We start from the raw sequence: 60,948 nt of genomic DNA, 5'->3' as shown, positions 1-60,948 counted from the left end.
GCCTCCTCTCCCACCTAAGTTGGACTTCCCTGTCTCTGCAACAGCACTCTGGCCAGATGGCTCTTCCTCTGCAGCGTGTGTGTGTGTGTGTGCAGATTCTGGCAACAACTCCTCTTGACCCTCCAGTGCGGGTAGATGATGTTCTCTTCCACGCAGAACAGCTGGAACACACAATTTGTCAAAATACTAACCAACTGTATTGCAGTATAGGCTTTAGAGGGCCACAGAGCTCTTCATCAGCTGCATCTGTCGAAGAGAGCTGTGGCTCTCAAAAGCTCATGCTACCATAAAGTCGGTTCGTCTTAAAGGGGCTGCTGGAATCTTTACTATTTTGCAACAACAGGCTAACACGGCTGGCTCCTCTGGATCTATGTCACAATACTGTAACTTTCCCTGTGTAATCGGCCCAAAATTGTAAACCCCAAAAAGAAAAGGCCAGGTGTACTGTCTAAAAGCTGACACCATGCTAGAGTTCACCATTAGATTTGATTTGAAAAGGGGGTGTTGTGATTCTGACATGTTAGATGTCGACAACCATCACATGTTGCACCGCCCAATTTAGCTGTATAGTTCAGGAGAAAGGGCACAAAAATACCCCCATTTTTTCTCTTTAAATCGCCACCAATAGTTCCAATTCAACTGACATCTGATACCTAAATAAAGTTCAGTGTAATAGTTCTGTGTACCCTTTAAGAAGCCACACCACCCAACTACAACATGATTGCTTCCTTTCCAGCAGTGGGTGCTTTCAGGGGCTGTGCTTCTGAGGGCCATCTGAGACAATGCCTTTCACACTTGAAATGGAAGAACAATGTTATCCTCTCTCCTTTGTACCAGAATCACAGAGCAACTTGATCACTGGTCAGGTATGAACCAGTACCTTACCCAACCCTCTTCGGTCTACAGCAGATCCTGTTTCCAGACTACAACCGCAGCAAGCCTAGAAATAGCTCATTTCACAGCACCTCTTTTATTTAATTGGTGGAATATCCAACATGAGGAGGACTTCCTCAGAACTCCGGAGCTTGAATGTGGTTTTTGGCCTGGAAGGGGGGGGGGGGTACACCAGGAAAGTAAAACCAATCTGCGGTATGGGCCAGAAAGACTGTTTTGGGGGCTTCTCACACAAACCTGGAAAGCATAGCAAAAAATGTTCAAACTATGCACAATTGGGCATGCCAATTCCAGACTGGGAAATTCCTGGAGATTTGGGTGTAGGGGCCTAAGGAGTTGAGGGACCGCAGTGGGGCATTATACCATTGGTTCCACCCTCCAAAAAAGCATCCCCCCCCCACATGGCTAGTCAGGTAGCCAGCTCAAGGCTGACTAAGCCTTCCATCCTTCCGAGGTTGGTAAAATGAGTACCCACATTCTGGGGGTAAAGTGTAGATGACTGGGGAAGGCAATGGCAAACCACCCTGTAAAAAGTCTGCCAAGAAAATGTCATGATGCAATGTCCCCCCATGGGTCAGTAATGACTCGGTGTTTGCACAGGGGACTACCTTTACCTTTACCTTACTCAACTCTTTAGTTTGGCATAATTCTGGTATGGTCACTCTATGCAATCGGTGGCAACGAGGACTCTGTGGCTGTAGCTGAGCAGTTTATGCCAGGGCTCTCTAGGGGACCACAGGGCCTCCTCTTCCCCTCGCTCTCCAGGATGCACATTGTTCCCCCGAGAGTTTGATAGCCTAATTTCCGCCTCTTATAACACACCAACCCAAAATTCCACCAAGAGTGAAAGTGGGGTTGTCAAAGTCCTTCCTTGAACTTTAATGATAAAACACTGAGGCACTGGGATAAAACACTGGGGCGAGGGAGGACCACCATATGCTGTCCCGGCATGCTTGGAGAATGGGAGAGGGGGTTCCTGTGCCAAGTTAGTTATCCAAACCACACCTCAGTACATGACACCCCGAGTTTTGGATGTGATGTTGCTGGTATGCTTGACACTTACAGGCGTGCCGACGGTCTTGCCAGCTGGGTCTTCCTGCCTCCTCCCAGAGATCCATCGTCGAAGAAAAGTAAGGGGGCTTCATGCTATGCCTTGGGATCCCTTGCCAGGCCTCCAAGGCATCATAGAAAGACCCCTTCACCCTTTTGAATTTGGATCTGCATTGATCCGGGCTTTGCTGGAAGCCCCGCACACACATCTGCCTCGCAACCTTGTGAAAAATGAGCCTGGTGGGCAGATGAATGCTTTTCATGAGGCGTTCAGCCTTTCCCAACTGTGTTAAGAGGTCCAAGAGGGTCACAATCCTCTGGTCCTTCCGAAACATGCCTTTCCCTTTAGGCGCCATTACAGCACTTGAGGCGGTATATCTGTCAGGCCTGGCTAGAGGATTCTCTCAGACTCTCCCAGACTCTCCGCTACATCAGACACAGATGTATAAGTTGAAGGTCTTTATTAGGAATCCATACTAGTAAAGCACGGTACAGAGTAATTGCCTGGTATGCCAGAGCCAAGTCTTCCCCGAGAGGTCATACTTCCAGTCCCCTCCGCCCAGTCCAAATAAGAGTCAGTTGAGGATGGTGTGAAAGTCCTGAAAGAGGTGCAGAGCTGAAGTTCCCAAGGTCTGTTCTCACGCCGCTCCAGCTGCACTGATAACACCACTCGGCCCAAGAAAAGCAAGATACAGTGAAGGAGGAAGCTACCCTACTACCCATCCCCCCAGTAGCACTAGCAATACATTTACAGGTATGGCAGGCAGGCTGGCCAAACTGCTCACTTCCCCAAGAGAAAGGGGCTCACACTGTACCCTCCCCATAACCCACCCTCTCCTTGCAACACCCCCCAAATTTCCCAGAATTTGACATCCTGGACCAGGCAACTGTTCACATCGCCACAGTACCATCCCCACTCACCAAGGACAACACAATTTAAGTGTGAGGACAGAGGTATGGTTTGGACCTTGCATTGAGTTTCTGAGCCCAGTAACACTTTTTCGAGTAATGAACTGAATTGTTACGTGTGGTTCTGTGCAACCACCACTTGCGCCATCAAAAGCAAGATAGCTTCCTTAGGTGTCATGGCGGTGAGTCTGAGGAGCAAACAGCCTCCTCTGACAAAGAGAATTTTTAGGGTTTTCCTCTTTTAACATCACTTCAAATTTGCCCACCAGGAAAATGGCCCAATATCTATCAATTAAAAAGGCTGGGTGGAAAATAAACCAATCACAGACATCATAGGGGGTGGGGTGCTGCTATTTCAAACTAGTGCAACATCAATATAGCGCAGATCTGATGCAAAAATTTTTTTTGAAAGGTCATTGTGTTGTCATCGGTGATGGTGGGTCAAGCCCCGCCCCATATCCCGTGTTTCTCCAAGGCATGTGAACAGAGGATAGGGCCACACAGACGCTATTTGGGCGAGAATGTGAACGACTGCTGGGAGATTGCGGGATAGAAACGAACGCAATCATAGCATGAGAAAAATGGCACGCTCCCCGTGCCATTTGCAAACAGTGTGGGGAGTGTTTTACCCTTTAAATCCAAACTCAGTGTGGATTCAGCCCAAGTGAAGTACTTTTAAAAATCTGATTTCTGTTTAACCAGTGGGGCTTTATTAGAATATTCTACAGTATTATTTATTTACTTAATTTATAACCCTCGTTTCTCCCCAGTGGGGCCCACAATTAGGGGTGTGTGCTTTGGGTTTCTGATTTGGGGAAAATGCTTGAATTGGACCCGATCTGAAAAAATTTGGGTTTTCTGAATCGGGGCCAGCGTGCTGGCCCTGATTCGGAACACCCGAATCAAAGCTTCCCGAAGCGATCCAGGTCACTTCTGGAAGCTTCGGAGCCCTTTAAAATTCAGCTGGCCTGTGGGCCAGCTGAAGTTTAAAGGGCCTTCTGTGCCTGCTGGAGGGGGGAGAGTTTAAAGGGGGAAAACGCTCCCCGTGCCATTTGCAAACAGTGTGGGGAGTGTTTTACCCTTTAAATTCTCTTCCCTTCCCTCCAGCCAGCTGGAAAGGGTGAGAGTTTAAAGGGAAGAAGGCTTCCTGCGCCGTTTGCAAGTGGCGCGGGGAGCGTTTTTCCCTTTAAACTGTTTCCCCTCCCTCCAGCCAGCTGGAAAGGGCCCTTCTATGCTTCACCTGGGTCATGGGGGGGGGTTCCCCCGTGACCCAGATGGAGTTTAAAGGGTCTGCCACAAACCCCGCCAAGCAGCTGATCTGCTCCGATGGGGTTTGAATTCCCCCCCTTGCCGCTTATTTCACCCTATGAGAGGGGAAGGAGGGGGTTTCCTCCTCCCCCTTCCATCGGGTGAAATAAGCGGCGGGACATTTACACTTTGAAATTTGGGCTTGCCGCTTCAGGAATCCCTTATTTACGACTGTTTTTTCTGCTTTTCCAGTCCTAAACAGAATTACAACTTTCATATCATTTAATATCCTTTGTTCAAATTACAGTTCATTGAACTCAATGGGCTTTGCAGGGTGCAACACTGTTTAGGACTGCACTATCACTCCATTCATTAAACAGCAGTTTTAAATGAAAAAAAAATCAAAGTGAAACTCTGACATTTAAACTTACACCATCAATATAGGAGTCTCAGCTTTTGTTATAACCATGAGGAAACGAAGCCTCCGCATAATTCATCCTTCCCCGTGAATTATAATCAATTGGATGTTAGAAGCAAATTGTTTCTTTGCCAAATATAATAAAGCAAATAATACAGCAGCGATAGATTCTTTGCGCTATGTTCAATTTACCTTCTGTGACAGCCTCAGCTTCAAATGCTGAGATTGCCGGACAGTAAAGAGGATGATTGACATGTTTCCCCACCACCACCTCTTTGTGGATAGAATGAAATGGCAGTTGGGGATGGAATGTTGCGGGGTTGACAGCTGGAGTAAACTGACCAGTGAAAAGAGTTGGGGTCTGGCTTTTGACCAAACAGGGTCAGCCAGAGCAGCTTATCATCAACCACGCTACTTAAGGCTTCCCAGCCCAGTATTCAGCTTCATGGACTTAGAGAAGTTTTACCTCAGGTAGGGGAAGGTCATCCCAAGCCTGAGACAAGGGTTTGTGACACCTTCATAATAATGATACATTGATATTAAATGCATATTATTAAATGCATATTAAATATTAAATGCATTAAATGCATATGGTGGAGGCTAGGTTGGGCCCCTACTGGCCACACTAAAGATCTGTCCACCACTCTACATATGAGCCAGGGCTTGAAAAGCAGTATTTTATCATCGCCATCTGAAGAGAAGCTGTATTGTATAAAGTTGTTTTAATATTTTTGTATTTAATGTTATTTGTATACTGTTTTATCTGTTTTCAACTGTATTTATGTAAATTGAAATGTTGTACTCTGCCCTGAGCCCGCCTGGTGGGGAAGGCGGACTAAAAATCTAATATAATAAATAAATAAATACACATGGGGACCCACAAAGACTTCTGTGGGGGGCATCTCATCCCTGTATCCCCCTCCCACACGACTGCATCTTTCTCTTTGCTGGCAGCCTCCATAGCTCTCCCCTTTTCTGTTTCCTTCTCTTGTTCCCACTTATCAGCCTACCTGGTAAGTGGGAACAAGAGATTAGACTGGCAACGCCGTTTAGGGTTGCACAGCAAGGCTTGAATCCTCCACTCTGCCATAGAAGTTTGCTGGGTGCTCTTCAGCCAGTTGCTGTCTCCGCCTATAAGGCAACTTGGGTCCCCGTTAGGAAGAAATGCAGGGTATCAAAATCTAAACAACCGCTTTCAATGCAAACTATACACGCATGGTTTTTTTAGCACAGCTATTACACAGTGTGTGCCTATATAAGGAATAAGGATTTTCAGTTTATAAATGGAAACTCAGATTGGGGGCATGCTATATGTCTCAAGGCGCTCTCCACACGCAATTCCCACTCGATTTGGACAGGACTTATTTATAATTGTTTTCCTTGCAGGTGGGAGAAATTCAAGAGCAGCAGCAGGGAAGAGCTCCCCCCCTGGATATATTCCCCACTGTTTAAAAAGCAGAATTAAAGGCTAGCCCCGCCTTTGTTCTGGTCCAAAGGCTTCTGGACAGGTCAAGCTGGCTCTTCTTTTGTCTCACAGCAGTCGAAATCCGCCCGGACAGTCAAGCCCATCACCGCCTCCGATTCCTCCGCGCTCCACGGACTCGGCCGGCAGGAGGGACTTTTTCCAACCACGCAACGCACGCCCAACGGACCAAGACGGAAGTCAGGCGTTCTCAGTGCGACGCTCTATCTTGGACTCTATGGCGATGTATGCCGGGCAGGGAGGAAGTGGGCGCGGCGTTGCCCGTAGCAACCCACGGCCGCGTCGCGCGGGCGGGGCGAAGAGGGGGCTTGCGGCGGGAAGGCTGAGGGAGCCTCGGAGGAGGTCGCCATCAGCTCGGACGGCTCTTTCTGCCTGCAGCGTATCCTTCCTTCGCGGTTGCCGCAGCAATGGAGGGGAAGGAAGGGTCGGGGAAGGAATGGGAGGCCGAAACGGCCCGGGCTAAAGGCCCCGCCATATGAGGGTTTTACGCCCCACCGCCGTCTCTTGGTGGGGGAAAGCCTGGATAAATGGGAACTAAGTATAGTCCCTGTTCTGAATGCTGAATCTGAAGGAACTCTGCACATGCCCAGAGTACTTGATACAAAATAGTTTCCGGGGACACTCACAGTGCAATCCTGAACCGAGTTACTCCAGTCTAAGCCCTTTAAAATCAATGGGCTTAGATTGGAGTAACTCTGTTTAAGATGGCAGTGTGGAAGGCGTACCTGGTATTAGGTGGGAAACTTATAGATTGGAGGGTGTGATTTGCCAACAGGTGTGACTCGGGAGTCTCCCAGTGTATGTGTCCAACAAGATCCTCAGGGTATAAGCTTTTAAGAGTCAAGAAAAGAGCTTTGGCTCTGGAAAGCTCATACACCAAAAGTCTTATTGGGCTCTGAGGTGCCATTGGACTCGAATCCTGCTGTTCTACTTCAGCTCAAGGGGGCTACCTACCTGAAACAGTATATTGAGTGAGCAAGAGTCAGGTCCTGTATTCTTCCCAACACAATTTTGAATGCCACCACACAGTGTACCTTACAACATCTCTTGGGTGTGACACGAAGATGCAAAAATCAAAACAATAAAGGACTCACTCAGGGTTTATAAACAACTAACTCCTCACTGCTACCCTTAGTAGAGCAAATAGTATGCCATATTACAGTTACGTTAGGTTCAGAAACTGCTAAAAAACCCTTTCGTTCTGTACGCCATTCAAGTTTATACTCTGTGACTTCATATAAACGCTAACATTTCTAAGAATTTAAAAACCCAAGAATTTAGTAGTGAAACATGAGAGAAAGTTCCTTAAGAAAGTGTACAGTATTTTAAAAAACTGAGTAAAATAGAGCTGGAAGATATTCTTTAGCCCTATCATCATCGTTCCCCATCCACTTAACAGAAACCTGAACTTTTCACTGAGGACTCCGTTTATGAAGGATTTGACTTTTCTGCTTTAAAGGTGCCATTGGAAACCTCTTTGCATCGTTTTATACATTATTGGCTTTCTTCCCACTATTTAGAGACTTCTCATGATGTTGGATGAAATACTATCACTGCCACAAATGAGGCTGTGTTGCTTTATTTTCCATAGTACAAATATTTAGTTGGATGAGGCTGCAGTTGATGGAGTTGTGAATTGAACAAATATCCAGCAGGGGTCACCCTAGAACAGTGGCTTGCAAAGAACCACATTCACAATTACTCTCAGCCAAAAGAAGCATGAGACCTGCACCTCATAGAGTCTTACAGCTTATAGCCATTGCTCTAGCAGCAGCTATTTCAAGGTGGGAATCAATGACGAGCGCTGCCAAGCCAAGGGCCTTGCCTACTTTCAAAAACATGGGGCAGGTGCCACATTGGGGAATGTGACCCAGAAGAGTCGCATTCCCTGAGCTGCTGAGTATCACTGCCCTATTTATTTAATTAATTTATTTTATTCAATGTATATCCTGCCCTCTCTGCAAACTGGCTCAGGGCAGGTCTCAACAATAATAGATACAAGGTTAAAAACACTTTAAAAGAGCAGGTAAGTCATAAGTCACTTAATGTTGGGCCTTAACAGTTCAGTATTCAAGATGAAAACTTAAAATCCTTTCAGATTAATAAATTAAGTAGCTTCTGAACATACCAAATTTATTTAGGCTTTTCTGCTATTTCCTACAGACTTACACGCACACCTCACTGCCCCAGGGTTGTTTCTGAGGTTTCAAAATCGCCAAGTGGTAAGTTGACCCATACATTGAATGGCTTCTGCTAAGACCATGCTGCTTGTGGTCAGTACTGCATACAGGAGGCAGCAGTCTGGCACGAATGCCTCAACAGCATGTAACAGCACTTACTTAATTTCCTTGTTTTTTATTAGTATGTTTACTAGACCATCTGTTCAAAGTAACATGATTGGAACTACTAACTTTCACAGGTACCTTGTGGCACAATACATAGGGTGGAAGAACTACCATTAGTTCTGTTAATACTTATTATTAAGTGGGTGTGGAGAATGAGACAGGAAGCCTATGTCTTGATTCAGTCCAGGTAGATGCATTGTCTTGAGCTTCATTATCAGTTGCAATTCCGCAGTCTGTCTTTGAAATTCTTCTGGAGGATAATTGCTGCTTTTAGGTCAGTAAACGCCCACTACCTCTCTGCATACCCCACCCTATTCAATCACACCCACCATTGTCATTCACTGGCTGTTACCATTCGGCTTCTGCAGTCACTCCACTCTCCAAGATATAAGGACAGATGGATTCACATTCTAGCTGCATCTGAAGAAGTGAGCTGTGGCTCACGAAAGCTCATACCCTCCCACAAACTTTGTTAATCTTATAGGTGCTACTGTACTCTTACTCTTTTCTGCTGCTACAAACAGACTAATACGGCTACCCATCTTGATCCATCTGAAAAATGTTTGCCATTTTCCTCCATAGTTTCATTACTTTTTTGTTAAGCAAAATATAGCTAAATCAGCAAGAGGGCCTGGGGAGCATTGTCCCCACAAGCCCTGTAGCTGTAAACTTTAGGAATACTGTGATCCTACTAGAAGCAAAATGAAGAGGGTATAAATGCAGGGAAATGGTGCTAATGCCCCCCTCCCCCGGTATTTCTCATTGCTTCATGAGGAATTAATTCTGGGGACAGAGGTGTGGAAATAACACAGTCTTAATCTTAGCAAAGGCTGCTTAGTCTACATATGGAAGCGTTTCTTCACAGCCCCAAGGGCTATGCATGTTTTAAAGCATTCAGTTGGGATTGGGGCTGGATAAGCAGGTGCTTTATGAGTAATCACTGATATGTACTGAAGACATAAAATCACAGGAGCTGGAATGTCAGTGTCACTATGAATTAATTCCAATCCTACATTTGTGGAGAAAATAGCAATATTTGTATTTTAACTGTATTTTTTTTATCAAGACAAAGACTGGATTAAGTAGTGTTGCTTATAAATGTTTTGAGCCTAACAGTGCCATCCTAAGCAGAGTTGCCCCTTCCAAGTCCATTGAAGACAATGGGCTTCGAAGCGTATAACTATGCTTAGGATTTCACTGTTCATCTTGCTGGTGAGACTGTTGTGTTCCTTGGCAGTCAAGCTGATAGCTCTGAATAAAGCTTGCTTCTATAAAGAATTGTAGGGAATTGGTTTCTGAATGAACAGCTTGATGGCATTCGAATGGAAGAGAACTCGGATATAAATTGTTAATAAAATGTGCTATGAAACCATGTTTGAAACAATTTAGTTGTTATTTTCCATCTAACCAAACCTGCAGAGCTCACACTAACAGAATGCTCTGAAGAGGATTATCAGTATGAAGAGGTAATAAACATAGACAATATTTATGGCATCTCTCTCTTGCTTTAATTTGTAGTTGCATCCCAAAATATATATAACTGACAAGGAAGTTGTTTATTTTATTGTTTTTAAATGACTTTTCTGTTTAACTATTTTACAATCAACTCGAGTCACGATCCGTCCTAGCATGGGTGCAGTATCTAGGGGCAAAACAGATATTCATAGAATCTTGTTCTTCATCCCCAGCCCTCCCCTACTGCTGACACTTCTGCTGCCAAGATGTTGAATAGTGAGGAGGGGTACAGGGGAAAGTGAGGCGAAGCTCACAAGTCCTTGCAGGTTCCCCACTGTGCTGCTGGGCCCAGCCTGGCATCTGGCACTGCACAAATGGGCGATAGTTATCCTGGAGAGAGACTGCTGGTGGGAGGAAAGAAGGGAAAGCAGAAGACGGGGGCAAATAAACGTAACTTGGCTGGTAGGTAGGAAGGAGAGAAGGAAAAGAGGAGAGGCTATGGGGACTTTCAGAGAAAGGAAAGAGGAAATTGTGAGGGAGGAGGGAAAAGAGATGTCCCCTGCAAGTCCTTGTGGGTCCCTGGCTTGTTCTGTCCTATAAAGGAAACCACATGTTTTAAATATGTTAATATTTGTTGTTCACCTCCTTGGGGACCCAGTTTTAGGTGGAAAGGTGGCATATATATGTTTAAAATAAATACATTTCCAATATTGTTTGTGTCCCTTGGTGACCGAGGAAGCACAGCAACCCCTTCATGCACAGAATTTGTGTGCGTTGAGGATGCCATTCATTTAAATGGAGGGGCCCAAATAGAGATGCATACAGAATCCATCTTAGATAACGAAACAAAGACAGCAAGAGCTGCCTGATAAAGAATCAAGCTATCAAATCATCTGTCTATACTGTGGCTGGGAATAGATCTCAAGGGTCTCAAACTTGGGACTTTCCTGGTCCTGCCACCCAAGATTCTTCTTTATGTGGGACTGAAACTGGAACCCAACATTTGCACACAACAGACCCGAACTTGCGGTGTTCCTCTCCGTAAGGTCTCTGTTGCTAATCATGGCAGTTTTCATGGATGCAGTTAGCGTGCTTGTTTTACACGTCTTTTCATTTGTGACTTAGATCCCAGCAGATGATGATTTTAGCCTACAAGAAGGCGATGAAGACCTGACGAAGGCTTTACAGACTATGGAAGACCAGGCTATTGATGCCCAGACTATGGTAAACATTTTGTTCTTCAAGCTCACCAACTGATGTGCTGCTTTCTGGTTCATAATGCAACATATGGAGATCAATGGTGTGTACACAGGGTGTAACGGTGCGATGTGAATTGCAAGTGCTCCACAATCGTCTCCCCATGCAGTGCCTGACTGGGACTACAACTGCGGCTCACATGGAGAAACAAACAACCCCCTTCCATAACCAGAAATACTCTAGTAGATCCATGCCAATGGATTGTGAACTCTGCTTTCCTGAAATGATGGCCATACTATTGTGTACACAGGTGGAATGAATGCCTGTGACAGCTCTATTGTATAAAAAAAAAACGCACAACTGTAGTGAAATCGGAAATGAATGCCAAATCTTTACTTATCAAGAAATTAAGCCCACTTGTGGGGAGGGCGGGATATAAATATGAAATAATAAACGAGAACATCCTCATAAAATATCTTCATCCAGTTCTGAATTAGCCCTTTGGTCAAATAGCCAAATTAGATTCTGAAATATGTCTGCATAGTTGATCTTGTAAGAAAGACAGCATTATGGCCTCATAAACTTAAGCATATACAAATGAATGTATTTTGTGTTCTTTCTTTATTTGGAATATTTCTATCCTGCCTGTTCAGAATCGTGCTCGAGGCAGCTTACAATTAAAAAACACAACATTAAAACACAAACAGCATAAAAACTATACATAAAACAGAAGCAGACAATTAAAAAGGTGAAAAGATAAAACCTGTATTTAAAAACCTGGGTTAAAAGATGTGTTTTAGTCTGATGCATAAAACAAAGTAGGCGCCATGTGAACCCCTCAAGAGGGAGCATGTTCCAAAGCAAGGTGCCACCACAGAAAATGCCCTGTCTCTAATCACCACCCATCTCACCTCTGAAGGTGGGGACGCAGACAGCAGGGGCTGAGAGGCAGATCTTAATTTGCAGGCTGAATAGTATGGGAGGAGATGGTCCTTCATGTACACTGATCCCAAGCCATTTAGGGTCTTAAAGATAAGAACCAGCACTACATATTGTGCCTAGAGACAGGATAACTAGTCTAGATTTCTCAGTACAGATGATACAGTCCCTGTGACCAACCTAACAGTAGCCCAGCCACCGGAGTTTGGAGCAAATGAAGCTTCTGAACCATTTTCAAAGGCCCCACATACAGGGCATTACAGTGATCTAATTTGAATGTGATTAAAACATGAATCACTGTGGCCAGATATAGAGCCCTGTGGCACAGAGTGGTAAGCTGCAGTACTCTGCTCACGATCTGAGTTTGATCCTGGTGGAAGCCAGCTTCAGGTAGTCAGCTAAAGGCTGACTCAGCTTTCCATCCTTCCGAGGTTGGAAAAATGAGTACCCAGTTTCCTGGGGGTAAAGTGTAGATGACTGGAGAAGGCAATGGCAAACCATCCCGTAAAAAGTCTGCCAAGAAAATGTCATGATGCGATGTCTCCCCATGGGTCAGTAATGACTCAGTGCTTGCACAGGGGACTACCTTTACCTTTTACACTGTGGCCAGATCATGCTTTTCTACGAATGGCCATAGCTGGCAAATGAGCCAGAGCTGTTAAAAGATTCAAAGTACCATGGAGAAAACCTGAGCATAGGCCAGGATCTGGTAGCACCCTCAAGCTACGAATCTGCTGTATCAGGAGGAGGGACAGGCTGGCTCCGCAGTCCCCGAGCAGCTTCTCCATTGACTAACAGCAGCTCAGTCTTGTCAGGACTGAATTTCAGTTTACTGGTCCTCATCTGTCCCACTTCCAGTTATTTAATACAAGTTATTTAATAACCATTTCATTTTCATGTTGCTAACACACACCAGGCCTGTAGTGGAAAATGTCATGGTGAAGAGGCTTAAAGGTCCGTGGGGCAGGGAAGACTGCCAGGATCCCATAACTCCCAAGTCTGAGTACAGGCTGGTGGTGGCAACTTTGACTGACCCTCCCTTCCTGTCATTCCTCAGGGTCCCCCTTCCTCCAGGACCAGCATTTTGCAGGAATCATAGGCGGCACTGGGAGGGGAGAGGCAAGAAAGCTCTGTTTCACTGGTGAAAAATTTACAGGGCAAACTTTAGTAGAGTGACTTATGAGTTACCTTCTCCTTTGAAGTGTTTTTAACCTTGTATCTACTATTGTTGTGACATGCCCTGAGCCACCTTGCAGAGAGGGCAGGATATAAATTGAATAAAATAAATAAGGTAATCAAATGCTGTGTGTAAACAATATGGCTTAAAGTGGCGTTTGAGTATTGTGTTTGGTTGGTGTTACTGGGATTGTATTATTTTCGCAGGGCTGTAATTCCCCAACAAGAAGACAGAAGCCTGGGCTACAGTTGCTTTGAATGAGTGAAAAAGGATTCAACACTGCGTGGAACGTTGAACTGTTTTACCTTTTCAAAGACATTGTTGATCTACAGTTTTCTGAATGGTTGCACTTAATGAGCTAGTTTTTTTTTTAAGTTGTATTCTATTAGAATGAATTACGCAGAGGCTTCATTTCTGTCTCTGTTTATTGTACTCGGCCTGGATAACCTCCAGCTGCTTCACCTTCGTTTTAGCTTCCTGCAGCTCCTGTAGAGTGAATTCCACTTCCACCAGATGTTGATTTTCAGCCCTTTCCAATTTGGTCTTCAGTGACTTCCCATAACTTTGATTTCAGATCTCTTACTGTCAGTAATTGCTTTCATTAGCTGAAGCTCATCTTCGTGCTCCCGTGATGCTATCTTTTCTTGCAGAGTACTGATTTCTTTGAACAATAAAAGAAACGTGTCCACATTACTCATTGGCTTGTCGTCTCATTGCCTTGTTTTCACTCAATGTCAGATCTCATTCGAGTTCCATGATGCAAAATTTTTCAGATACAGTGGGCTTTTGGTAAGGTTTCAACTCAGAACTGAATTCTCCTTTTACGTTGGGTTTTATTATGCTGCGGCATCTGCGATGTTGATTTTCAGAGATGACCCTGGTGAATTTTTCCAGTCAGCTAAATGACACTGTAAGCTAAGGGGAGGTCTCTCATGACATCATAAACAGTGCTCTGAGGTCCTGGAGATTGAGATGTCATACAGAAAAAAATGCCTGTCAATAAGGGCAGCTGTTGACAGTGTAACATTTGAACAGCCACCTAAAGAGGGGAATAAAATCAGATTTAAAATGGCTTTCTAACACATATTCCAACGTAGTCCTATATTGATTATATTGATTAATTATTATTATATTGTCTGGAGTTATTGTGTAATTATTATGCCTTACAGAACCTAGGGCTGAATCCACGTCTTAATATTTGCATCACTTTCTCACCACCGCAGTGCTATTTTCACGGCTGTTACAGGGAAAAAAAGAAAAGGGGGAAGAAAAAAACACACCAGCCACTCCAAACCCTTTGAGACTCCTGGAGGAGGATCTTGGAGACTTTTCAATTGATCCTCTCCCGCGAAGTGCTCCCAGCTTATTTTGATTCTGTGTTGAAGCCCAGAGATCGGAGCAAAAAAACAGTTTATGCTTTTTAATCCAGAAAGGAACAAACAGCTTGCCATTTGCATGGTGCTTTTTCTCCCTTTGCTAATTACCCTAAGCCATTTGTTAGCAATTAGAATGTACTTAAATATGCTGAGACATTTCAGTGAGAACAGCCTGAAATGATGAGGCAAAGGGGCGTGCTGGCAAGGCTGATCCTTAAATAACGATGGGTTTATGATTGGAGTAACTTTCAGGAATGCCTGTCTTTGATACCCTGTACATCAGGGAAACAGGTAGGAAAAATAAGGGATTAAGTGGAATGACTAAATTTTGGAAGTTTTACTTCAGAACTGCAAGCAAGAATCCCATCCAGTTTAGGGATCTGAGGGCAGCTTGGGGGCCATTGCCTGTGCTGTTAAGTATTCTGGGCAAAGAAGAAACTGAGGCAGGCAGGAGAGAGAAGGTCGGCTGTGCCCCTGGTTTATAGGGCATCGTTCAGTTTGGCAGCACTGAGTAATGGAAGATCATGGCAGCTCCTGTTGGACAGATCTTGCAACTGTGTTACTAAATGACCAGCAGAAGTTTGCCATGACTTGAAAGGTTTTGCTTTGGGTCCAGCTGCCAAAAAACCACGAGAAATGCTGTTGCATGGCTTGCCCCAGTATTCCTGCCCTATCTTTTGTTTGTTTGTCCTTTACAAGTTCCCAGTCAATGTTTCTGGGAATAAAAAATGTTTACTGTGGCATATGTGTGGGTTCTATATGTAGTTTGTTCCATAGTCTGCAGCTGGGCTCACTTGCTTGAGTTATGTACATAGTTCTTGCTTTCTGGTGGCCTGTTATGTGCAGATCTTACTGTGTAATGACCTCACCTGCAGCTTGAAGCATTAACAATTTTTCCACCTTAAGTGCCATTTTAAGAGAACTAAAAGATCTTTGTTGCTGGCTCAGTCCAGATGTACCTCTACATTTTTATGATTATGTGTTTTTATAATTAGATTATCTTATATCTGATGAAGGGAGCTTTTACTCTTAAAAGCATATACCCTGAAAATCTTGTCTGTCTTTAAAGTGCCACTGGACTCGACTCTTGCTGTTCTACTGCAGACCAACACAGCTATGCACCTGATACTACCTTTATGATTAAAAATGCTGTTAATGCAACTTTATGTATTATTCTCCCGCACCTCCACCCCTCCCAGTGTGGGAGTTCCATTTTTTACTTACTGGTTTATATGCACCGTGATTTGGCTAGATATGGCATCAAACAGTGAGTTGAAATGGGTTTGTGAACCTTGGCTTTGTGAGTACTTCCCATAATAAGCCAATTGGTGGATGATTGTCAACAAGCACTAGGTGCAGAGGGAATCCACATATGTGGACAGAATTCAAGAGCCAAGGGACTGTTCCCAGTCCCCAAAGGACGATTTGGCATGAAGTCTCCACATTCTCTCGCGTAGGGAGGCTGTAATATATTCCCTAGTTCAGTTCAGTCTTCTTCGTCTTGGCCGATAACTGTCATTGTCTCTGCTCAGTCAGCTAACCGTTGTACTTTTTACTGAACCCGTCCTGCCTCTGGAAGCTCTTTCCCAAATAATGTTGCTAAGTTGTAATTCCTTAATGGGTTAATTAAACCTCGGTCACTGATTTTCACTATGGGTGGTGGAGGAAAATGAAGTGCCATTTAAAACCCTGTCTGTTAGAAGAGGAATAATTAAACCCATGACTCAGCCGCATTCCAAAAAAAACACACCACCCATTAATGTAGCAAACCTGCTGTCTAAACATCGTTTTGAGAGGGGATGTGAAAGGCTGTGAATTGCATCCAGTTTCTAGGAGGAAGATTTGTATGCAGACTTTTCACTAGTTGAGGGCTGTATGCAGCGGCCACCGGTTTCGCCCTGATGCCTTGAGTGTGCTACCAATTTCTTCTCCACTCGCCGCCTCCTCTGACAGCACTGGAGCCCTTTGAAGGGACCTGACTGGGTGCTGGGTTATTGCAGCCCCCCTCTCCCCCCCCCCAAGACAGACCTGGTCAGGTGCTTGTGGCAAGGAGACACTTTAACCAGGCAGTTCCCAATGGAACCTCAAAAATGTTTGGTCCCCTTTTGCTTCTTTTCTTTTAGAATGTAATATGTTAAAATGTCTTCGGTTAGGAATGACAAACATGAATGTTACTAGCCTCCTGGAAAAGGAGGGGGTAAGGAGGGGGTAGCTTTTAAGTTATCAGATAGCTGACACAGCTTGTTAGTGAAGGAATGAGATACAGTTGGAGACAGAGAGTGGTGCTTGGGGAGAAATTGTCACCCCGTCACCCATTGGTGTGTGGGGTCTCACAGGGGGCAATACTCTCCCCTTTACTGTTTAACATCTATATGCGCCCCCTTGCCCAGCTGGTGCGAAGTTTTGAGCTTGGGTGCCATCAATATGCAGATGACACCCAGCTGTATCTGATGATGCATGGCCAGCCCGGCTCAGCCCCAGATGTCCTGGAACATGCATTTGCAGCCATGACTGATTGGTTGAAACAGAGTCGACTGAAACTGAACCAAACAAAGATGGAGGTCCTACACTTGAGCCACGGGGGACTGGATTCAGGACTCCGGCTCCTGACCCTCAATGGGGCACAGCTTGTGCCTGTTCCAAGGGTTAAGAGCCTGGGGGTGATCCTAGATGCCTCCCTGAAAATGGAGGCACAGGTCACAGCGGTTGTCAGGTCTTTTTCCCACCTGCGGCAGACCAGACAACTTGTCCCTTACCTGTCTACCTGTGACTTAACTACAGTGATCCAGGCAACGGTCATCTCTAGGTTGGATTACTGTAACTCGCTCTACGCGGGCCTACCCTTGTGCCTGACCCGAAGATTACAGCTGGTGCAAAATGCAGTGGCACACATCATTATGAAAGCACCAAATAGGGCGCATATTACACCAGTATTGCGCGAGCTGCATTGGTTGCCAGTGGAGTATCGGATCAGGTTCAAGGTTTTGGTATTGACCTACAAGGCCCTGTGCGGACTGGGCCAGCGTACCTGAGGGACCATCTCTCCCCATATATTCCCCAGAGGACTCTCCGATCAGGAGAAAAGAAATTGCTATCAGTCCCTGGCTCCAAGGAGGCCCGCCTGGCCTCGACTAGAGCAAGAGCTTTCTCAGTCCTGGCTCCTACCTGGTGGAACACTCTGTCTACCGAGACCAGGGCCCGGCAGGATCTACTATCTTTCCGCCGGGCCTGTAAGACAGAGTTGTTCCACCAGGCTTATGGCTGAGGCTGGGCCTCCACTGGCTGGAGGATATAACATCTACTTCCCTCCCTATGAGAGCTGCCCACCACTGTTCTGAAGCTGCTGCCATGTTCAATTGCACTGTTGCACTTTCTGTAATCAACGATATTGCCGCCACCAAGAAAAGAGTGCTGCTATTCTTAATATCTTTATACAATTTTTTTAATGTTTTATGTTTAATGTTTAATGAAATGTTTTAATGTTGTTATCCGCCCTCAGCCTGCTTGCGGGGAGGGCGGAATATAAATACGATAAAATAAATAAAATAAATAATAAATAATAAAGCTTCAGGAGTTGTAACTTCAAATTAAATCTGTTTCAGGATAATTAGATGGCTCCTGTTCAACTACTGATACTTAGTTTGGATTCCTGTAGGAGATGCAGTCTCAAGAACGTTGTTTTGAATTTGCTTTTTAAAACATCAATTGGTCTAGACAGTATTCCTCTGTGGCAGAATATAAGATAGGCTGCTTCTAGGCAGGCATGGGAATTGCCTGTGAAGTTTCCTACTGTTTTTTGGCAAATCGTACAGCATGGTGCTTCCCATCATGCATCGCTCTGATTACGTTTTATTATTGTAATGAAGTATTTTTTATAACCCGAGGAGAAAGCTTCCAGCTAAACAGAGCTGTTGGTGGTGGAGGGGAAAGCACAGTTTCTTAGAACCTAATCAATCCTGGAATTACAGAGATCCCCGGTGTTCTCTTCCTTCCTAAGCCGAATGAATTGAATATGGAAAACGTGAATATGGAAAACATAAGAGAGGCATCATATGATACAAGTAAGAGATCTTTTGCAGCAGAAAGGCAAAATTCATAGTGAACTTAACCAAATGATATATTGGGGTCATCAGCCATTTGATCTGCAATAGAAGAGCAAGATTTGAGTCCAGTGGTACCTCAGAGGCCAAGTGTTCCACAGAGCTTGGCTCTTGAAAGCTTCGGCCCTGGTCTTTAAAGTGCTACCAGACTATAGGGTCTTAACCAGGGCTCAATCCACACGTCTTAATATTCGCGCCACTTTCTCGCTACCGCAATGTTATTTTCACGGCTGTTCACACGCTCTCAATTCAATTCCGCTTTTCTTACGTCCTGTAGAGCAGTTTTAATTCTGGGAGATCTCCGGCCACCACCTGGAGGTTGGCACTTGGCAGCTCATGAGCCAGCACGAACTGGCTTAGAGCACACACACACCCAGAACATAATGTGCAAACCACTCACAGCAGCAACAGCAATTCCCAGCTTTGCTGCCACACATTTCTTTTCCCATAATCAGAGGCATTATTGTTGACTGCATTTCGGTTAATTAATTAATTTTTTTGCATTATGCTTGCTAACTCGAATATCCCGATATTGCACTGCGGAGGAAAGATGGGATTAAAATATGCTACATGAGGAATCCAAATAACGCTGAGAACTCGAGTACTTATGTCGCCGACGCTCTACCCCCACGATCAGTTTCCTCGCTTTCCTCTGGCCAGAGAGGCAGCCGCTCTAGCCTCCGTTCTCGGCTTGCCTCGCTTGATTTCTGGCTGGCCTGCTGTCGTAAAGCACGCCGCGCCGGAAGGCTTTTTACGACGGCGAGTCTGTGGGAGCGCTTTACAGCCGTCCCTTTACTCTTTCGGAGTTGGGGGTCAAAGATTGCAAAAACTGGGACGCTTTGTAGTGGGCTCGGGGTGGCTTCAGGTCTGTTTTATGGGACTGGGCGCAGAGGAGCTGCCCTGGTCCTGAAAGAGGAGGAGGAGGAGGAAGAAGAGGTGAGTGGGAGGCAGGGGGCGTCCAAGGGGGCCTCAGTGGGAGGAGAGCAGAGCCAGGCGGGGTTAATAAGGGGGGAGTGTAAGATTGGCGGCGGAGGGGCTAATGCATGTTCAAAAGGCATCAGTTCCCTAGCAATGGAGATGCGATTGATTGTGGGTGGGGAAATACGTGCCTGGTTGCATTTCTGTCGAGCAGCTGTCCTAATGCCCGCTGGCTCTTGCAAGAGGAAACATGGGAACAATTGGGGTGGGAGAGCAAGATCTGGGCCCAGTCGCACCTTCAAGGCCAGCTGGATTTCCAGAGTACGAGCTTTCGAGAGTCAGAGCTCCCTTTGTCCCAAATGATTTTCAGTCAACTCAGGAAGCCTCATAGCAGCTAGGAAAGAGCTAGTGGAAATCAGATGTTGGCTTCTTTGTTTGTTGATCCAGCTTTTCTCCTCAGAGGGAGCCCAAAAGGGTTTATTGAAAAATAAAATTCAAACTATTGATGCTCAGTGGTTTGGGACCCATATATGGCACTTTGATGCACCCCGTTTGGGGGTTCCGAGCACCATTTCCCAATGTAGCACCTACCCCGTGTTTGTGGAAAGTGGGCATGGCCCTTGCAGGTCGTTTGCACTTCCGTACAGCTGCTGCCACAGGGGCTAGAGGATTCAAAAGGGTTTGTAGGTAGAAAAAACCCTTGCAGGTGCATAGGAAAAGTAAAATTGACTCCTACTTCCCAAAATGATTAAGAATATTACCACTAAATTGACCTTCCTCTCATGCTCTAGTCGAGGCTCACCTAGCCTCGACTAGAGCCAGGGCCTTTTCGGTCCTGGCTCCCACCTGGTGGAATGCTCTGTCTGCTGAAATCAGGGCCCGGAAGGACCTACTATCTTTTTGCCAGGCCTACAAGACAGAGTTGTTCCGCCAGGCATATGGCTGAGGCTGGGCCTCCGCCAGCCTGGAAAAAAGGGGTGTATAAATCTTAACCGTCCCTGTGAAGGCTGTCCACCATCCTGTTTTAAATGTGTTGTTTTTTTAATGAACATGAATTTTTAATTGTATTTTTAACATGTTATCTGCCCAGAGCCCACTCACAGGGAGGGTGGAATACAAATTTGAAACAAACAAACAAACAAATGTTTACTTCCTCTACCCTGAGACAGAACCAGCTCCCTGAGGTTTGGACCGGAAGTCAAGGGCCTCTTGTTCTCCCACCCTTCTCTACAGCCTTCATCAAAAGCACCCAGGTGGCTTTTAGCATAGGGAAGTATTTTTTAAATAAAAAGCTCTGGAGAACTTAAACTCTCACACAGTGTTTTGTGACCTAAGTCTGACTTGCAAGGGCTTTCCCTCACTCTGCATACGCAAGGGTAGGCTAAAGCTCAAGAGCAGTGGAGAGAGAGACAGGCAGACAAACCCTACGTGCTCCGGTAATTTAAAAGGTCATAGTTATAGATTTCATATTAATACTTGTATTTTGTATTGTATGGTTGGGTTTGTCAGGCTGGTGCATGGGATATACAGTGCTCACGTGGCTCCTTTGGTTGATGGTGACTGTGAACGTGGCTCTTTGTGAGCCGTGGAGTATGTGCTAGTGAAGTAAATAAACAGTGTGCCTTGTGCTATCGTGCCAGTATGGAGTAGTGGTTCCCGCTTTGCCATGGAACTCTCTGGGTGACCTTGGACCAGTTGTGCACACTCAGCTGGACCTCCGTCATGGGTCTGGTGTGAAGATACAGTAGAAAAAGGATGATAAAAATGCACCAAATAAATACGTTCTTTGTGTACTGTGTGCGATTCTTCATTTGCCACACCCCTGCTAGGAATCTCCACTCTCCCTTCTCTGCAAACCCCATGCCTGTGGGTGGCCTTTTGTGGCTTTGCATTGCCAATGCCAGCTTTGCCACATCCATAATTCCACCCTGTGCGCCTTCCAAGGGCCGTTCAATTGGTTCCCCCTTCCCCATTCGATCCTCACAACAGTCCAGTGAGGAAGATCAGGCTGAGCGCGCATGACTGGCCGCAGGTCACGCTGTGAGTTCCCTAACAGAATGGGCACCAGTGTGCCATACTGGCCCTGTCCAGTGTGTATTGTTTGTTCTTCATAAGCCACTCTGGGTTCCCGCTGGGGAGAAAAGCAGGATAACAAACAAGCCTGTATCTGATTTCCCACAGGATCCCTCCTACCTGTTTCTCTTTCTACAAACCAGCTTCGGCTTACCCCACCCAAAATGATGCCATGTTTCCTCTGCAAGAGCCGGTGTGCATTGCAACAGCTGCGGGTCAGAAATCCAGTGGAAATCCACATGCAACAGTCTCCCTACTGCCTTATCGCGAGTCATACCATCTAACTCAGGCCTTCTCCCATAGTCTTCAGCCCAAGGATGAGGCGCCTCTGTTCATAGACCCCTCTAGTGCTGCCTCTTTTGCCTTTTGGCAGCACCATATTGCTACTGTGCATGTGTACAAAGCAAGAGGATGACAGCTATCACTCCCATTTGTGCACCAAGAGAAGCAGCGGGGCAATGAGGCAAGGGCGCTCACTTAGAGATGGAGAGGATTATTTCACGGCTCTGATCCTTGAACTTAATTTCCCACCACCTTCTGGTTTCTTGTCTCTGGCTCTTTTGATCTCCTGCTCATAATTCTGGCCCTGATGCTGGGGTAGATATAGCTCTGGCTCCCTCTCTTCTTGTCATTGGATTTTGATTGTGTGTGCTTGAAGTTCAGTGGCTGTTGGTTCTGGAAAGGCAAAAGTTCAGTTGCTTGACAGTGACTAGCAGTGGCCCTTCAGGGGCCTAGCTGAGAAATGTCTTTCTTGACACCTGCTTCCTGAGAGCCTTTGAGTGGAGAAGGCAGAGATAGAAGGCAGAGATTTGCCTGCCTTTGGTGAGACACGACCAGAATCTTGCTTGCTCTGGTGAGATAAGCCACTGTTGGTGACGATCAGAGCTAAGGAGCATATGACGGATCTGCGGGGGAGGAAAAGTAAACCTTTAAAGGAATGGGGAGGAGAAATCAATGCAGGTACACAGCGCTGGTAGTGATGAGGTTAGGGCTCTTTAAGGGCACTGCAGCTGACTTTCAAGTTCTCGCTACTCACATCAGCTGTTCCTTCTCCGAAATTGTTGGGCAGAAATCTTTATGACTGCTGCTATCCAATGTCTGCAGGGCTGTTTCTGAATTTCCTTTTCCGCACCAACACCATTCAGAGGTAGGCTATGCTTTATTGTGTTAGGGTGCAAGTGTACAGCCACTGAGAATCTGCAGCGATGCCACTTATCCTGGCCTGCTGCCCTCTCTAAGCCTCAGAGCAAACTGATTCTTGACCTCTTCTCTACCGTCTTAATTGTTCCATGTTGAAAAGACAATGTTACACAGCTGAGCATCAGTTTAATTATATAGTGTTTATTATTTCAGGTAAGAGTGTAGTCAACACTCTTCACTAACAGCAGTTCTCAAGATGTCGTGCAGTAAAGCAAATAAAATGATGTAAAAAAATAATAGTAGATATACCGGCCAAGATATCTTTAAAAGTCTTAAACATTTTTTTAAGCAGCAAAAAATATAGCAAGTACAATAATAACTGCACTTATAGACAGATCAGTTTCCCACTCAGAATAGGGAGCAAAATCAGTGTTACTGTTATCCCCACGATACAGCTGGTTTACCCAAGGCCACTTGCTGAGCTCCTGGCAGTAGTGGGATTCGAACCCGCAGAGTGCTGATTTATAACCCAATCACTTAACCACTTTGCTACAGCAGTTCATAGTAGATGTATCTTATTAATATCTTCAAAAGTAGCAGATCTAACAGTATCAGGGCGGTATTAATATACAAGAGGGGAAAATCCAAACACACACCCAATACTACAGTCCTCAAAGGTAAAGGTAAAAGTAGTCCCCTGTGCAAGCACCGAGTCATTACTGACCCATGGGGGGACGTCACATCACGACATTTTCTTGGCAGACTTTTTATGGGGTGGTTTGCCATTGCCTTCCCCAGTCATCTCCACTTTACTGGGTACTCATTTTACCGACCTCGGAAGGATGGAAGGCTGAGTCCACCTTGAGCCGGCTACCTGAACCGATCGAACTCAGGTCGTGAGCAGAGCTTGGGCTGCAGTACTGCAGCTTACCACTCTGCACCACGGGCTCTTACAGTCCTCAAAATGTCTGGGGAAAATAAGTGAGGAACTTAAAGAGGTTTTGTATCAGGTGGCTGGATATGGAGAGGGGCCCCACCAGCAAGAGCTAAGGGCCCCAAGTACTTCAGATAATGGTGGCAGAAGGATCAGAGTCTCCAAAGCAGATTAGGACATGCAGTCCATGCTGTTCTCCAGCCCTGATGGGATCGAGGCATCCTAGTTAAGCTGTCAGTGGGTGGGATGCTGAGCTGGGGGTGGGGTGTGCCTTGGGGCAGAGGAGAGGGTGTGACGGATAGGGATTAACCTTGTGGCAGATGCCTGCTGCATCAGAGAGCCAGGGGCACGGAGGCTGTGTCAGAAGAGGCTGAGGCTGAAAGATGTGTGGCAAGCTGATTTTTATCTGCCGCCTTGAACATGCGAAAGTTGCCTCTTAAGGGCTTCATGCTAGCTCGCCGTTCCGATTGGTCCTCAGCTTTCTCTCTCCCAAAGTAGACGGGGTGGATCAAGGCAACCAGCGTAAGTTGGTCATCGGGTGGCTTTCTTGCTGGCTGGGGGTGGAATTTCAACAGCGGTTTCTTCACTGCCTGCACCGTTGGCTAATTGTGCGTGTTTGTAATCGTAATTTCTCTCTCTCAACATTGCCCTATGCTGCTTAATTCTGGTGTTGTTTATCTTACGAGGTTTTGACACGGGGTGCCCCAGAGATCTGGGATCTTCTAAATTCTGGCTGTGTGCTGTGTGTAGGCTGCAGTAGCTCGGGGAAGAAAATTCAGGACGATCCGGCTTGTGTTCTGTGGCAGCCCTTGGGTGGAGGTGAGCCAGAGGCAAGCAGTGTCAGCTGCAAGTTGGAGCAGAGCTTTTGAGGCAAAGGAGGGAGTGGCGCAGGAGGACTCTGGGGGCTGGGTGTTGTAGCAAACCTGGTCGATGAGGACGCCGCCGTCATTCTGGGCTTTCCTTTTTGGCAGGAGCAGCCAGCGCTGTTGCATCCAGAGGGCTGCCGGGGATGGGAAGATGCCCCTTGAGGTGAAATGGCCCTTTCCGCACACCCCACATCTGCTCTGGAACTTGGCCAGCAGGGTGATCATGGGCTTGGTGGGCACCTACAGCTGCTTCTGGACCCGTGAGTACCTCTCGTCGCCACTCTGCGTGTGAATGGCACCCTGGGTTTTCTGAATGATGGGACACAGAGAGCTAAGAGACGAATTACACGAGGAGGAGCAAGCGAAGGGAGTCGCAATGTTAGCCGGGAAGCTGAGTTTTAAAAGAGATCGGAAGGCTTTGTCTACAGAGCTGGGAAGATCTCTGCTCAGAGGGTTGGTTTATTTCCCCTTTGCAAGGGGGAAATGGACAGACCCTTCAGGAGGCAACCAGGAAGTTAACAAACCCTCTGAGCAGCGTCTCCCCGGCTCTGTAGAGAGGAGAAATTGTCAGCACCTTCCGATCACTTTTAAAACTCAGCTTCCCGGCTAACATTACAACTCCCTCCACGTGCTCCTCCTCGTGTAATTCATCTCTTGTAGCATGGGTCAGAGACATGGGGAGGGCACAGGGGGCTGCCTGTGCTGCTATTTTCACTCACTCCATAAGGAAGGAAGAGCGGAGCAAGAGACTTCAGGCTTTCTGGGGCCCAGCATGCTTGGAGGGATCCATCTCCCACCTCCTCTCTGCCATGCAAAGAAATGGGGAGTGGTAGAACTGGTATCAGATGAACAGGGGGGGGGGTGATTGGGAGAGGTCTGGGGGGCGCTTAGTGTGCCTTGCCCTAGTCCATCCCAAAGTGGCTCAGGGTCTCCCCGATCAGCCTGGTCTGAGAGCCACCCAAGTCATAGCGATCCGAGGTCCTGGGGGACCAGGTTTTTCCTCCCGTGTTTCTCTTTCCCTCTTTTCTGCCAATCCCCAGCAAGGCACAGATCCAGGGGTTCAGAGGCTAAGCTGCAAGTCAGGATGTGTCCCGTGCTTGAATGCCATGCCTCTCGCGAGTTCGCCCGATGCTCTTAGGCAAGTTGCGTGCTCGCTCACTCGCTTTCAGCCCCATATCTGCCATACGGGGAGAATCGTACTGTCCTGCCTTGCAGAGCTGTTGTAAGAACGACAACAAACTGATGTCTGTGAAGCACTTTGAACTTTCAATTCTGATCGTTCCTGATGGGTGGGAAGAGCACCAGGACAGGGCAGCGTGATCTCCTCTGCCTGCCTCGGTCCAGCCTGAAACCCAGGGATGCCTCTTCTGGCGCTGCTGCCTCTTGCTGCTCACCAATTCTCCTCCTGCGGTCCTCCCTTTAGGGTACATGAACCGACTGAATGTCCACAACGAAGAAGTTCTCTACGAGCTCATTGAAAAGCGCCAGCCAGGCACCCCCCTCCTCACGGTCTGCAACCACCAGTCCTGCATGGATGACCCCCACCTCTGGGGTATGGTGCTGGGAGGGAAGGTCTGCCGATATTGGCTACAGCCGATATTGCTCTTGTCTGCCCTTCTGAAGGCCGAGCGCATTGCCTTCCGGAGGTTGCAGCCCAAGGGCCAAGTGGGGATTTCTTGTGCCACTGGAGCTTCCATGAGAGAGGCTTGGCAAGGGCTGCAGAAAGCCAGCCCTGCGCCTGGTTTGAGCGCGCAGCATTTTCCTCAGAGGGGTCGGATGGATCTAGATTCACTTGTTTCCCGTGTTTGTGCATTTGCATCTCCTGCAGGTATTCTGAAATTACGACACGTCTGGAATTTGCAGAAGATGCGGTGGTGAGTACCAGAGAGAGCAGCGGCTGATTTCCTGGGGGAAGAAATGGATTCCTCTTGAGATCCTGGGTCCCTGAGGGACCGTCCCTCACGTTCTCTTTGGGCTTTCAATGAGCAGAATCAGAATTCGAGACGGGGATATTCAAGTCAGTCTGACGTGGAAGCCCTGTTGTGATGTAGTTTTAACCCTCTCTCTGCTCTCCCAGGACTCCAACAGCGGCTGACATCTGTTTCACCCAGGAACTGCATTCTCGTTTCTTTAGCCTCGGGCGATGTGTTCCTGTCTGTCGTGGTAAGTTTGCGCTTCGGCTTGGTGGGTAAGGCCAGCAGGGAGGAGGAGCTTGTAGGATACAAAATAAGGTGGCCCATTACCCACGCCAGAACTGTTGTGTTTGGGAAGGGTGTTCGAAGAGCTGAGTCAAGTGGAGTTAATGAGGGATGAAGTTCTAGGACTACGAGGCAAATGGCAAATTACAAGTCTCTGGAACTGGGTGGCATAGATCCGAGGGTTCTTAAGGAACTCAGATGAGAAACTGTTGAGCCGGTATATGGAACTTGTCATTAAATCAGCCTTTGTCCTGGAGGACTGGGAAGTAGGAAACGCTACACCAATATTTAAAAAGGTATCCAGAGTGGATCCAGGAAATGATGAGCTAGTTAGCCTAGCATTTGTTTTGGGTAACTTAGAAGAAACTCTTATTGAAAATGGGATTATTAAACATATTGAGAAACAAAACCTGCTGAGAGGAAAATCAGCATGGCTTCTGCAAAGGGGAGCCCTCTCTCACCACCCTTTTGAGAGGGTTAACAAGGATGTGGATAAGGGTAATTTGCAGGTATCCTATACTAGGACTTCTAAAAGGCTTTTGGCATGGGACCGGACCAAAAAGCAAACTTAACAGTCATAGAATAGGAGGATGGGTTCTCTTATAGATTAAAAGAGTCCCATTTTGGTGTAGTGGTTAAGAGTGCCGGGACTCTAATTTGAAGAACCGGGTTTGATTCCTCACTCCACTTGAAGCGAGCTGGGTGACCTTGGGTCAGTCATAGCTCTCTCAGAGCCCTCTCAGCCCCACCCACCTCACAGGGTGGTGGTTGTGGAGATAATAATAACATACTTTGTAAACCACTCTGAGTGGGCGTTAAGTTGTCCTGAAGGGCGGTATATAAATTGAATGTTGTTGTTGTTGTTAGCTGGTTAGCAGCTTTAAATCTATAAAAACTGGGAAGCAGAGAGTAGGAATAAATGGACAGTCCACACAATGAAAGGAAGTGAGCAATGGGGTCCTACAAGGATTGGTCTTGGGACTGGTGCTATTTAATTTATTTATAAATGATTTGGAGTTGGGGGTGAACAGGTTAATGGCCAAGAGTGGGGAGAGTACCAGATTATTCCAAAAGGCAAATTATGAAGAGCTCTGGGGGGGGGGGGGGTCTCTCTTAACTGGCTGATCAGGCTCACCAGGGCTATCCAGATCAAGGCAATGATATGATTACAAAAATGCATGATGTAAATACAATGTAAGATGGTATACTCCTAAATAACACCGGCAACAACCCATAATAACACTGGCATCAGTCATATCATTAGTCTTCATGGAGGGTTTGTGCCTATCCTTTTCCACTTGACATCTGTAAAATGGGAATAATAGTGACCCAGGCATGGGGTTATTGTCAGGCACATCAAGATGACTGGCTGTTTTGCAAATGAAATGGGCTCTCTGAGTGGTCGCCTTGCCAGCAGAAATGTAGCTTTAGTTTCTTTTTAATGCTTAGGGGGGTCTTCTCCCTGGGCAACGTGAAGGGGTGATCAGTTTAAGGTGGGTCGGTTATGATTAGGAATGCACCGTGGGGCAGAGAAGCTTCCCCCCCCCCGCATGTGGCATGGGTCTGTCACAGTCTTACTTGTTCCTTCTGCAGGAGATGGTGTCTACCAGAAAGGCATGGACTACATACTTGAGAAACTCAACCACGGGGACTGGGTCCACATGTTCCCAGAAGGTAGCGGTGCTTTGGAACGGTGCGGTCAGCATGCTGGGGCGGGTGGAAGAGCATGGGTGAATGGCGCAAGAGAATGTGGACCCAGCCATTCTGCAGGGGTGGCCGTCCACGTCAGTGCTCCTCCCTCTCTGCAATCTTCTCCGTCTTCCATTTCCAGGCAAAGTGAACATGACCCAGGAGTTCATGCGCTTCAAATGGGGTACGTGCCTTTTGAGGAAGAATAGAATGATCTTCTGGGAATGATCCGACCTCTCCCAACTCCTTTCCTCTTTTTCCTCTTCCAGGTATTGGGCGTCTCCTGGCTGAATGCCATCTGCATCCCATTATCCTGCCGCTCTGGCATGTAGGTGAGACCCGAATCCGGGAGAGGAACGAGATCTGGGAAGGGGCACCCAGCAGAGAAAGAAGCCGTGGAAGTGGATTAGGATTATTGGATGCAAAAAGAGCAGTTTTGTTCCTTTGGTACATGGATAGGAGGGTTAACAGTGACAGAGCCTTTTTCTCATTCACAATGCTGCGGTAATGTTGGGCGCAAAGACAGCAGCCGCTGCGTAGGCGAGGAAGGTTGACAGTATTTGACGAAGAAACTTGCCACCGTTTTGTTGTTTGTCCTAAGTAATGTGTAAGAATATTTGAAAAACGCTTGAAAAAGACCTTTCACTTAGAGCTAAACTACAAGAGACGAATTACACGAGGACACGCACATGAAGGGAGTTGCTATGTTAGCCGGGAAGCTGAGTTTTAAGAGAGATCGGAAGGCTCAGTCAATTTCCCCTCTCTACAGACCCAGGGAGGTCCCTGCTCAGAGCATTTGTTAATTTCCTCTTTGCCTCCAGAAGGCTCTGTCAGTTTCATCACCCCTTCTAGGAGGTGAAGAGTGAACAAACCCTCTGAGGAGGGATCTTTGCTGGCTGTGCAGAGATGGGAAATTGACAAAGCCTTCTAAACTCCTTTAACACTCAGCTTCCTGGCTAACATTGCAACTCCCTTCACGTGCGCGTCCTCGTGTAATTCTTCTCTTGTAGCTTAGCTCTAAGTGCAGAAAGACCCTCCTGGAAGGAATGACTCTTCTCCTTTAGTTTCAGGGCCAGGACGATTCAAAACTTCATTGTGGATTGAGGAGTTCCTTCCAATTTTCCATTTTGCCTTCTTTGAGCAAGCAGGCTACGCTGCAGACCTCTTTTCTGGGGTCCCAAGTTCAAAAAACAAAGCCCTTCTTTTTCCCGTCTCTCCGTCTTCCCTTCCTACTGGGTTTCCATAGAAGGGTGAAGAGAATTGTCCTTTTCTCCCTACAGAGTACAAAACAAATCCTCATGAAATGTCAGAGTTAAAGGGTCTGAGAGAGGCTGGAAATGGTATCTGATGACCACAAACCCAGTATGAGATGGGAAGATCAGGAGAGAGTTACTAAAGAGCTTTTGGACTAAACCCAAATGAGGGCTCACTTCATGTATTTGACCACGGGACTTCAAGCCCTTTTCAAGCTTAGGCTAGTAAAAAAATGTGTTCGTCTTTGAAGTGCCACAAAACTCCTGGGACCATGAATATCATGCTGTTGGCTGATTTGGCTCACCAAGATTCTCTCTTCCGGTTTGGGTAGCCCGCCCCTTCTTGCAGCCCGTGCCCCAGTTCTCCCTCCTGTCTATCAGGAAGCACAGAGAAACCCTGCCCCACAACCCGTCTGGTCATCAGGGTAAGCAGCTTCCTTAGGGCTGGAATTAGAGCTGACTGAGGTTCCCCCCCCCCTTGTTTCCCTAGGAATGAACGATGTGCTCCCCAATGTGCCCCCTTACGTGCCTCGCACTGGGCAGGTAAGCATCCGAGACTGAGTCGTCGTTGGCTTTCCAGAAAAAAGTAGTGAACGGATTCCGAGCGGTCGGGATCTGGAGGATTTGGAGAAGATGAAAGAAGATCCCGCGGTTCCAGTTCATTATCATTTCCTTTTATTACAGAAAATCACTGTGCTAATTGGGAAGCCGTTCAGTGTTCGGCCCTTACTAGAGCGATTGCGTGCAGAGAACAAGTCCACAGTGAGTATGGCGGAAATGCGCTAGAGGAGGTCGTAATGGATCTTTATGTATACCCAGTTCTAGGGATTATATTGTGCCCAGTTCTGTGGAGGCTTGAATGCTAATTCATCTAGAGCTGAACACAGAGCAGTTTAACTCTTGCAATCAGGTCTGTTTAGTCACATTCACTCCTGAGAGTTTGGACAGTGCAAGTGAAATTTAAGGTAGATTAGACACTTAATTCTCTTTAATGAAATGAAGTCTTGCTCTTCGTAACAGGAAAGCAATTAGTAAATGGACTATTATTAGGAATGAACCGGTACATGAAAAACTTTTGCAAACATCTTGTATCATATCCACGGCCATAACAACAAAAGACCTTTTTGAGTAGGAACAGATCAGAATTAAGTTCCTGTATTCAGAGAGGGGAGCCCGGGGCACCAGAGTTGGCTTACCCAGCGTACGGCTTCCTGCCCCAGTTTCCAATCGCAGAATGCTGATTAATTTTTCCAAAAACAAAGATAATTATAGAAGTGCTGTAATGAAAATCATAGAGATAGCAAAACTTGCCAGTGAAAATAATAAATGCTTCACTACGACACTTTGATTGGAGCTGTATCTAATTATTTTTAACAAGTAATAAAATATAAGAGACAGCTTGTTACTCAGGAATTTTCCAAGGCTAAATTAGAAAACAGTCTGACAAAGGGAACTCTGACTCCCGAAAGCTCATACCCTGGAAATATAGTTAGTCTTTAAGGCGCTACTGGACCCAAATCTTGCTCTTCTGCTGCAGACCCACATGGTTCTCCACCTGAAAGCCATAAAACTCTCTCTTTTGGCACAGTAAATGGAACAATTTAACTAGGAAAAGCAATCTTTCTTAACCAACTTGCAGTTGCATCTAATAGATAATTAATTACTCTGACAGAGGTCCTTAAAGCTGCATGGAGATCCATGGGTTAACATGTATCCCATAATATCATGACAAGGTGTCCGTGCTGCTAACGGTTTGAAGTGATTGAGGACTGGGTCAGATCTGTACAGAACAGAGGCAAGCTTGTGTAGTGGTTAGAGTGTTGGACGACAGTCTGGGAAAAACTACATTCAGATCTCCACTCTGCCACTAAGTTCATTGCATGACCTTGGGCGAGTCCCCCTCTGTCTGCCTAGCCAACCTCAAAGGGCTGCAATGAGCATAAAAGGGGGAAAGGGGAACCATGTGTGCTACTTGGAGTGGGTAAAAATGGACTGGAGAGACAGAATAGGGCTCCAGAAAAACAAGGGATGTGGCTGTGGTGTGTCGTTACGAAGAAATGTGCAGCCTACTTCCTGTGCTGGTCTCTCCCCAAGCTCCTTGAAAATCAGGGCTCTTCGCTTTCTAACAAAACTGGGAGACGGTGATGAAATTTCTAGATGGAAGAGACGAATAAAAATAAGTTGAATGTTAGACAAGAGAATCCAGCCACTTATTCTGGGAGGAGCAGATGAGAACTGGGGAGGCTGTGCATCGTCCGGCTCTGTTCCTTGCCAGCTGGTGCAGCCAAAAGCACCATTTGCAGATCAGACCTACTTGGGCCCCAGAATGAAAGTCCCAGGTAGCTCCCCAGGTCCTTGAATTTGTCTCTGGGCTGTCGTCATGGCCTGCTGTGGACGGGAGGTGGAGGGGCATTCCTGGACTCCGAGGCTTGCCCTGCGTGGGCAGTGTGTCCCTGCATGGGCACAGGGCAGTGTGGTAGGGAGCCAGTGGGTTTGGCGTGTGCTTCGGCGCTCCGTCGACTGTGTCTTCTTCTGTTTGCAGGTGGAGATGCGCAAAGCGTTGACGGACTTCATCCAGGAGGAGATCCAGTCGCTCAAAGGCCAGGCCGAGAGGCTGCACCAGACGTTCAAGCTACAGAGCTAGCGAGGGGACCAGGAGGAGCATCGGGGAGTCCCTCCCACTGACACTTGGATTGCACAGTCTCGATGTGTGACAGGCAGGTGGCCTGTGTACGGGCTCCCTCTTGACCGAGACCTTCCCATCTGCCACCCGTTGCCTGTACCAGGTCACCAGCGGACTAGTACTGCATGCAGGGGCTTGGGTAAAGACCTCCCACCTACCTTCTGGGGCCTCCCATCTCTTAGCCCGTCTTTTGGCCTGTCAGTCTTGGAGTTGGGGGGATCAGAACTGCTACGGTGTGTGGCATGCTCCGCTGCCAGAAGTCAGCGGTGCTAAAGGGGGCCTCGCGTTCTCGGGCATTGCAGGGCATGTACAGGAACAGCAGGGGGAGGAGTTGGGGGTGGCAAAGACCTCGCAGTGATCTTTCCTGGTCACAGCTTCCATTGATCAGTGGGTGCTAGGAGGACAGGTGGGCTTATATTTGCTTCCACCATTGGCGAATATTGGTCTGGATGCAGTTTTTATACTTCAAATCTTTTTTCCAGTAAATGATTCCAAACCATTCTGCTGCCTCTGTCGGGTTCTGTGGGAATAGGGCAGAAGTAAGGCCGGAGGCAGCTTTCCGCAGGCGCATGGGGCTTGTGGGGAAAGGTGCAAGCAAGGGGTGGCGCTCTCCTCTATGTCACAAGAGGCCTCTGTTCCCAAGTCCAGCAAAACGGCCCCAGCTGCTCCCAAAGTGGAGACATATTGCTACCAAATAGGTCAGGCCCCTTTCTCCACCTGTGACCTTTCTCCAAGGTGAGCAGCACTGCAGCGCAAGAAAGTTCAGGTGGGTACGTTTCAGGTAGAACAGCAGGATTTGAGTCTGGTGGCACCTTAGAGAGCAACAAGATTTTCAGGGTATTTCCTGTGTACTGGGTTGCCTTTTCCACCAGTGGGGGGAGACGGTGTGAGTTGACTGGGGACTTTGCCTTGTTGGTACTCCAGAGCCGCAATCCTTGACAGACATCATTATCTGAACCAATTCTCCCATTCCCCCCTTTCACAGGCTTCAAGGAGAATGTTTTGCTGTGAAAATGGCAGGCTTTTCTGACTCATGGGAGAAGGGAATAGGAAGAAGGACAGGTGGTTTTTTTTTTTAAGACTACATTTCCCAGAGAACCTTGCAGGATCTGACCTGCACCTGTGCGTCTTGTGTGGTTCCACACTCAATACTGAGTGATTAATGTAAAAAAAAACCTAATCATGAACAGAAACAGAATTGTCTAAATACATTTATTAAAGAAAAAGTGTTATAGTCATTGTACAGTTATTGTATACTAGCGACAAATCCCTTTGTGGGGAAAAAATACAATGAGCTCTAGAAAGGGGAGGGTGGATGGGCAGCCATTCCCTCTTCCTCCATCACTGATCCCAGCTGGATGAAGGCAGGGAGGCAGGCATGGCCACCTCCTCTGCTCCTGATCGCGGCCGAGTGAAGAGGGGGCGAGCATTGCTACCTGCTCTACGTCTGATCCCGGCGGGTGAATGGGGCGGTGGGCATTGTCACTTGCTCCACTGCTAATCTGGCCGGGTGAAGGGGGGAGGAAGCATTGCCACCTGCTTTGCTCCTGATCTGAGCTGGGTGAAAAGGGGATGGGCATTGCCACCTGCTCCACTCTTGATCCCAGCTGGGTGATGGTGGGGGGCGGGCATTGCCACTTGCTCCACTCCTGATCCCAGCTGGGTGAAGGGCAGGTGGGCGTTGCCACTTGCTCTGCTCCTGATCCCAGCTGGGTGAAGGTGGGGGCAAGCATTGCCACCTGCTTTGTGCCTGATTCCAGCCTGCGCTTTTCTCCATGGTGTGCTCTCTGGAGTTCTGGCTGCCTCATCTGGGCTTCCCTCCACAGCAGCGCCCTCTGGTGGCGCACCAGAGTAGGAAGTGAGTTGTCTTGAATACGTTTAGCCTTAGGGTAGGAAAATACAATGAAGTCCATGGCCAAATTTTCTACCAATTACACTCTTAAAACTTTCTCTATATTATTATGCATATAGGTATAAAAAGCTGCAGAACAGTGAGAAATTCATTTATTTACAAAAATGGTATGCTGCCTTTCTGCCCAGTGAAGCCTACCAAAGCTGCTAACAATTAAAACTAAACATTAGGAAAACATATAATCAAAACCAAACCGAAACTAGGACGTTTTAAAAGCACATATACTAAAACTACATACAAATAGTAAAAGACATAGGGCAAAGTGAAGGGATCATTCAGGGGACATCAGATGAAACAAAAAGGTATTCTTGACTCTCTGGTGGAAGACAGTAACCCAAAGGTGATAGCCAAATTTCTCCTGGGAGAGTTCCATCGTTTTAGTGCCATGGCTGAGATGGCCTTCTCGGGTCGCAATTATAGATAGGCCATTCTTGAAGTTGCAAGCATTTAAAGAATGTTTGTTACCTTGTGTCAGTAGATCAAGATGGGTAGCCATGTTAGTCTGTCTGTAACAGTAGAAAAGAGCTAGAGTCCAGTAGCAGCTGTAAGACTAACAACATTTGCAGCAGGGTATGAGCTTTCATGAGTCACAGCTCACTTATGTCAATAATAAGGGTTCCCTTCCCCATGTAGTCTCAGCAACATGTGCTCAAGATGGAGTCCAGGAGTAACTTGGAGAATGACTGGCCTACAGTCAAATGGAGACTCTCTTTTTTCCCTGTGTCCAGGGCCTTTTTTTAATGTCATCTCCCCTTGTGCCCACCCCCTACAGACCCTTTTTTGTCTTGTCCCAAAGGGAGGTCTTTTCCTTCCTTTGGCTTCCTGCGCTCTATGGCTTAGGTGGGATCTGTCTGCCTGTTGTCTGTTTGGCTAGGGCCGTTCACCTGTCTATGGTCCTTGATGGCTTCATGCTTGGTGGATTTGTAATGCTCATTTCTCCCCACCAACCAACAAAAAGCACTTTATAAACTCTCAGCCTGTGCAGATTGTAAGTCCTGGAAATATCCTCTAAGGGTGGTGGCGCAAAACCTGGGAGGGAACGCATTTCAGCATAGTGTTCTGTAACACTTGTGGATCAGCTTCCGGGATTTCTTGGGCACCCCCTTGGAAGCTCTAGGGCCCCAAGTCAGGCTTTAGATCAGGCTGCAGTGCATGCCATCATGCAGGGCAGAGTGCCCCGAGTTTGTGGGCGCATGATTCGGGTGGTCTGGGTTTTATATCAGAATGCATCAAGGTTCTGAGGAAACCTCCCTGTAAAGCTCTTGGTGCTAAAAGTAGGATTTGGACCCTCTGTGTTGCCTTAAAGAGATTGTCCCTGGTGTGGACAATTACATTTTCCAAGGTATTTCACTACCACTTCTAATACTGCTGAAAGCATTTCTTTGTCTAGAGATATTTGTTGTACAGTAATTGAGAACTTGACTCTTCTTGATACCAGTTTTGGTCTTGCCAAACATTTATGATCCTGTTCAAATATGTTAACTAGTTATACCCACTTGAAATGGGATAACTGCCTTGCTATCCTGCATTGGCAGAATCCAATCTGGCCGCCAGTTTTTCTCAGAGCAAAGCTACAAGTGACTTTCTCCATGTGGAGAACACTAGATTTTTCTCGCAAGGTTACCTGGGAAATGAAGTCCAAGTGGTTCTTCCCCTCTGTTACAATCGCTGCCTGAAGAGCCACAAGAGGGCTTCATTTGGCTGCTACTTTCTCCCAGGGCATCCTGCAGGCTGCCTGCTCCTGGGGAGCTGCTCTGGAAGCAGCAGCGTCAGTGAAGCTTCAGTCGCAGCGACAGTGGAAGGATCTGCTCTTCAGGCAGCAATTCTAACAGAGGGGAAGAACCACTTGGACTTCATTTCCCAAGTAACCTTGCTAAAAAAATCTAGTGTTCTTCACGTGGAGAAAGTCACTTGTAGTTACACTCTCATTTCTACTACAGTTAAAACAAACGTTTTTCAAATTCCACTGACTATGTAGGAACATGCCACATTCTCTGATTGTCGCAACCTTGTCCCTTCTCCATTTCCCCCTCAGCAAACACCTGCAAGGAAGGAATTTCCATTTTGGAAGAAGGATCTCTTACATTTTGCTCATTTCACCCTCTGTTTAAATTTTGATCTTTGGCTTGCGCCTTTGAGATCATACTAATTGAAATGCTTTGTCTACGGGATAAATCAACACATTGCAGGCATTTTCCGAGGACATTATCTTCCAGGCCGATCTACATGTTACGTTTTTGGATGACGTGTTGGGTCTGCCCAACCTGGCTTTGAAGCACTCAGTTGCATATCACACTATAGGGAACTCATTTCCGTAATGTGTGAGGCGCTGCGTGGGACTGAAACCAGGGCATGTGCAGACTAGTAGCTTCATCTGGGTGAAGTGACATCATGTACCTGTTCTCTCCCAGCAAGGCAATAAAAGTTTTTTTTTATAAAAAAGAGCATTTATAATTTGACAATGGCTTGAAAGATAAAGAAAACAACAGGGGATAAAGCGAAAGACTTGCTGCTCCTAAAATCAGCTTAAGAGCTGCCCGGCAGCACAAACCTCCAGCCATATGCAACAGAAAAAAAGCAGTGGAAGTGAAAAGGAAACACAAGGCTGAAGAGCATGCCCTGCCACCAAAGCATTAAAAAAAAACTCACTTTGGAGATGAAAACTATGCAAGAAAAACAGTTTTTGTATATAAAATCTCTTTCAGGTCCCTTAGTTCTTCCCAAGAAAGCAAATTACTTCTCCTCTGTTGTGGTTCCAGCCTGCATAAGATACGGCAATGGAGCCGAGTTTGACACCTCAAACAGGAATAAGATGATGGTTGTTGTGGATTTTCCGGGCTGTATAGCCGTGGTCTTGGCATTGTAGTTCCTGACGTTTCGCCTGCAGCTGTGACTGGCATCTTCAGAGGTGTAGCACCAAAAGACAGAGATCTCTCAGAGACCACCATCTCAGAGATCTGTCTTTTGGTGCTACACCTCTGAAGATGCCAGTCACAGCTGCTGGCGAAATGTCGGGAACTACAATGCCAAGACCACAGCTATACAGCCTGGAAAATCCACAACAACCATCGTTCTCCGGCCGTGAAAGTCTTCGACAATACATCAGGAATAAGATGGTTCGACCAAGGCAATACGGCTTAATGACTGAAGCCTCAATGGTCATTGGATACTAAGTTTTACTAGATAACATTTCTGGGGTGGGAGAAAGTTTGGGTTAAAGGTTTAAACATAATCATGTGGTTCCTCAGATGAGTATAAGGTGCAGAGAGTTGCTTCTTTTGCAAAATTCATACCGTCATACAAATGAGTAACAGTTATAAAATCGTCTCTCTGAATTGTACGGGGCTGAATCTTCCGGTCAAAAAAGCAAGGCTGTCATCTGCCTTAACAAAAGCATGTCCAGATGTAATCTTATTTAAAGGAATCCCATCTGAAGAATGCTTATTCGGTACTGAAATCTCAAAGATTTGATGGGCAATTTGCTTCGGAACCCTCCGCTACAGCGAGAAGTGTAGCGATCGTTTTATCAAAGGGCTTTCCCGTAGCAGTTTCTGAAAGCGAAGCTGATCCTTTAGAGAGAGAGGCCTTCATTGCAGGAAATGGAAAAACAATGTTAACTATTCATACCGTTTCTGCTCAGCACTGAGCGGGACTGTCCTCTGAGAGCGAGGCGCTGCAATCAGGCACAGAGGAAGCACCTGCACTTTAGCTTCTTAACCTGATTTTATAGTTTTTATGACTATTCTATTGTATTATATACATGTTGTGAGCTGTCCTGAGCCCATTCGTGGGGAGGGCGGGGAACGAACAAACAAAAAAACCAGAGCAGAGGATAAAAGGGAGACGCTGAGCACGGCTTGGCGTGGAAGCAACCTAGCTCACCACTCCCTGTGACCTGAGCCTTGTACCTGGAGGCTCTTGATTCCACCTTGTACCTTGCTCCCCCCTGGACTGAACTCTCAGCTTACGACCTTGGCTTAACTCCTGACTTGGCACCCATCGGCTTCTTATCGGACTGCTTTGCCTGTGCCTATTCGTCAGACTGCCTGACTACTTGTAAGCCATTTCGCCCACCAGGCGCATCACCCCAGCTTGTACCGGAGCCTAGCCCCTGAGCGTGACAAAGGATGGACTGTGAATCAGCACTCTGCTGGTTCGAATTTCGCTACTGCCATGAGCTCAGCAGGTGACCTTGGGCAAGCCGGCCCTTTCAACCCCAGCTGTATTGTGGGGACAGTAATAACACTGACTTGATTCCCCACTCTGAGTGGGGCACTAATCTGTCTAGAAGTGCAGTATATAAGCATTGCCACCTGTTCTTATTATGAAACCTGCTGTAGCATAGTGGTTAAGTGGTTGGGTTGCAAATCAGCACTCTGCTGGTTCAAATCCCACTACTGTCATGAGTTCAGCAGGTGGCCTTGGCTAAGTCACTACTCTCAGGCCCAGCACCCCAGGTGTATTGTGGGGATAATAATAATACTGACCTTGTTCACTGCTTTGAGTGGGGCACTACACTGTCTAGAAAAGCAGTATATAAGTGCAGTTACTATTATTAATATTAAATAATGAGATATCTGATAGACTTGCCACCAAAAGTCAATATTCTTTTTAAAGTTGCGGTACATGGTAATGATATTGGTATAGCATAAAAAGCCTAGAGAAAAGAAAAAGAATCAAATCCTCAGTGAAATACAAATAACCTAAAATGAAACAAATGTACCAAATGTAAATGAATTTATTGCTGACTACAAAAGGAAAAGACGCATTAGAGCTTTAAGAAACACATTTTTGAATCAAATCTACCATGTAAGATAAGAAGGCAGGGAAATTACTTGTTAGATTATCTCAGAAATTAAATTCCATCAAAACTGATGTCATTAAAGCATAATCTAGCATTAATGTGCACGAGTGCTCTGACTTGAGGGAAATTGCACCATACTTTGCAGATCCTTATAATCTGCAAGCAATCCCAACACCAACATTTCTTCAGAAGTACTTTACTATCACAATTTCATCAACTCACGCAGCTTTTTCAGATAAACCTGCATGCTCCAGGGCTGTTCTAGACAATATTATGAAACCCAAAAATAATAGAACTGGAGGGACTGATTTCTTGCAAATTTGTATTTTAAAAAAATTAAAATCTTTATTATCTAAACCTCTAACAGAGCTTTTAAACCATACTTTTAGATCAGGAACATCTCAGATGCTTGGCAAGCAACCTGCCTAGTAGTGATTCCTAAATCCAGCAGGCTAAAGTAACTTCTTGTAGGCCGATATCTCTGCTTTACAAAGACACAAAAACCTTTGGATTCCTCCCTGTCTATGGAGACCCAAGTCGCATCTGTTGCCCAGACTGCTTTTTGCTATCTGCGACAAGCCAAGCAACTTGCCCCCTGTCTCTCAGCCCGGGACCTAATGACAGTGATCCATGCAACGGTCACCTCCAAGCTGGACTACTGTAACTCACTCTACGCAGGGCTTCCCTTGGGTCTGATCCAGAAACTACAACGGGTCCAGAATGCTGCTGCTCGTGTCCTGATGGGTGTTCCATACAGGACACACATTACACCAATCCTACAGCAGCTTCACTGGCTCGCCGTGGAATTCTGGATCCGTTTCAAGGTGTTGGTTTTAACCTTTAAAGCCCTAAACGGATTGGGACCAGCATACCTGAGGGACTGTCTCTCCCCGTATGTGCCCCGGAGAGCACTTCGTTCAGCGGGTAAGAACTTACTGGTGATCCCTAGCCCTAGGGAGGCTCGTTTGGCCTCGACCAGGGCCAGGGCCTTTTCGGTCCCGGCCCCAACCTGGTGGAACTCTCTGTCTGAGGACACTCGGGCCCACCAGGATCTTGTATCATTTCGGCGGGCCTGCAAGACGGAGATGTTCCACCAGGCTTATGGTTGAGGCCAGCATCAGGACCATCATTGAGCCTCCCACCGGTCTCCGGTATTCGAGTACAGCTTGTGTGTCCGTCTACCTCCTCTATGTATGCTGGGGGCAGGAATGTGTAGCCAACTATATCAGGTTTTTGTATATATATAATTTTAATTGCTGAATTTTATTGTAGAATCTGCTATGTAATTGTATTTTATGACTGTTGTACCCCGTCCTGAGCCCACTTGTGGGGAGGGCGGGTTAAACACCGAATAAACTAAACTAAAACTAACGGCTGCAAGATGGGCAGTTGAATCCTGAAAGCTGCTTTGGTGCCAACGGCCTGCTGCCACTGTAATAGTGGCATTGCTGGTCAGATCACTATGGATATTCTAACAGCAGTCTATGGGAGGGAGAACATGTGGTCGGGAGGGGATTGCAGGCATTGGGCTCTCACCAAGCACCCCCCTTCCCCTCCACTGTGTGTGTGTGGGTTTCTGTAAACTTCCAATTAAATGGAGAGCCAAGCTGTAAGACCAGGATGCTTATATTTCCCATCAAAACTTGAGGTAAGCTTACAAGTGTCCAACCTGTGTCAGGTGTCACTTGTAGCTTGGCTCCTAGTGTGAGGTTTCACAGCCCTGTCCTCTCCATCACAGTCTTCTCTGGGGCATAAAATAACCTGAGAATCCTCCCCTCCCCACTTCCTCCAGCTAGAGACTCATTTACCAGATGACATTCCTGTTCTAGGGGTAGAAAACCTCTCCACACTGCTGAGGAAATGGGGCAGGGAATGAGCAGCACAAATAGTGGGATTTTTGCTGGGCAGATGCACGGAGGCCCTTAGGCTGTTAACCATGCAAGGTATTAGAGCCCTGCTCCCAACCTTCTATACCCACCTACTAATTTCAAAAGATGCTCCAGCATTAGCAAGTATGCATAAATGAAGATTGCCCCAAAGAAACTGTGGGCAATTGTCTTTTTCCTATCTCAGTGTTTTCACTAAGCCTCGAAGAACTTACAATCTGTGTGATGCACGATTGTTCAGGAGGTCATTCCTGTAGAGGAAGCACGCCCACAGGGTAATGGTGGAAAAGAGCAAGAGTCCAGTAGCACCTATAAGACTAACAAAATCTGTGGCAGGGTAGGAGCTTTCGTGAGTCACAGCTCACTTCTTCATTCCACCCCATTTCCCTGAGCGTCTTGCGTAAAGGACAGGATGAAAACACGCTCAGTAAATGAACAGCCCTTAGTGCTTCAATAGTCCCATTTAATTAAACAAAACCACGTAATACTTTTATGGAGGCCAACCCAAATGACACAAAGTGTTGTGCAAGCTTTTGAGATCTAGAGGACCCTTTATTGGGAAGATGTAACAAAAATTTTACAATGAAGGAGGAAGAAAGCAAATTTTCCATGTCCAGATCTTAAGACCCTGCCATGCCAGCCTTTTATGTAGGATCTTGGCAGACTCGTATTTTGATCTAACTCCTACAGCAAACCTCCATTTAAAATTTTTTTGTGACATCTGCTCGATGAAGGCTTGCATAGCATTTTGAGTCATTTGGGCAGCAAGAAAATAGTAAATTTTGGCATTTTTAAAAAAATAACAATCCTCTGCTGCTCCCTGCTGGAAAGCCTAATCTCTCCTTAATAGAGCACAATGGAGTTTGTGTCCCTTGCGCTCATGTGAATTTGGGGGAGAGAATCAGCATTAGCAGCGTTTTCCACTCCTTCTTTTTCTTGCTTCCCACAAGGCAAGGAATGATTTGGTGCCTGGCAGAGATGAGCACCTTCCCTCCGTGCAGCCGATCTGTTCTCTTCCTCCATCTTCACTGTAGCTATTGCTAAGCTACAAAACGAGACCAGAAGACAGGTGAAAACCCCGCCGGACATCTGGGCAAGGGGCTGCTTTTGCTGCCAACCTCACCCTGGAGAATGGAAGCCAGACTAAGGAATGAGGACGAGGAAGCAGCTCCCCTCCCTGCCCCGGTCCCCTGAAAAAGGAACATAGCCAATCTCTGGGAAGGAGGGAATGCAGCAACCCCCCAGCTGAAGAGAGCAAAGACCGCAGAGGAAGAGCTCTTCGCAGCCCTGTAAGATGCTCTGACAGCTCCCAACGGAGGAGAGTTGGAGCTGTTGGAGGGAAAGAATGCAGGTGTTTCCCAGAGGAGAAGCATAGCCCAAATCTGGAAAGAAGGAACAAATACGGAGCAAGAACGGGGTGGGCAAAGAGCAGCTGGATTCTGGAGTGAGGAAAACCTGGCACCCCCTCGCCCTACCTCCAGAGACAGGCACCTGGAGACAGTTTCTGGAAAGGGGGGAGTGTGGCTGTTCCCTTCTGAGTAGGGGGTGTTTAGAGCTCATCGGGTCCCTTGGATAAGAAGTGGCCATGCTGGCAGCCCGAGAAGCAGCTGCCCTTTACCAGACTGACTTTGTGCGGAACGCCAGGGCAGTGGGCGCTCTGTGGGCTGGCTGCACCCTCTGCTTTGGCATCTTGGAGGTCGTGGTGCTGATTCAGCCGGCGTGGGTGCAGACCGCGACACTCACCTACCAGCTGCCCCCCTCGGGGGTCCTCTCTGACCCCAGTGTGAGCGCTGTGGGATCCTTTGGGCTCTACCAAGTCTGCGTGGAGCAGGATGGTACCCTGCAGTGTGAGGGATCCCTGGTCACCCTGACGCCCATCCCGTCCTTCAAGGCGGCGGCTGTCTTTGTCCTGATGGCACTGGTGCTTGTGATGGGCAGCGTGGCTTCCTTGGGTCTCTTCTGGGCTTGCAGCCCAGGGACTGTCTACAAGGTGTGTGCCTGGCAGCAGCTCTCCGCAGGTAAGAGACAGTAACCCATGGGGGGGGGGGCGGGGGGTGAATGGCAGGTGGTGGAGGCATTGCTGGGTGCAGATGGGGGGAGGCAAGGATGAGCCACCTTCTAAAAAGACAATGGGGGAGGTGACTGGGACCAGTAGCCCTGCTAAATTTCAAACAGAGAACCATCAGATTTCAAGCCCATGGGCAGCATGGCTGCCTAGGCAAACCGAGGTTAAATGGCAGTTCATCTTATTCTGTCACATTCTTGTGTGACCAAGAAAGGCAGAGCCATGATTCTTAATAGCCGGGATTGCATGATATAGCAGGTACTGAGCTTTGCCTCTGGCCTTAGTAAGAGCTTTCCTTTATAAATGAATGAGCATCATATTCTCCTATGCGAGTCAGTAAAATGTTCAATGTAAGGACTGTGTGGCGAGGAGGGTAAACTCTGCCTCCCACCCCTGAGAGTGGGTGGTTTGGCCTTCACTGACAGAGATCCCCTGTGGGCTGCTACGATGGACCCCCTGCCCCCCCCCCATTTACTCTCCCCACACTGTGAGGCGGATTTTCCCATCAAAATTCAGTTTCCCTGCTTTGACTGAACAGGCCCAAGTAGTGTGTTAATATTTGTGGTTTTGAAAGACTGTTTGTCCCACCCTGATACACAGATATAATTTTGGCTTTTTAGCCCAGCCCAGGAACTTGATAGGGAAAAGTAAGAGCCCACTTCCTTTGTGTTGGAAATAGCACTAGAGACTATATAACACTCAAAAAGAAATAACTTTAACAGGCAGGATTGAGTAAGTGTAGTCGGGATAGAAATGAGGAGATAAAATTTTATTGGTATTACAGAGTACACTTCGTGTAACCCTCAAAATAATATCCTTGAAGCTTATTTTCATATATTCTTGTTTCTTAACAGTGAGAGGTGTTTTACTTAGTAATTTAGATACAGCAACAATTTTTCTTTAGGAAATTTCCTATGAAGCTCCGGATTTCTGGAGTAGTCACTTTCTTTGTGCGCTTTTCTTGAAACTAGAGGGTATTTCTGTCTCCTGAGCAGTCTAAAACCATTTTCCCTTTGCAACAGACCCGGGGTGCTCCTCAGAGCTAAACCCCCTTCAAAACTGAGCCGGAATTAATCTTCTTCTCCTCCTCAGAAGATATAACCCCTCTTCTTTTTGGTTTGAAAGGGAATCTCAACCGACTACCCAATCACCCTCACCGAAACAGTCCCAGTTTTCTGGTGTCTGTGTAAAGTGTACTTCAGCTTATGCTGACACTTAAGACTGAATTCTTAGACAGAATTCTTCCTCAAAACAGTAATAAGGCAAAGGAGTCTTCTCCCTTTACTCTAAAGGTGAACCTGTCTGACTTTTATTCTCAGACTCACTGACTCCACAATCTTGTCAGGAACCAACCAACTGCCTCTAGACTGGATCTAACTGACCAATCAGAGAAGAGGGAGCATCCTGTCATTGAAGCTCTCCATTCTAGGGAATAGTTAACCCTTCCCCTCCCAGCTTTCTGATTTTGCTGCACTTCAGAAACCTTCTGTTAAGTATAGTCCATCACAGCTGCACACACCCATTCATCCACCACTGAGAAGTCCTTCTCATAAAGGAGAATTCCCCCATTTATTATTCCCCATCCACAAAAACGATGGGCATTCTGCTAGTATTTTATAAAGCCTGGTGTTCTATAGCACTTCAGGATGCTCCTGTGATACCATATACATGATCTTGGCCATCTGCCCATCAGCTATGCAAGAGAGGCCATATCACAATGGAGGCCTAGAATGCCACTTGCCTGATGCCACTTTGCAAGTTCGCAATTGAGGCTCACATTTGTAGCCGTTCTGCTTCATCTCCTCTTTTTAGGTTGCAATACCCAGTTTCCATTGCACTGCTGCAAAGAATGTTGGGGCATATACAACTCTGTGATGGTGTGATGCAGCCTGAGTGGCTCTGCTCACGCCTGTTTGCCGTGCATGTTGTGTGACCCTCGCACTCTTGATCTGAAGTAATTAGGTCCCAGAATATGGTTGCAAGTAGGGCTGCTGCCAACTACAAGTTGGGAAATTCCTGGAGATTTGGGAGTAAAACCTGGACAGGGTGGGGCTTGGGGAGGGATCTCAGTAGGGTTGCCAGCTCCAAGTTGGGAAATTCCTGAAGATCTAGGGGGTGAAACCTGGAGAAAGTGGGATTTGAGGAGGGAAAGGATCTTGACATGGCATAATTCCATAGAGTCCACCACCCAAAGTAGCCATTTTCTCCAGGTGAACTGATCTCTGTGGCCTGGAGAACAGTTGTAATCTGGGAGATCTCCAGCTACTACCTGGAGGCTGGCAACCTTAGATCTCAGCAGGGTATAATGCCATACAGTCCACCCTCTGAAGCTACCATTTTCTCCAGGGCAACTGGTCTCTGTAGCCTGAAGACCAATTGTACTTCTGAGAGATCAGCAGGAGGTTGGCAACCCTAGCTGGAAGCCTCATGACAGAAGCATTTCTCTTGCTGAACCTTAGCAGGGCCTGGTGTGAGGTGGCAGAAACTTGAGGGGCTACAATGAGCTATACCACTTCAGAACATTTGCTGAGAGAGTCACTCTTCTAAGCCTCCCCCATGTAAACACTCTGTGAAAATGAAAAAAATTATATGAGAGTTCTGTCTTAGCCCCTTGCATGATGCATAAGCAGGCAGTGGGAAATGCTGCTATACTGAAAGGGCTGAGAGAAGATCCCACCCCTAGGACTTGCTCGGGATGTATAGAGGGCTAGAGAATCAAGAAACAGAAAAGTCTGAGGTGGCAGAGGGGTATCTGTATAGGGGCCACATGAACTCCTGCTCTCCCTTTCTTTCTCCCATTTTCCCCCCTCACAGCTACTTGTCAGGCCTTGGGCTGCCTAGTTTTCCCTGATGGCTGGGGAGCGCCTGAAGTGAGGGCTCTGTGTGGTCCTCAAGCTAGGAGCTACGGCCTAGGCACCTGCACAATTCACTGGGCCTTCACTCTGGCCCTGTTGGGCATCGCGGACGCTCTGGTGCTGGCTACTCTCGCCTTCGTGCTGGGGAACCGGCAGGACGCTCTGCTGCCTGCAGGCTATGCGCCACCCTCAGGGGGGAGAGGTAAGGCACTATACACTCCCCTTCCCCCTGTCCTTGACGCTGGAGTCAGTAGCAGCTGCTTTAGGAGAAGCAGGGCCGACAGCAGTGTTGCCTGTTGCTTAGCAATGGCCAATAGGAGACAAGGATGGAACATAGTGAAGGATGCTGGTTACTCTCCAAGCAACAAGGAGGGGGAAAAGCCCTCCACAAATAAAATTGAGTGTAACAATTCTAAAATGTTATACTTTCTCTGTGTGTGTGTGTGCCAGTGACTGGCATTCACAAACCCAGTTTTAAATGTGAATGTGAGCAGTTGGTAACCCTGTTGTGTTGATTTCTTCCAAATGAAACATGAAATTCTACTGCTGGGTCCATAAATAGGTTTTTCTTGGTTTCTGTCATGTCCTGTTCCCAGAGTCCACCGAAGCAAGTCTCATAGATGACTGACCCCCAATATAACATGTCTGCTTAGAGCAGCTTGCATGATCATTTTGACTGAAACATATGGTAGCAACAAATGTTATTTCAGAAATGGCCTTAAAACTTTTCAGATATTCGACAAAACATTTATATTTGTCCTCAGCCTGGGAAGTGACAGAGAAGAAACCAAAAGGAACAGGTTATTATTATTATTTTTTAAAAAAACACCCATTATGTTTTGGAGGCAGAAAATCCATACAGCACTTCACTTATGACTAAAATATACTAAATAACTGACAGTTGGCAGCCTTTAAATATGTTATGATGTATGTTATCTAAAATCTATCTTTCTCCATGGGACTCAAGGCATATTACATAGAGTAAGTCTTCAGATTGCCGGTGAAAGGGGTTCACGTTTTGGAATGCTTCCTTATATGACCCACCCACCCCTGCAAAAAGAGAACCGGCACAGCAAGCAAAGTGAGGGATCATAGAATCATAGGTTGGAAGGGATCTCTAGGGTCATCTAGTCCCTCCCTGATGGATGGAAGCTTTCTCCATTTTGTGCTGGTTTTCTGTTAGCATGGAGGGTTTTTTTTTAATGCAAAGGAACATTCAAACCTGAAATCCATCACTTGCAGTCCAAAGTGACGGTCTCTCTTACAACTTCAATGTTCCACCCCCTCCCTGTCTGCCACATGTAAACCAGGTTTTAGGAACCCAGACATGGTAGAATAGACTGCAGCGCTTCAAAGTACAAGTGTTGGATTCTAATTTCTGATGGTCTTTTGCATTAAAAAAGTCTGACAACAGAAAACCAGTGCAGAAGGAAGAAATATTCTGCCCCTTCTCTTTGCTTGTTGTGCTAGTTTTCTGTTTGCAGGGAGTTCTTAACAGGGGAGCAGATGTGAATCTCCATCCACCTGTAGTCTGATACAGTGTAGTCTATTCAGGCTGCAGGTGTGTGTGTGTGTGTGTTGGTCATCAATGCAGTCCCTCCCTTGCAGTTTCAGCACTTTGCTCCTCTTTCTGCCGCAGGTGTCGTGAAGGCTGTAGAAAGCCTTTCTTTCTTAGTAGCTTCTTTCATTTTCCTTCCCCTGCTGTGTGCATATAGGTGTCACCTCAGCCTTGACGCCGGACTGATCCCTTTCCCCAGGCGGTCTGATCTTCCACATGGCATCCTTCACAAGCAGACGCTGTTTCTTAACAAATGGTCTTCACGTGCCTGCCAATGCAATAAAGACTTTTTTTAAAAAAATAGTGTGGTGTGGTACGTCTTGTTTTTGATAACATCTAGAGCTTTTTTAAAATGTACTTCAAAAATCTTTATCTTGATCATCATCAGCAAACCCTTCCAAAGCAGATTATTATAATTCCCACAGGAGAATGAGACTTTTGCAGGCTATCAACAGATACGGTGGGATCTGAAGCCAGCTCTGCTACATCCTCAGGTTAAAATTCTGTCCAGAAAAATACGCATGCAAGAATATGCATGTTTTCAACCATACTCTTGTCCTCAAAAGGGAGACAATGAGTAGATTGCAGGCTCCATACCCTCTCCTCCAGAATCTCCATTGCTGTACGCAGGGGTCATTTCATAGAAAAAGAGCTGGGGGGGGAGTCTCATTAGCATATGCCACGCCCCTTGACATCACCAGAAGTGTGTCATTAGCGTACCTGATTTGCATATGCCACACCCCGTGACATCACCTATCCTGGCTGTTTTGGACCCAATCTTGGCCATTCAGGGCCGAAATTGGGCCCAAAATGGCAAAAAGGGGCTGAAAAGGGGCACAGAATGGTCAGGATCGGGCCCAATCCAGGCTGAAATGGGCCCCAAATGGCCGAGAGTCAGGTGGGTGGGGTCACCTGACATGTGACCTCTTTGGGGAACTGCCAGCACTGCGTTCCTGCGCGTTCCCCTTCGAAATGAGCCCTGGCTGTATGCTCTTAGCATGAGTCCGTGTCCCAAGAGACAATAGTTATAAGCAAGAACACCAGAGTCATTAAGTGTGAACAGATGATGCCAGAGGTATGTTAAAATGCCTGATGGTCTTTTAATAATTCTTCCGTACCAAACAAGCATGATCAAACAAACGTGACGAGAGTAGTATGGAAATGCATAGGTATTTGTGTGCATTAAACAAGGGTGGGGGGTTGCAGATGAGACAGAAACAGGCAGGGGGAACCTACAAGGCAGGCGGAGGAAAGAAAGGAGCGATAATGAGACTCTTAAGGTAGGAGAAGGATTTGGCAGCTAGGGGCTTGTTCGAGCCACATTTTGCCCCCATGCACCAAAATCCAGGACGTTTGGAAACTGAGGCTGAGGTGGGCAATTCAGGTTAGCAGCGGAAGGGGGAGGTTAAAATGTGCCTGCATTAAAATGCTTCAGCTTGACTGAAATGCATTTGACTCCAGTGGCCTCTTAGAGACCAACAAGATTTACTGTTTAAAAGGCCAGTCAATACATCCAACATCTTCTTTTTAGAAATATCTCATGTTCTAGGGCTAAGACATAGCATTCAAAATAGGTTCTGGAGCTGAACAGTCACGGAATCCGGGATGGTATGTGGAATGTAAGTATTCCCATAGGTTTTGTTTCATTATTTAACATACAGGTTAGACTGACTGAGTTATGGCTCATTGAATCTGCTTACTAGACATTTTCCTTCTGTCTGTCCTAGAGCACAGTTAATGTCCTTGGAAATTTACTCAGCTAGCATAAACCACCTCTGTTGAAGTAACTTTTCATGAATAGCCATTGTCTGCCAACATAAATCCCTGGAAAAGAGTACTGAGGCTGCAATTTTGCCGCTTCACAGATTTGTAATAGTATTACTTAAAAAGACATAATGTTTAGCAGGTTGTTAGTCAAAGTTTAGTTCCATACAAGATCAGCTCCATATAGGGTTGCCAGCTCCAAGTTGGGAAATTCCTGGAGAGCTGGAAGGTGAAACCTGGAGAAACCTGGAGAAAGTGGGGTTTGTGGAGGAAAAGGACCTTGGCACGGCATAATTCCATAGAGTCCACCTCCCAAATTAGCCATTTTCTCCAGCTGAACTGATCTCTGTGGCCTGGAGACCAGTTGTAATTCCGGGAGATCTCCAGCCACTACCTGGAGGCTGGCAACCCTAGCTCCAGAAAGTCAGCAGTAGTAGTAAGAATAATAATTTTAAAAAATAACCTCAGATTGAGGGGGGGATGGGATGGAGAGATAGTAGATAATTCAGCAGGAACCATGCCTTTTTTAGCGCACGCGCACAAGCACACACAGAATAAGCTCTCAGCATCATGTGACGTATGACTCCATGAGTGTGTCTTTCCTGCATATGCTTTTGTAAGAGACGTAGGATTTGGATTCATTTGTAGATGCAGCATTGTGATGCTGGGCTTTGTGAAGGCCTCTATCCTTCAAGAACCCTTGCTAGCCATGAAATCACACCACTTTTACCTCACAACTTGAAGAAATCTTATTTCTAAGCCTTACATTTTCCAAACTGGAACTGTAATTTATGCATTTTATTGACATTCAGTAAACTTTATTCAGGAGGATAGCCAGGTTGTTTCTCCACAAGGCCGTGAATGGAGTGCCTTTGCTTGTGGAGAAGGGTGCTCTTGATGCGGGATGGGTGGAGGAACGGGGCTTTGCTTGGAAGTCAAGGCACAACAAGTATATAAGCAGTAGTGCCCGTGGCAGCAGAGGCACTTGAGTAGGCCCAGAGAAGTGAGATTAGGTGGGTGTTTGAAAATGTTGGCCTGTCAAGGGGCTTACTCACAGGGCCTGGGGTGCATACACGTGAATGCAATTGACTGTGTCTGCTTGTCTGTCAGAGGAGTTTTCACCTTATGCCTGCCTCTTTTTGGCACAAACATCTCACAGAGGACATTAGGACTGCCAGTATCTAGGGTTGCCAGCTCTCTGGCTAAGCTCCAGCCTAGGGTTGCCAGCCTCCAGGTGGTAGCTGGAGATCCCCTGGAATTATAACTGATCTCCAGGCCATACAGCTCAGTTGCCCTGGAGAAAATGGCTGCTTTGAAGGGTGGACTGTATGGCATTATACCTTGGCTGAGGTCCCTTCCCTCCCCATCCCCTGCCTTTTCCAGGCTCTGCTCCCAAAATCTCCAGGAATTTCCCAACCTGGACCTGGCAACCCTACTCCAGCCCCTCTCCAGACCTGCCCCCACCCACCCCAAGGAGGTAGCAGGAGATTGTCTTCATTTCTCCTCTCCTTATTCTCGCTTCATGTTCAGAACTCTGAAGGAAGGGTGGCTGAGGACTCAGAGCTCTCGCTGGGCCTTTGGTGCTAGCCGCAGATTCACCTCCACGGGGTAGTGGTCACTGATTTCTAGGGCCTGTAGATAGAAGAGAAGTTGCTGACAATCCAAGTCTCATTGCATACACACCAACAGTTCCTATTGTTTGTGCCTCTGCATTTACTTAGGAGAGTGACCCAGTAAACTCACCTCTTCTTCTGAGAGTCCCAGTGCTTGGGTGAAATTGAAGGGCTTAGCTGACCTGGGCACAACAGCACCAAGCAGCTCTTCTCCATGAACGATGATCCTAACAGCGAACACAAAGCGTATAAGTGGGCAGCGATGGGATCCAGTCTCGAGTTGAACTGCAAGGAACTGGCCTCAGAGAACTGCATTAGTAAAGAGATAGGGACTATAGACTTTACTATTATGTGCTGTCTTGCCGTAAGTATGATCCTACTGGGTAGTTTCTGTGTTGTTCAATAAGGCTTAGAATGGCTTATGCTCCGTATCACCATTTCTTCAACTCAGTATTGGATTTCTGCTGTATTGGATTTAAAATCTTTGCATTTACTGCATCGACTGACGTGGTGCAGGCTGACGTGGTGTGGGGATTTGTGACATGCTGGTTAGGCCTGCCTGATTGTGGCATAGTCGGGCCTACAGACCTTGGTTGTATCTCCAGAGGTGCACTGATTGCTTGTGGCCTAGCTCCATATATTAGAGGCAAAAGTATTCCAAGTATGTGTGTATGTCTGTGTGTGTGTGTTGAGGGAATGCATGTGTGCTCTTGCACATACTAGAGCTGCCACTATTAGAGCATGCTTACTCGAAAGGGTGGCCAGTATTGGGTTATTGTGTGATGGGCTGTGGCTCCATGGTAGACTACTTGCTTGGCATATATTCAACTTTTTGCACCTCCAGTTTATTCATTAATTCTCCACCTTTCTCCCCAGCAGGAGAGAAATGTTATTTTCTTCCCCTCTATTTTATCATCACAACAACCCTGTGAGATGTGTTCGGCTAAGAGTGTGTGCCCGGCCCAAGGTCACCCATTGGGCTTCCATGGCTGAGTGGGAATTCGAACCTGGGCCTCTCAGATCCTAATCTGACATTTTCACCATGATGCCCCAATGGCTCTCTATCACAAACAGGCAAGAACTTTCTCTGCCTGACAGCCTTTGCTGGATGAAGGCAGCTCTGTCTTCTGAAAGTGGTCCTCTTGAGAGGCTGACTTTTGGGAGGTTAGCTATCGCACCAAAAGTTTGATGTGGCCACACCTGTCATAGGCACAGCAAGTCCGGTGGCTGACAGTGGTGTCTTCCTTATCACCGATGAGCCAGTGGAAGGCGAGGTGATTGCGTAAGCGGATCCTGGCCCAGGCTCTTGCTGAGATGTAAGTCCCAGCAGCATTCAGGTCTCCCAGCACCATCAGGTTCTGTCAAGAGGGAGGCTGTGAGTCTTTGCTGTCTCTACTCTTTAAACCTCCCCCCTGGGCCCTACCAAAGACCTGGGTTTTCCAGCGTTGCACCAGTTCCATGCACACTCCAAAGAGCAGGTCAAGTTCACGGACAGCTTCCCGAGGACTGGCATGATGTAGGAGCAGCACAAAGTCTGAGACAACTGAGGACAGAGAACAAAGGAGAAACATTGGTTTGGGTAATGGGAGACATGGCAGGCTTCTTCAAACTCTGGTGTGCTACCTCTAAATAGCTTTCCTCTGAGAAGCTTCTTCAAAGACTGCTGGTTTTTCCAAGAAATGGACCCTTTCCTTCACCGTAGCTTCCTCATACATCTGCTTGCTCTCTCCCTTGGAAACACAATTGCCTTACCCACCAGCTCTGAGTACCACTGAATTCATGGTGTATGAACCTCATGAGTGTTGAAAATCCACATAATGTGGTACTGGATGCAGAAACTGGCTCTTTAAGCAATCTCAGAATAGTAGGAGATTCCATAATTACTGATTCCTGAATAGGATTGCTAGATGTCCACCAGTGGTGGGAAAACTCCCAGTGGTTTGCCCCTCTGCCCGCCAAGGAGGCAGGCCACCCAGCCTGTCACTGCCAGGCAGCTCAGAGCTAAACTACACAAGACAAATTATACAGGGACACTCAAGTGAAGGGAGATGCAATGTTAGCTGGGAAGTGTAGTTTGAATTTCACCCCTCTCTACAGAGCTGGCAAAGATCGCTCCTCAGAGCGTTTGTTAATAATTGGCAGAGCCTTTGAGGAGGCAAAGAGGAAATTAACAAACCGTCTGAGGAGCAGTCTTTGCCAGCTCTGTAGAGAAGGGTGAATTTCAAACTATGCTTCTCGGCTCACATTGTGTCTCCCTTCACTTGAGCATCCTCATGTAATTCATCTCATGTAGTTTTACTTTCAGACAAACAGGCGTGCAAGCTCCTGGCCCTGTGCACAATGATGGGAGCTCACGCGTGCTTTATGCCAGGGCCAGTTCTTTAAGAAGCAGCCCCAAATGCTACGTTTTGGACTGATTCTAAACAAATGGGCCCTGGCACAAAGCACAAGCACGCTCCGGCACTCCTCATGATAACGTCACTTCTGGAATGGACGTCATCGCACACGTGAAAGGGAAGTCTAGGTGAGTACCACCACCCCCTCCTGCAGTTCCCCCGAAAGACCGGGCATCCCTAATCCTGAAACTTTTTTTCATTTTGCACAGTGCTGTCCTCTGCTACAAAAGTGGGTCTCCACTGTGGAGTGTGTTCCCACAGTGCCAGGTGTTTTGCACCTAGTGGAGAAGTAACACACGCCACTGTGGAGGACGGTGTTGTGAAAATGGAAGAGAAGGATAGCATCCAAGTCTTAATACTGAAGGATGAAATGTAATCACATATTTAGGGTTTTTTTAAAAAAAATCAATTTGATAGCTGTGTCCAGAAGCAGGAGAAACAAAATAATAGGAGTTGAAAGTAAGAGCAAACTAGACAAAACAAGATCTCAGTCTCATTAGCTGTGCTCATCTCATCTGTCTCATAGCAATAGATAGACACAAGGATCTGGGAGGGTGACTCCTCCTTGGGCCTCTAGTGTGCTGGGAAACTGGACAAAACCTGTGGTTGGAGAATGGAAGCGGGCAGCAAAAGGTTCCCTCGCGAAGGCCTCAAAGGCTCTGGAATCGTCTTCCCCAAGCTGGCACCAGTCAGTAACGGAGACCACATCCGTCCTGTCAAGGAGAAAGAAGGGCAGCAGAAGAAAGACACGTCCAAGGGAACTCCAAAACACTAGGTATAGCTAACTTCTGCTCTCCAAGCATTTTTTCCTCCATAGTTTAGCCCACTGTACAGTGAGAGGGACGTGGGTATGCAGTCTAGGACAGTGTTGGAGCCACACTCAGCTTTCCGCCACTAAAATAGAGTTCTCATGAGGTCCAGCAACGAAGACTTACAAATAGGGTTGCCAGTCGCCCACTGGGGGCGGAGGATCTCCCACTCCCTCCCTGCACCCCCACCCCCACTTACCTGGCCAGCGGGGGGGGGGAAGGCAGGGGAACGTGCCTCCTGGGCGTACTCCCAGGAGGTGTAGCGTGCTCCCGCACTCTGTGGCGGGCTGAATTGGGCCCATTTGGGACCTAAACTGGCCCTCTGTGAAGTGCAGGAGCTTGCCAAGGCCCTCCTGGCAGCACTCCTGAGCTCCACAGTGGGCCAAATCAGGCCCATTTGGGGCCAAAATCAGCCTGCTGCAAAGCACAGGAGCATACCAAGGTTGCACTACCCCAGCAGTGATCCTGCACTCCACAGCAAGTCAATTTCAGCCCCAAATGGGCTCATTTCAGCCCTAAATGGCCTGCTGTGGAGCACAGTATCGCTCCCAGAGGCAGCACGTGGCCTGCGTGATGACATCACTTCCAGGAAGTAGCGCCATTGCGCAACCCCAGGACCGCATGCGTGCAAAGACAATTTAAAAGGTGAGTGCCAGGTCTCCTGCCTCCCACCCAGAGGGTAAGGGAACCTGGCAATCTTATTTACAAAGAATGACACTGGTGAGCCACTGGAAGGCACTGGTTCTTCCTGGATAGTCATAGATTAATTCTGAAGGCTTGGATGCTTCTACAGGAAGGCAACTGCCCTGCCTCAGCCTTTTTGACCCTTTGAAATTGCACTGGGTGTGTATGTGTCACATGACCCCCGAGAGAAAGTGTGGCAAGGCTCTACATTGGAAGAGGGTTGCCAGCCTCCAGGTAGTGGCTGGAGATCTCCTGGAATCACAACTGGTCTCCAGGCCACGGAGATCAGTTCACCTGGAGAAAATGGCTACTTTGGGGGGTGGACTCTATGGAATTATGCCATGCCAAGGTCCTTTCCCTCCCCAAACCCCACTTTCTCCAGGTTTCTCCAGGTTTCACAGCCCCCCACCACCAGGTCTCCAGGAATTTCCCAACTTGGAACTGGCAACCCTAGGAGTCAGCATAAATAACTCTCCCCTCTTTCATGGATGGAAATGCGAAGAGCAGAATGGGACTTGTGGCCAGGGCCGTTTCCAGACGGCCCCCCGCCTCGCGAAACGTCGCGCGTCGTCGCACGTCGTTGCGCAGAAAACGCGAAATATCGCGTTTTCTCGCGCGAGTTTTGCGCGACGTCTGCCTGTTGGGCTTGGTGGAGAAGGCTCTGTCTCAGAGGGGGTTTCCAGCTCCGTTGGACATTACCGGTACACAAAGACATTCTGCTCCTTGTAGCTGCCGCGCCCAAGCCTCTTGCTCTCCAGGAAGCCGTAGTGATGGGAAGAATCATGCCTGCTGGCAGGAAGAGAGAGCCCGTGATGCCCCTTCGCCCATCTCATCCTCTTTTAGAGCCTGGAACAGAAGCCCCAAGGTGATCACAGCCTCTAGTTTCAAAGTTACCAGACAGGCCCCCGAGGTGGTGTGTTGCTATCAATGGAGAGCAAAAATATAACTCCAATGATCAGGGGGGGGGGGGGAAGCCCATTCTCACAGAATCTGCAGCGAAAAGGCAAAAGAAAACCCCAATTTGTGTAAAGATGGGTTTCGCTTCAGAAGTGAAAAAGAAAGGATCTCAGATATTTTCTGCTCTATGTGGGAAAAATATCACAGGTTCTTTACTGACGGTGAAGGGAAGACAAGCACTGAGGGAAATGGATTTTAGGGCATATTTATGGCACAGACTTGCAGCAGCCCTAATATCCCAGACTAGCCTGATTTTGTCAGAACTTGGAAGCTAAAGTGGGTTGGTTCTTGAATGGGAGACCACCGAGGAAGACTGGAGCTGCTACGCAGAGGAAGGCAATGGCAAACGACTTCTGCTCATCTCTTGCCTTGAAAACTTCACGGGGACACCATGAGTTGGTTGTGACTCAACAGTGCTTTACCTATGGCACAGATTTAAGTGGATTTAACAGTCATTCTTTCTTAGGAAACCCCGGGACAGGACCAGGTTAGGATATTTTGTCACCTCCGAGTGGAAGAATGGATTGTACCACTTCTGTATGCAAGTAAAACATTTCACAACCCCCCTCCTTTTTTGGGGGGCTGCTCCTCCATATAAAATTTTGTGTCTAGCAGGGAAACTAAGGAAGGATTCTAGATCAGCTCACTCCTTGATGTACTAGTTTTCTACTTGCAAGGGTTTTTTCCCTACAGTAGGGGAGCATTCAATGTGTGATTCTACACCAGCGAGCCTGAAATGCTGCCATCAATCCAACTGCTTCATTCTTCTGCCTTTCTAGACCCAGAGCAAGGCTAGAGGTAGCTGTGGTTACCTGTTCATCTCCCGCAGCAGCATGCGGATCGCTGAGCCTTTGGAGTCACGGACCTCTTGCACAGCCGAGATATCACAGCGAGAGAGGATCTGGCAGTAGGAGAGCAGTGGGTGGTTGAAGCCTGCATCCTGCAGCCACTTGCTGTCAAGCTGTTCTGGGTATCCCCCCCTCCACTGGGGCAAGCATAGCAAGTGTTTGTCATTTGAAACTTCCACCCAAACATCCTCTGCAGCATGGTAAAGGGTTCTGGGGGCACTGTGTTAAGCGAATACTTGGAGAACATAAAGGGTTCTACACACACGTACACACTACACATTTCAGACCACTTGTTCCTTTCATCAAGATACCTGTTTGGGCTGTGCAATAGGCAAAGCTAGTTGGGTGCAACAGTCATTCAAAGAATAATTCCAAATGCATCTGCAATACCTTCATAAGTTGAAATGGTTTAATGCTTAAATAACCACACCATTGTAACCAATCCCAGCACTCCCGGTTGTTTCTCCAAACAGAAACAATTGTCATGGCGGGCTAGGAAATGTCTGAAGACGCTAGAGGCTTTGTATTTCCCTTACTGGTGGCCCAGTACACTTTATTTTGTATGCAACTCATTGCCTCTAAGGGACCATTATCAACAGTTAAATGGGTTTATATTTGTCAAAGTCAGAAATCCCTTTACTTTAAAAACAAGGGGCGACTGTTGGATCTGCGTTAGCATAGTTGCATTTGGATATAAGAAGTAACAACACATTCACTTAAAATGTGCTACCTTTTTGCAGTATCTCCAAGAGCAGGTGACTCTGGACTCTCACACACACATACTGGAATCTGAATTGTTGCCCCTGCTCAGAATATCTTTTTGTTATCAAATCTTGTATCCCCCATAGTACAGACTGGCTGGGCATTTTTCTCCCTAGCCTTCATTCACTGCTGGAAGCCTAGATCCACAACAACCAGCAACAGCTGTACCATCCCGTTGAAGGGGAAATTTGTGCTTCTTTCTCCTCTGAACAACCACAGCCACTCAGATATCTAGGACTGGGGATATAGGATTTCCAAATGGGACCGATGACAGACCCCTCTCCCTGAACAGCTGAAGCACTGCCTCCATCTAGGGTTGCCAACTCCAGCTTGGGAAATTCCTGGATATTTAGAGGCAGTGCCTGGGGAGGATGGAATTTGGAGAGGGAACTTAGATGTGGTGCCATACAGTCTGCCCTTCAGAGCTGCCATTTCCTCTGGAGGAATTGATCTCTGTCATTCAGAAATGGGCTGCAACTCTGGGAGAACTCCAGGCCCACCTGGGGGTTGGCAACCCCTCTGCACCAGGCATGGACTCACCTGCACCAGGGCTCCCATGACCTTCTGGTTTGCAGCTTTGGCCTTCCCAAAACTGCGGATGTTGAAAGCACAGATTTTGAAGGTGGAGGCCGCAAGTTGCTCTCCCAGCAGGATCAGCAGAAAGGTGAAAGCTTGTGCTGTAGCCCCAGGGAGCCCCATGTTTCCTGGATCAGGAGGGGAACGCCGCCAGCCAGAGAGCTTTACTGCAGCATCAGCAGCCAGGCAGGGGAGGGTATATGGGCCTTTGTGCCGGCATTTGTGCATTTGACACACTAGCAGAGAAAGTGCTGGGCCAGAATGGCCTGGTCACGGACGGAGAGAAAAGGTACCCCTGGCAGCCAGATTCCCACTTGTTCCTCCCTTTTCCAGAGCCAGCTATAAAACACCCATCAGAACGAGCTCATATTTGGTAAATGCAGCCTCTGGAGTTTTCTGCAAGGACGCCTTGGCCAAAAGCTGGCTGTAAATCAAAAGAAGGCACACTCGCTAGTTCACTTCTATTTGTTCTTTTATTGATCCTTTCAGACTTTTCTGCTGGTACAAGGGCACGGTACAGTCGAGGTTAGAGGGTTGTGTGATTTTTAAAAAGTCTATTACACCATCTAGGATCCCTTTGAGGAAGCTTGCTGGAGAAAAAGGTGAAATATGAAAAGCCCTGTGTTTGGTGTGTTTGCTCTGTTGACTGACTCTGTATTTCAAAGGAAGGAGGAAATACAATTGGTTTAAAAAGAATTCACGATCACACCTATTTATCAAAGGTGTAATCGTGAATTGGAGAGAGCAAAAACTGGATTGTTTTGCAGGCCATACTCAGCTCTTCATATAAACCAGAGATCATAGTTCAGACACAACTGGATTATTTTTTTTAACAAGGATCAATTCTTTCCCATTACGATCGATGCTCCTTAACACTTGGACCGAGTGGTGTGTCCTAAGCTTTTATTGGTAGCAATGGAAATGGGAAGACGCAAACGGGTATAGAGCACCAGGAAAATTCAGGAAAAGCTTTGGCTTCACATTAATCACCGAGCATAGCTCTTAGATTAAGCATTACAGGTATGAACTTCTTAAAACACATGAGTCACTTCATCCCTAGCTAAGAAAGGGAAACTGAGCCACAGCTGAAAGGCAAAGCAACAAAGACAGATTGCTTTTTAAATTGCACTTGTTTCAGAACTACATCTTAATACTCCCTTGAAGCTTCCTATATCATCTACCCCTTTATACTGGACAAAATTTGTTCTCAGTGATTCAGAGCTAAACTACACAAGACGAATTACACCTCGCTCTATAGAGCCAGCAAAGATCCCTCCTCAGAGGGTTTGTTAATAATTGACAGAGCCTTCAGGGAGGCAAAGAGGAAATTAACAAATCCTCTGAGGAGTGATCTTTGCCGGCTCTGTAGGGGGAAGTGAAATTCAAACTACAATTCCCGGCTAACATTGCGTTTCCCTTCATTTGAGCGTCTTTGTGTAATTCATCTTGTGTAGTTTAGCTCTCAGTATAAGAGGATGAAACTAAAATTCTGTTTGTCTATCTGACTCTCTCTCTCTCTCTCTCTCTCACACACACACACACACACACAACTCTGCCATATACTATTGTCCTGAGGAATTTCCCTGAGTTAAGCAAAATAAGTAGTTTTTGAGTGCCACTTCTCATTCCCAGTTTATAGTTCCCATTTTATGTGCTTTACCATTTCCTGTTACCCAGACTGCGCTGCACTTCAGGGAGAATACATGGTATAACCCACCCCGCCAACACACACATGAAGTCTACATAGCTTGCTCTTTGAGTACATTTGGTGGAACAGAAAAACAGTTTAAGATACTGTCATAGCCCAGGGCACCCAACCCCTGGGGAGCACGGACCTAAAGAAGGCCACCCAGGGACAGAACGGGGAAGAGGCTCAGGTGGGACAGCAGTAGGGAGGGGGAAACAGCCAAAAGAAAAGCTCACAAGTACCAGCTCCCTTTGGAGCAAAGGACTCCTCTGGGTAAAAGGAGCCAGGAGGGTGTTTTCCCCCCAGCAATTAAAAAAAAACAAGCCGTTAAAAGTGCAATCTTCAGCCTTGTGTATCGTCTTGTCGCTGACCCTATGGAGAAAAGATGGCCCTCCCCAAGGGGAACGTGGCTCTGAAAGTATCACAGATACGTAGGTAACGTCACATCCTCTCATCCTATCCACCAAGGACACTGGAACACCAGGAAGAAAACTAAGCCTGACTTCTTGACATGCTAGCTTTCAGCAGGCAGGGAAGTTTTTTAAAAAAAACATTCAGTGGAGGATCATTCAGTTATGTGAGCCTCCATCTACATTCTGAGCCCAGAAAAATCCTTATAATTTCCCTGAAAAAATAGTTTGGCTCTCTGAGAAAGCGGGGGGTATGATTCATTACACATATCAGCTTCTAGGACTAAATCCCTCCTTAAGATTCTTTGACTGGGAAGAGGCCCCATTTTGCTCAGCATTCGGCTGATTTTTGTTTGCAGATTTCTGAAACGGAGGTAGGCACTCCAGGCAATGCCCAGAACTGGTCCTGAGAGCAGCAGCAGAATTAGAACGTCAAAAATACGTCTGAATCTTTAGGGCAGCATACCAGGCACAAATTGGAATAAACACACTGTGACAGTGAAAAAATCCCTGCAGAGGGCACTCCAACTGCACAGCAGATTCTTGTCTGAGTGCCTGGGGCCCCTGGTGCGAGTCAGCTTTCCCAGAAGATAAGGTCATGGTGGTGAACTGTACGAGCTGCAAAGTTCCTGGTTTAAAGTTCAGCTCAGCCCTTAGATAAGCCATTGTCTCTCATCCTCATCAGCAGTATGGGACTACTGGGCTACTGTAGAAGATTGCTGCTAGGTTTACTGAGATGATGCGTGATCTGGGTCCAATAGCACCTTAAAGACCAACTAGATTTCCAAGGTATGAACTTCTGAGAATAGTCAAAAGCATGCTGTAAATGCTTGGCGTGTTATGCAAGTTTGTCTTTTCCCCCAGAATCCATCTTTAGACCGAATGAATGTCCACAGCACAAAAAGAATGAAGCAAATCTTTGAAAGGCTGTTTTGGCTTACAGCTATTTCCCCTTCACTTTTAAAAACATTCTGTAACATCTGTCCCAACGAAGGATTCCGATGAGCTTCCAAAGTT

The 60,948-nt window shown here is 46.9% G+C and overlaps 3 protein-coding genes and 1 long non-coding RNA gene across 10 annotated transcripts; 3 read left to right on the top strand and 1 right to left on the bottom strand.

The window, feature by feature from the left end:
- The first annotated feature begins 6,306 nt into the window (after nucleotides 1–6,306).
- LOC129325298 (uncharacterized) lies at nucleotides 6,307–13,808 on the top strand. The gene is made up of 3 exons (XR_008596591.1): nucleotides 6,307–6,381; nucleotides 9,767–9,813; nucleotides 13,322–13,808. It is a non-coding gene; the product is annotated as an uncharacterized LOC129325298 (long non-coding RNA).
- A 4,701-nt stretch (nucleotides 13,809–18,509) lies between these two features.
- On the top strand, nucleotides 18,510–33,514 carry TAFAZZIN (tafazzin, phospholipid-lysophospholipid transacylase). 7 transcript variants are annotated; one of them, XM_054972541.1, is made up of 12 exons: nucleotides 19,355–19,527; nucleotides 24,407–24,475; nucleotides 24,628–24,782; nucleotides 25,946–26,074; nucleotides 26,351–26,396; nucleotides 26,600–26,685; nucleotides 28,314–28,394; nucleotides 28,552–28,593; nucleotides 28,679–28,741; nucleotides 30,153–30,205; nucleotides 30,347–30,424; nucleotides 32,205–33,514. In XM_054972541.1, exons 3-12 carry the CDS (start codon nucleotides 24,674–24,676, stop codon nucleotides 32,304–32,306), a joined length of 789 nt encoding a protein of 262 aa, XP_054828516.1. In that variant the 5' UTR covers nucleotides 19,355–19,527; nucleotides 24,407–24,475; nucleotides 24,628–24,673; the 3' UTR covers nucleotides 32,307–33,514. The 7 variants fall into 7 exon arrangements, with proteins under 7 accessions (XP_054828518.1, XP_054828516.1, XP_054828513.1 ...); XM_054972538.1 differs by having other exon boundaries at nucleotides 24,343–24,475; XM_054972539.1 differs by lacking the exon at nucleotides 19,355–19,527 and adding an exon at nucleotides 22,697–22,729 and having other exon boundaries at nucleotides 24,343–24,475.
- A 9,018-nt stretch (nucleotides 33,515–42,532) lies between these two features.
- LOC129324925 (LHFPL tetraspan subfamily member 5 protein-like) lies at nucleotides 42,533–47,611 on the top strand. The gene is made up of 3 exons (XM_054972385.1): nucleotides 42,533–42,965; nucleotides 45,827–46,069; nucleotides 47,583–47,611. Exons 1-3 carry the CDS (start codon nucleotides 42,533–42,535, stop codon nucleotides 47,609–47,611), a joined length of 705 nt encoding a protein of 234 aa, XP_054828360.1.
- Nucleotides 47,519–57,957, bottom strand: LOC129323598 (deoxyribonuclease-1-like). The gene is made up of 9 exons (XM_054970125.1): nucleotides 57,799–57,957; nucleotides 56,461–56,549; nucleotides 55,391–55,477; nucleotides 53,799–53,911; nucleotides 52,233–52,345; nucleotides 52,003–52,160; nucleotides 50,933–51,029; nucleotides 50,658–50,821; nucleotides 47,519–47,693 (listed from the first exon to the last, which is right to left on the bottom strand). Exons 1-8 carry the CDS (start codon nucleotides 57,955–57,957, stop codon nucleotides 50,747–50,749), a joined length of 891 nt encoding a protein of 296 aa, XP_054826100.1. The 3' UTR covers nucleotides 47,519–47,693; nucleotides 50,658–50,746.
- Nucleotides 57,958–60,948: the final 2,991 nt, after the last annotated feature.

This window comes from Eublepharis macularius, chromosome 2, assembly GCF_028583425.1.
Source record: "Eublepharis macularius isolate TG4126 chromosome 2, MPM_Emac_v1.0, whole genome shotgun sequence".
Taxonomy (NCBI): domain Eukaryota; kingdom Metazoa; phylum Chordata; class Lepidosauria; order Squamata; family Eublepharidae; genus Eublepharis; species Eublepharis macularius.
This window is presented reverse-complemented; position numbering and strand designations above follow the sequence as displayed.

Excerpts from the sequence above, each read along its gene's own strand:
- TAFAZZIN (XM_054972543.1), top strand. The coding sequence starts at position 24,674 with ATGCCCCTTGAGGTGAAATGGCCCTTTCCGCACACCCCACATCTGCTC. Across the intron at positions 26,397-26,599 it reads AATTTGCAGAAGATGCGGTG|GACTCCAACAGCGGCTGACA; the intron begins GTGAGTACCAGA and ends CTGCTCTCCCAG. Across the intron at positions 28,742-30,152 it reads CCTGCCGCTCTGGCATGTAG|GAATGAACGATGTGCTCCCC; the intron begins GTGAGACCCGAA and ends TTGTTTCCCTAG.
- LOC129324925 (XM_054972385.1), top strand. The coding sequence starts at position 42,533 with ATGCTGGCAGCCCGAGAAGCAGCTGCCCTTTACCAGACTGACTTTGTG. Across the intron at positions 42,966-45,826 it reads CTGGCAGCAGCTCTCCGCAG|CTACTTGTCAGGCCTTGGGC; the intron begins GTAAGAGACAGT and ends CCCCCCTCACAG. Across the intron at positions 46,070-47,582 it reads GCCACCCTCAGGGGGGAGAG|GTGTCACCTCAGCCTTGACG; the intron begins GTAAGGCACTAT and ends GTGTGCATATAG.
- LOC129323598 (XM_054970125.1), bottom strand. The coding sequence starts at position 57,957 with ATGGGGCTCCCTGGGGCTACAGCACAAGCTTTCACCTTTCTGCTGATC. Across the intron at positions 56,550-57,798 it reads TCATGGGAGCCCTGGTGCAG|ATCCTCTCTCGCTGTGATAT; the intron begins GTGAGTCCATGC and ends TCCTACTGCCAG. Across the intron at positions 52,346-53,798 it reads CTTCCATTCTCCAACCACAG|TTGTCTCAGACTTTGTGCTG; the intron begins GTTTTGTCCAGT and ends CTCTGTCCTCAG.